General features: G+C 44.6%; 3 protein-coding genes across 3 annotated transcripts; 2 read left to right on the forward strand and 1 right to left on the reverse strand.

Annotated features, from left to right (window-relative positions):
* Positions 1 to 2101: 2101 nt before the first annotated feature.
* On the forward strand, positions 2102 to 46988 carry pwp1 (PWP1 homolog, endonuclein). Its single transcript, XM_060839261.1, has 15 exons — positions 2102 to 2290; positions 8035 to 8093; positions 8252 to 8418; positions 11029 to 11114; positions 11314 to 11410; positions 12154 to 12264; positions 12553 to 12680; positions 13240 to 13307; positions 14480 to 14576; positions 34635 to 34696; positions 35689 to 35800; positions 40490 to 40580; positions 43574 to 43695; positions 44520 to 44625; positions 46707 to 46988. The coding sequence occupies exons 1-15, from the start codon at positions 2225 to 2227 to the stop codon at positions 46814 to 46816; spliced, it is 1482 nt and encodes a 493-aa protein (XP_060695244.1). The 5' UTR covers positions 2102 to 2224; the 3' UTR covers positions 46817 to 46988.
* c1qtnf13 (C1q and TNF related 13) lies at positions 17157 to 18128 on the reverse strand. The gene has a single exon (XM_060839564.1). It carries the CDS (start codon positions 18099 to 18101, stop codon positions 17157 to 17159), a length of 945 nt encoding a protein of 314 aa, XP_060695547.1. The 5' UTR covers positions 18102 to 18128.
* Positions 46989 to 51153: 4165 nt separating the features above from the next.
* On the forward strand, positions 51154 to 59908 carry LOC132825042 (lysoplasmalogenase TMEM86A-like). Its single transcript, XM_060840048.1, has 3 exons — positions 51154 to 51204; positions 54433 to 54622; positions 59481 to 59908. The coding sequence occupies exons 1-3, from the start codon at positions 51154 to 51156 to the stop codon at positions 59906 to 59908; spliced, it is 669 nt and encodes a 222-aa protein (XP_060696031.1).
* Positions 59909 to 62353: the final 2445 nt, after the last annotated feature.

Raw genomic sequence — 62353 nt, forward strand, 5'->3', positions numbered from 1 at the left:
AGTCTGGCTCATTACATAGCACTAAGTGCAGAATAGCCTGCTCCCTTGGGGACTCCATCACAACCTGTTCCAAAAGGCCATCCTGTAAGCATTCTATGAACTCCTTTTCTTTGGATCAGGTACTGAAGAACTCAGTCTCTAAACACAGCTATACCTTGTTTGGATTGATAAATGACAAGTAGAATTCTCACTGTAAAAGTGCCAGGCAATGACCATCTCCAGTGAAAGAATCCAACCATTGCCCGTTAACATTCAACAGATACCATTCCTGGATACCCTGTAAATCTTGGGATAATACCATTAACCAATAACTGAAACTAACCAACCATACAAATACTGTGACAGCAACAGCAGGTCAGAGTCTCAGAATTCTGCAGCGTTTAGATTACTTACAGTGTGGAAACAGACCCTTCGGCCCAACAAGTCCACACCGACCCACTGAAGCGTAACCCCCCCCCATACCCCTACATTTACCCCTTACCTAACACTACAGGCAATTTAGCATGGCCAATTCACCTGACCCGCACATCTTTGGAGTGTGGAAGGAAACCGGAGCACCCAGAGGAAACCCACGCAGACACGGGGAGAACATGCAAACTCCACACAGTCAGTCGCCTGAGTCGGGAATTGAACCCGGGTCTCAGGCGCTGTGAGGCAGCAGTGCTAACCACTGTGCCACTGTGCCGCCCAATTAACTCATTTCCTGACTCCCCAAATCCTCTCCAAAAAGGCACAAATCAGTAGTGTGATAGAATACTCTCGACTTACATGAAGTTTGACATCATCCGGATAAATAATCCTGTTTGATTGATATTTCATGTAGACTAAACATTTCCTGTTTTCACCACCAGTGGCTGCAGTTTGAATCATGTACAAGAAAGTTAAAAATCATGCAACACCAGGTTATAGTCAACCAGGTTTATTTGGAAGCACTAGCTTTCTGAGCGCTGCTCCTTCATCAGGTAGCTGTAGAGCTCCACAACCACCTGATGAAGGAGCAGTGCTCTGAAACCTAGTGCTTCCAATTAAACTGTGGGACTATAACCTGGTATTGTTTGATTTCTAACTTTGTCCACCCCAGTCAAACACCGGAACCTCCACATCATCCTTTACAAGGTGCATAGCAACAACACACCAAGGCTCCTGAGATATAATGTTCCAAACCCATGAACTTTACCACAGAGAAGGTCAAGGGCATCAAATAAATCAGAATACCATTATCTGGAGGTTCCTCACACATTTTCTTGACTTAGTGGCTCACTATCACCTTCTCATGGGCAACTATAGATGGAAGTAAATGCTAGCCTAGCTGCAGTCTATGTGTTTTAAGTACAAACACAGTGCTGTTAGGGAGAAAGTTTCAGGACCCGGTGACAAAGTTGTAATAGGGATAAAGTTCCAAGTCAGGATGGTGTGTAAACTTGAAGGGGAGCTTACAAGGGGATGGAATTCCCATGTAGCCATGCTTATGGTAAATGCTTCGGGTTAGGAAGATTGTTGCTGGAATCCTGATGATTTTCTGCAGTGAATCTTTTGGATGGTACTCACTGCTGCTACTGAGCATCAGTGGTGGAGGGAGTGGATGTTTGTGGATGTGGTGCCAATAAAGCAGGCTGCGTTGTCCAGCTTCTTGAGTGTTGTTGGGTCTGCATTCATCCACTGAAAATGTGTTGCTGGAAAAGCGCAGCAGGTCAGGCAGCATCCAAGGAGCAGGAGATTCGACGATTTGGGCATAAACCCTTCTTCAGGGCTATGCCCGAAACGTCGAATGTCCTGCTCCTTGGATGCTGCCTGACCTGCTGCGCTTTTCCAGCAACACCATTTTCAGCTCTGATCTCCAGCATCTGCAGACCTCACTTTCTCCTCTGCATTCATCCAGGTAGGTGGTGAGTATTCCATCTTAGTCTGCACTGTCCCTTGCAAATGGTGAACATGCTCCTTCAACCAGGTACCAACACTGAGATCAGACATTACATCACAGAGCAGGAACGCCCACCAAGGGGTGGAGTCAGGCTGACGGGGCGGGAGAGATGCGGTGGGGCGGGGCCAAAGCTGAAGGGCGGGATCGATGGGGAAAGGCGGGGTTTCGGCCGGAAGTGAGTCCCCGGAAGTCCCGCGTGCTCCTGTTGTCGCTGAGGGCCACGCGGCCATTGGGGAGAGTTCGCACCGGCCTTTCCCGCCGCGGAGGACAGCAACTGCAGCCGTTACCGACCCTTCGAGCGGCATGAGCAGCCTGAGCCCGTGTGTTAGCTGGGTCCCCCGCGGGGTGACCAAGGAAATCCCGGACAAGGTCAGGAATCGGGTAAAGGCGTCAGTGCTGAGGGAGTGCCGCACTGTCGGAGGGTCAGCGCTGAGGGAGTGGTCGCTGTTGGAGGGTCAGTGCTGAGGGAGTGCCGCACTGTCGGAGGGTCAGCGCTGAGGGAGTGGTCGCTGTTGGAGGGTCAGTGCTGAGGGAGTGCCGCACTGTCGGAGGGTCAGTGCTGAGGGAGTGCCGCACTGTCGGAGGGTCAGTGCTGAAGGAGTGCCGCACTGTCGGAGGGTCAGTGCTGAAGGAGTGCCGCACTGTCGGAGGGTCAGTGCTGAGGGAGCGCCGCACTGTCGGAGGGTCAGTGCTGAGGGAGCGCCGCACTGTCGGAGGGTCAGTGCTGAGGGAGCGCCGCACTGTCGGAGGGTCAGTGCTGAGGGAGCGCCGCACTGTCGGAGGGTCAGTGCTGAGGGAGTGCCGCACTGTCGGAGGGTCAGTGCTGAGGGAGTGCCGCACTGTCGGAGGGTCAGCGCTGAGGGAGTGCTGCACTGTCGGAGGGCCGCACTGTCGGAGGGTCAGTGCTGAGGGAGGGCCACACTGTCAGAGGGTCAGTGCTGAGGGAGTGCTGCACTGTCGGAGGGTCAGTGCTGAGGGAGTGCCACACTGTCGAGGGTCAGCGCTGAGGGAGGGCCGCACTGTCGGAGGGTCAGTGCTGAGGGAGGGCCGCACTGTCGGAGGGTCAGTGCTGAGGGAGGGCCGCACTGTCGGAGGGTCAGTGCTGAGGGAGGGCCGCACTGTCGGGGGTGCCGGAGCTGAGGGAGCGCCGCACTGTCGGGGGTGCCGGAGCTGAGGGAGCGCCGCACTGTCGGAGGGTCAGTGCTGAGGGAGGGCCGCGCTGTCGGAGGGTCAGTGCTGAGGGAGGGCCGCGCTGTCGGAGGGTCAGTGCTGAGGGAGTGCTGCACTGTCGGAGGGTCAGTGCTGAGGGAGTGCCACACTGTCGAGGGTCAGCGCTGAGGGAGGGCCGCACTGTCGGAGGGTCAGTGCTGAGGGAGGGCCGCACTGTCGGAGGGTCAGTGCTGAGGGAGGGCCGCACTGTCGGAGGGTCAGTGCTGAGGGAGGGCCGCACTGTCGGAGGGTCAGTGCTGAGGGAGGGCCGCACTGTCGGGGGTGCCGGAGCTGAGGGAGCGCCGCACTGTCGGGGGTGCCGGAGCTGAGGGAGCGCCGCACTGTCGGAGGGTCAGTGCTGAGGGAGGGCCGCGCTGTCGGAGGGTCAGTGCTGAGGGAGGGCCGCGCTGTCGGAGGGTCAGTGCTGAGGGAGGGCCGCGCTGTCGGAGGGTCAGTGCTGAGGGAGGGCCGCGCTGTCGGAGGGTCAGTGCTGAGGGAGGGCCGCGCTGTCGGAGGGTCAGTGCTGAGGGAGGGCCGCGCTGTCGGAGGGTCAGTGCTGAGGGAGGGCCGCGCTGTCTGAGGGTCAGTGCTGAGGGAGGGCCGCGCTGTCGGAGGGTCAGTGCTGAGGGAGGGCCGCACTGTCGGAGGGTCAGTGCTGAGGGAGTGCCGCACTATCGGGGGTGTCAGTGCTGAGGGAGTGCTGCACTGTCGGAGGGTCAGTGCTGAGGGAGTGCTGCACTGTCGGAGGGCCGCACTGTCGGAGGGTCAGTACTGAGGGAGGGCCACACTGTCAGAGGGTCAGTGCTGAGGGAGGGCCACACTGTCAGAGGGTCAGTGCTGAGGGAGTGCCGCACTGTCGGAGGGTCAGTGCTGAGGGAGTGCCACACTGTCGAGGGTCAGCGCTGAGGGAGTGGTCGCTGTTGGAGGGTCAGTGCTGAGGGAGGGCCGCACTGTCGGAGGGTCAGTGCTGAGGGAGGGCCGCACTGTCGGAGGGTCAGTGCTGAGGGAGGGCCGCACTGTCGGAGGGTCAGTGCTGAGGGAGCGCCGCGCTGTCGGAGGGTCAGTGCTGAGGGAGCGCCGCGCTGTCGGAGGGTCAGTGCTGAGGGAGGGCCGCACTGTCAGAGGGTCAGTGCTGAGGGAGCGCCGCACTGTCGGGGGTGCCGGAGCTGAGGGAGCGCCGCACTGTCGGGGGTGCCGGAGCTGAGGGAGCGCCGCACTGTCGGGGGTGCCGGAGCTGAGGGAGCGCCGCACTGTCGGGGGTGCCGGAGCTGAGGGAGCGCCGCACTGTCGGGGGTGCCGGAGCTGAGGGAGCGCCGCACTGTCGGGGGTGCCGGAGCTGAGGGAGCGCCGCACTGTCGGGGGTGCCGGAGCTGAGGGAGCGCCGCACTGTCGGGGGGTCAGCACTGCGCTGTCAGGGAATAGAAATTGGAAAGATGTATTGCCACATTTTTGGAGTGCTCATATTATACAGTTGTAATGAGCTACTTGGGTTATCTGAAAAGTCTGCCACAAAAAATGTCACTCGTCAGTGAAGATGCAACTGAGAGAATTCGATAGGAATCTGATTTGCAGATGCCACTGTTGGACTGGTGTGGACAAAGTTAAAAATCTCACAACAGCAGGTATAGTCCAACTAGCTTTTTGCATGCTGCTCTTTCATCAGGTAGTTGTGGAGTACACAATTGTAAGGCACAGAATTTGTAGCAAAAGTTTACAGTGTGATGTAACTGAGATTATACATTGAAAAATAACCTGATTGTTTGTTAAATCTCTCATCTTTTAGAATGACCATGTTGGTTTCAGTTTGTTCTTATGTAGATCGCAGAACATTTAAACGTTATATTCTCAAGTGTCTGGCGGCTTGACGTGTATGCTCAAACTGTCAGGAAATATGTAAATGCCAGATTCATCAGCCGCACCCACAGGGTAGAGCAGAACATCATCCGATCACAATGCAGCACCAATCACCATCTCAAAACCAATCACAACATTGTCATCAAACCAACAGATAAAGGAGGAGCCATCGTCATTCAGAATACAACGGATTACTGCAAGGAAGTGTACCGACAAGTGAACAACCAGGAACACTACAAGCAACTACTGGCCGATCTGACCAAAAAGCATACCCGTGAACTAAACACATTAATCAGTACTTTGGATCCAGTCCTTCAGAGTTCCCTACGTGCCCTCATCCCACATACATCTCACGTAGGTGACTTCTACTGCCTTCCAAAGATACACAAAGCCAACATACCAGGACGTCCCATCGTATCAGACAATGGGACCCTGTGTAAGAACCTCTCTAGCTATGTCGAAGGCATCTTGAAGCCCGTTATACAGGGGACCCCCAGCTTCTGTGCAACACAACAGATTTCTTACTGAAAATCAACACCCACGGACCAGTCAAACAGGGAACATTCCTTGTCACAATGGATGTTTCGGCAGTCTACACCAGCATCCCCCACAATGACGGTATCGCAACAACAGCCTCAGTACTCAACACAACAACTGCCGATCTTGAGCACCGTTCTACAACTCATCAGCTTCATCCTCAAACACAAAGTTTTCACCTTTGACAACCAGTTCATCATCCAGACACGGACTAGTGATGGGGATCAAATTTGCACCCCAATGTGCCAACATTTTCATGCACAGGTTCAAACAAGACTTTTCTATGCCGGACCTCCAACCAACATTATACATCAGGTATATTGAAGACATTTTCTTTCTCTGGACCCATGGCGAGGAGTCACTGAAACAACTACACAGTGATATCAATGAGTTTCATCCCACCATCAAACTCACCATGGCCTACACTCTACTATCTGTCTCATTCTTGGACACCTGCATCTCCAACAAGGATGGGCATCTCAGCAGCTCACTGTACCACAAACCCACGGATAACCTCATGATGCTACGCTTCTCCAGTTCCACCTGAAACATATTAAAACAGCCACCCCCTATGGACAAACCCTATGCATATACAGGATCTGTTTTGATGAGGAGGAACATGATGGGCACCTGGAAGTACTTAAGGATGCCCTCATAAGAATGGGGTACGATGCTCAACTCATTGACCGCCAGTTCCGACGTGCCACAGCGAGAAACCATAATGACCTCCTCAGGAGGCAGACACGAGCTGCAACCAGCAGGGTACCCTTCGTTGTCCAGTACTTCCCAGGAGCTGAAAAACTGTGCCATGTTCTTTGCAGCCTGCAACACATTATCAATAAGGATGAGCACCTCGCCAAGACCTTCCCCACACCTCACTTCTCACCTTTAAACAATCACCAAACCTCAAACAGATCAGTGTTTGTATCAAACTGCCCAGCTTTCAGGACAACACCATACAACCTTGTCACGGTGGGTGCTGCAAGACGTGTCAGAGTACGTACACGAATAACACCATTATGTGTGGGGACACCTCCCACCATGTACATGGCAGGTATTCATGCGACTCAGTCAACATTGTCTATCTCATACGCTGCAGTCAAGGATGCCCTGAGGCATGGTATGTTGGCAAGACCAAGTAGAGGCTACAGCAACGGATGAATGGACACTGCAGAACAATCAACAGACAGCAGTGTTCCCTCCCAGTCAGAGAGCACTTCAGCACTCCAGGACATTCAACCTCGCACTTTCGGGTGACCGCCTTCCAAGACGGACTTCGGGACAAGCAACAATGCCAAGTGGCCGAGCAGAGGCTTATAGCCAAGTTTGGTACTCGTGGGGCTGGCCTCAACCGGGACCTTGGGTTCATGTCACACTACAGGTGCCCCCACGGCACTATACAAGGGAACCGCAATTATCAGAACGAGATGGGCGGGCACTATTTCATTCGGATACTCGATTATTCGGTTAATCAATTTAATGCCTTTCCTCTGGGGTTTGGAGTCTGCTCGGAGAAGCACTCAGCACATGAGACCCCACTACTAACTGTCCAGCACCGCCCACTGTCCCCCAGCACAAAGCACGTGAGCCTCCGCCGCCCCAGACCCCCATCCAACCCCCCAGTCACTTCCTGCTCTTCAACCCCGCCCCCAACCCTGTCCAACACCACTCCCGTGCCTGCCCCCACCCCCTCCTCCGGGGCAGCCAGGTGGACTGGACACCACCAATAAGACTGCTGCTGCTGCTTTTGTGGGGTAAGTCTCCAAATAGCACGTACGCGCGCGCACACAACTTTTTTCTGCAACTTTTTGACAGATTCCAGGACAGTGTTGGAGAGATTATCTGGGGAGGGATTGGAGGAGCTGAATGGAGAGGGAGGGGACGCTGTTAGGATACACTCCTTTGTAGAATTCGAGGGAGGGAGGGATCGAGGGATCTGTGTCTTACAATCGTATTCTCCGCAATCGTCTGATGAAGGAGCAGCGCTCCGAAAACTAGTGCCTCTACGTAAACATGTTGGACTATAACCTGGTGTTGTCTGATATGTAACTAAATAGGATTTATAAGTTCTCTGGACTGAAAACTTCTGTAATGGGTAGCATTGGGAAATAGTTTGGTACATTGTTTACTGTCTTCTATATTTAGACAGCTTATAAAATTTATTTTCATGTAATTCACTTGTAGACGAAAATTGAATTTGTGTGAACATGCCTGCAAGTAACTGTCATGTTAGATAAAGAATAAAGCACATCTCTCAAGCTAGCTTTAATTCTGGGATTTAACTTAACCAGTTGTACCATCAGCAGGATTATAACACACACCCGAGAGTTATTGGAGCTCTTGATCCTGGAGTCTGCTGTTGGGGATTTCTCAGGAAACAACTAGTTTCACTTTGCTGGTTTCAGAATGCAGGGAAATGCATTAAATGTTTGATTTCTTCCTGTCATGGAATCCTCATGTCAGGTCACGTTATCTTTCCAATGTTGTTAATTTCAGTAAATTTTCATTTCTAGGTGACTCTGAGTAAGGAGGAGTTGCAGCAATTAATCCTCGATGCAAGAGAAGAATTTGAGTAAGTTGCAGTCTTCCCCTTCTTTATTGAAGAAAGGATGAAGAATGTTGGTGTTTAGCTACCAGCCTTTTAGGTGTGGCAGCCAAACAATGGCAAGTGGCAGAATGAGTGAGGTTTTCAACTGTTAAACATGCTCAATGTTATGTGTTTGTTTCCAGTGATCAGGAGGAGGCTGAGGAAAAGGCAGAAGGAGGGAATGAGGAGGAGTTGATGGATGGAACAGACAACCTTGCCTCGAGTGATTCCAAAACACAAGAGGCGGGAGAAGAGGAAGACAATGACAGTCTGGCAGAATATGATCTTGATCAATATGAAGAAGAGGATGGTGAGTGTCAGAGAAGGAGGTAATGCCAGCGATCGCTCTGTCGGCTGGTAAAATCACAATAACATTGTTTATCATTTCAACTGTCGAATCAACCACAGCACTTCAGCCTCCATAAAATTCCCATTTCAAGCAGGTAAGCTTTTCTGCAGGGCTTTTGATACTTTCGTCTTGATCTATTTGAGAACAATTTATTTCTTGATTTATTTTGCACAAGAGAAATCTTAACAAATTGTTCTCATTTGCTGCTCCCATCCTAGATCTTGTTCTGGGAGTCGAGCAAGGAGGTTGCTCAGCCACTGGCAAAGATCTTTGCTTCCTCCCTCTCCATGGGAGTCGTACCAGAGGATTTAAGACAGGCGAATGTTGTTCCTCTTTTCAAGAAGGGTAATAGGGAAATCCCTAGCGATTGCAGACCAGTCAGTCTTATGTCTGGGGTCAGCAAGGGTTTGGAAGGAATTGAGGGATAGGATTTATGACTATTTGAAAAATCATGGTGTGATTAAAGGCAGTCAGTGTGGCTTTGTAAGGGTCAGGTCATGCCTCACAAATTTTATTGAGTTCTTTGAGGAGGTGATGAGATAGATTTACGAAGATTAAGCAGTGAATGTGGTGTACATGAACTTCAGCAAGGAGTTTGAAAAAGTCCCCCACAGTAGGCTCATTCGTAAAATTAGGGTGTATAGGATACAGGAAGATTTGGCTGTCTGGATTCAGAATTGGTTGGCTGGCAGAAGGCAGAGAGTGGTTGTAGATGGAAAGTATTCTGCCTGGAGATCAGTGGTGACCCGCATGGCTCTGTTCTTGGTCCTCTGCTCTTCGTAGTTTTTATAAATGGCTTGGATGAGGAGGTTGAGGGGTGGGTTAGTACGTTTGCATATGACACAAAGTTGAGAGGTACCATTGATAGTATAGAAGGCTATTGCACGCTGCTGCGTGACTTTGACAGTATGCAAAGCTGGGCTGAGAAATGGCAGATGGTGTTCAACCTGAATAGATGTGAAGTGATGCATTTTGGAAGGTCAAACTTGAATGCTAAACGTAGGATTAAAGACAGGATTCTTGGTAGTGTGGAGGAACAGAGGGATCTTCATGATCAAGTGCATAGATCCCTCAAAGTTGTCGCCTAAGTGGATAGGGTTGTTAAGAAAGCATATGGTGTTTTGGCTTTCATTAACAGGGGATTCAAGTTTAAGAGCCATGAGGTTTTGTTGCAGCTCTACAAAACCCTGGTGACACCACACTTGCAATATTGTGTCCAGTTCTGGTCGCCCTATTATAGGAAAAATACGGAGGCTTTGGAAACTGTACAAAGGAGGTTTACCATGATGCTGCCTAGACTGGAGGGTTCCTCTTACGAGGAGAAGTTGAATGAGCTCGGACTTTTTTCTCTGAAGAGATGGAGGAAGAGGGGTGACCTGATCGAGGTGTACAAGTAATGAGAGGCATGGATAGAGTCAAGAGCCAGAGACTTTTTACCCCCAACAGGATTGACTGCCACAAGGGGTCATAGTTTTAAAGTGTTAAGAGGAAGGTATCGAGGAGATGTCAGTGATAGGTTCTTTACGCAGAGAGTTGTGAATGCATGGAATGCGTTGCCAGAGGTGATGGTGGAAGCAGAGTCATTGGGGACATTTAAGCGACTGCTGGACAGGCACATGGACAGCAGTGAATTGAGGGGACTGTTAAGTTATTTTAGATTAGGACTAATCCTCGGCACAACATTGTAGGCTGAAGGACCTGTACTGTGCTGTATTTTTCTATGTTCTGTCATGGCTTTCCTTATCTCTGTACCTTATCTCTATAATTTTATCCAGCCCCAATAATCTTTTGAGATACTGTGCTGCTGGGGGTGAGGGAGGCATGCTCTTCAGAGAGTAGGCGCTGACTCAATGGGCCAAATGGCTTCTTTCAACACTAGGGAAACAGTGATCTTCCAAATGGCAGCTCATGGTCTGAGACTGGCTTTCAGTCCTAGAACTATAGATTGATTAAGTTCAAATTCCACCATCTGCCATGGACCCCTGGATTACTAGACCAGCAACCTAAACCAAATATTTAACCACACATTTGATGTGCATCTGTCAGCCGTGCAAGTTTATTCAGAAATAAACAAGGGAGTTGGTAATCTGACATTTGGCATTTTAGCTACTGTTCCCCCTCTTCAAACAACATTTCAAGATTGTGTCCCTATCCATGGATGGCCCTAGGAACAGTGTCACTGCTTAGGCCTCACTGCTGTAACCATTCTGCAAAGGCCTCTGTCTAACAACCCCACCTCTCCATTCCCTCCACCACCCCTCATCACCTTCAATAAATGCTGAGTATGATTCAGGCTTCTGAGCCCCAGAGTACCCAGAATACAACATCTTTGATACTGGCTGCTGTTTTCTGGCAACTCTGAATGACATTGGATGCACCTTGCACATGTGATCTCTTTGCAGCATCCTAAGCCAAGAGACAGCGTGACATGTTGTTTGTAACATATTACTTGTTCAGTCCTTAGTTATGTGCCACTTAATTAATAATGTTTAGCAGCAAACATCCCTGGAATAATTAACCTTGAGGCTTCTTATAGAGGTTTTAAATGATGACTCTTGATTTTCCATCTAGGTGGAGTGAATCTGGGTGACAGTTTGGGAGGACTCTCAGTCTATGCTAGCAATGACGATGATCCATATGTCACTCTTAAAGATACAGTAAGTTGGAGTGTGAAACTTCACAGAATTATTCTTATCCACCTGTCCCTTCCTGTGACTTTTTCTCCTTAATGATCTTGTTGCAGAAATTTTAATGATTACTAAATGTGTAAATTTAATTTAATTAAATTACAATTAATGTGCTCCTACTCTCAATATTACAGTAACTTGAAACTTAAAGCAGCATTGTCTGTTGTAGGACCACTATGAAGATGACGATTTCAAAATCAAGCCCACTGACAATCTAATCATTGTGGGAAAAGCTGAGAAGGATTGCTGCAGCCTCGAGATATATGGTGAGATTGCCAGTAAAGATCCTAGTGATATTAGACATCCCACTGTCTGAGGCTTTGCCTTTAGTATCTTGGAAGAAGCTTTTTGTGTGGGATGATATCAGTGAATGTGAAATCATCTTGGGATTGTGGCATTATGGTGCTTTAATTATTGCTGGTCTGAACCTTCTGCATGTGGTTTAAATTGCTGTTGTGTGAATTGTGTTGTACAGTATACTGTGTAAAGAACTGACCCATATTCTCAATCCGTAGGCATCATGTTAATGTTAGTGTTAGACGAATATTTAAATCTCACTCAAGAGACTTAAGCCTCAAAATATCCAGGCCAATTGAGGGAGTTGACAGCACTGTCAGAAGTGCTGTCTTTCATGGTGAGGGAATGTAAAGGCTTCCTGGGGCACTATTTTGAAGAAGAGTTGGGGACATTCTTCCCAGTCAACAATACTTAGGGGGAAAAAAGCACAGATCGTTTGGTCATTATCATAGTTTTGTTTCTGGGGCCATGTCTTCTACGTTATGTCACAAGTGACTTCACTTGAAAAGCACCTTTTTTGCTATGCCGCATGTGGAACTGTGCTGAGTTCATGAAAGGTGCTATACAAAGAAAGTATTTTGCTTTCCATTAGGCTAGATGTATGCAGAGTTCTGCTCATCCATGTTGAATGGTGTTTTGGTTATTGGTGCTGCATTGCATCATGTGTAAAAATTGTTTTTCAAATTTAACGTACTCACACTGTCTCTTGCAGTTCACAACCAGGAGGAGCAATCTCTCTATGTCCATCATGATGTGCTGCTTCCTGCCTATCCATTGTCTATTGAATGGCTCAACTTTGATCCAAACCCAGAAAAACTAACAGGTCAGTTTAGAAAAGAATAGTATTCAAGGAAATTTCCTCTAGTAGAAGTCATATATTGGTCACACTGGTTGCAGTGGTCAAAAGATCAGGCTTTTAGCTGCAAGACTCTTGCTAATAAGGTGAAGACTGATTGGGGCTTTGCCTCTTGAAGCTGTTGTCCACTTCCAGAGCCTGGCCAAGTATGTTGGACAATCCCTGGCTATTTAAAATCTCCAGAAGCAGATGTTCTGTTGGTGCTTTTTAACCTGCTTTCCTCTCCCATCCCTGACCAGAATATTCTCCTTGTAGGGAATTATGTTGCTGTGGGTAACATGACTCCTGTGATTGACGTGTGGAATCTGGATACAGTTGATTGTCTGGAACCCGTCTTCAGTCTGGGGAAAAAGAAGACAAAAAAGAAGAAACAGGGCAAAAAGGTATTGTGCCCGTGTAGTTACCACGCTATGGGTGGCTCACGTTAGTATTCACTCCATGTTGCTACTGGTTAGTACCGGTCAGACTGACTAATCAGTAGCTGAAGTCTGTCTCCACAGTCTGAGTACGCAGTCAACTGAAAGTCCAGCCTGTTTGTCATTCTTGAAATGTGTTTGATTCTCCACATCACATTATATGTAAACGATAGTGAAAGGGAGTGGACCACTTTGCTGTCCTTTTTCACTAGCCTTCATCTGCCAGCCTGGGCACGGGTCAACTATTGCTCATCTTGGCATCAACGATTGAAGAATTAGGCCTGGTGTCTCTACAATCTACAACTTGTGGTCATTCTGTTGTTCTCTGAACAATGGCTGTTTAGCCATGGTCAGATTATGTTTTTTCCTGGTGTGTGTGTGTGTGTGCGTGCGCGCGCAGACAGTTGTAACTGTGTATTGAAAGCCAGTCTACATTGTTTGAAACTTGTTTTTCTGTTCGCCTCTCTGGGGAATCGACTAGGAGAGGTAAGCCTAAAATTTCTCATTTGTTAACTTGTTATTTCAGGGTGCAGAGAATTGGGCGGAGGGACATACAGATGCAGTTCTTGATCTATCTTGGAACAAAAACATCAGGTAATATCAGCAGTGGCATGTTATTTCCTTTATAAGTATGTCCAACTTGTAATGTGGCAAAGAAGGATATTACAAGTTTGGGACCGATTCCATTATGAGCTGAGTCAAACAGTTTGTTTGATGAGGTGATGGGCAAAGCTTTCTCTGTTTTCCTGGAAGCAATTTTGTTTTTGTAAGTTGTAATAAAATATGCATTTATATTAAATCATAACCTAATTAGTGAATATTAGTTAGTTCCTGTGTTTGCACGAATTCTCCCGCTGATGTGGGTCTGTGTAATTAAAGAAAGTGAGGACTGCAGATGCTGGAGAGTCAGAGCCAAAAAGTGTGGTGCTGGAAAAGCACAGCAGGTCAGGCAGCATCCGAGGAGAAGGAGAGTCGATATTTCGAGTATAAGCCCTTCATTAGGAAATAGGGAGGCGGCATGCAAGTTCTTGGCCGCCTCCACCACCATAGATGCCCGTGTTGACTCAGTCACCAGAGGTGGAGACTGAGAGATCCAGGAAGAGGAGGGAGATGTCCAAGATGGTCCAGGTGAATTTAAGGTCAGGATGGAAGGTGTTAGTGAGGTTGACGAGGTGTTCACCCTCCTCGTGGGAGCACGAGGTGGTGCCAACACAACCGTCAGTGTGGCGGAGGAAAAGGTGGGGAATGGCGCCAGTGTAACTGTAGAAAATGGACTATTCCATGTATCCTAGAGATCACTGGGGCGCATGTGGGTCAGTCAGACTCCACCACCAGGGATATATTTCCCTTCCCACCCCTACTGTAAAAACAGTCATTTGACCAACCGCCAGAAGATGGTGCTGTTGGCTTATTTTATTCTTGTCTGTGTCACTTAATGCTAGTAACTAGCAGGGAATTAGAAAGTATTTGGTTTGCTGCTAGTAACCAGTGGGACAGGAGAAAGTAGATGGTTTAATGGTAGTAACTAGCACGCAGGTTTAAATGAGTGATGTGTGCCTTGTGATCACATTGGGGGGGCTGATTGTAATGGTTATAGTTCTAGAACAGATGGTTGCCCATCGTTTTTGTTCTTGCTCTCAGTACTTTAATGAAGTACTTTAATGAAGTAGACCAAAAATAATTCAGTGCAGCATGATGTTATCCTGATTTCCTGAAGGGTAGAGACCTTTGAGGCCGTCACTACAATTGCTTTTGTTGTACTGTAGGAGTGTTCTGGCCAGTGCATCTGCTGATCAGTCAGTGATTCTCTGGGATATGTCTCAGAAGAAACCCGTGACGAATCTCTCTTCACATACAGACAAGGTAAGCAGAAACAAACACTTTTTCCTTTCAGTACTATTGGCATCTAAACCTAAGAGTCAGGAAGTCGGTGATTCTCTAACTGACCTCTTGCAAACCTGGATTTCTCGGCTCTGATCTGTGTAGCCATCATCTGTTAAAATCATTCGCCTGGTTAGTGACTTTAAAGTGCACTCCCATATATGAGTCTGCCTTGATAAGTACAGCTCTCTTTCATCCTCCCCTTCCTTTGCTCCATTATTTAAGGTGGTGCTTGTAACCATTTGGACTCTGCACTCAGTGATTCACTCTCTGAACTTCTTCACCTTTCTGTCTCTTTCCTCCTCAAACTCTCTGTAAAACCTACCTCCCCAACCAAGCTTTTGGCTGTCTGTCCAAATATTATATGGCTGAATGTCAGATTTTGTTTAATAATGTTCCAGTGGAGTACCTCGGGCTGTTTTACTGTATTTAAACGCTGTACTGTTACAACTGAGAAAGGGCCAGAAAGAGACCTTTCGGCCCCTCAAGCCTGCTTCACCATTCAGAAGATCTCAGCTGCTCTGTTTATGTTTGAAATTTCTCATTCCCATGTACTCTGATCGCCCTTGATTTCCTTGTCTAACAAGAATCTGTCCACTCCTACCTTAAAAATAATCAATGACCTTCCCTTCAACACCTTCTGAAGCCAATAGTTTCAAATTATCTTGATCCTCTGACGGGAAAATAAACTCCTCATTCCTGTCCTAAAAGGGTAATCCCTAATTTAAAATAATTGTCCCTGATTCTGAACTCTTGCACAACAGGAAACACGTTTTCCTCATCCACCTGATTAAAACAGTTCAGGATCTTGTACACTTCAGTGAAGTCATCCCTCACCTTTCTAAATTCCAGTGAAAATAAGCCTAGTCTGTCCAACCTATCCTCATAAAGCAAACCATCATTCCAATTGTCAATCTTGTAAAACCCCTCAGAACCACCTCCAATACATTTTTAAACTTAAGTAATGAGAGCAAAACTGCACATAGTATTTGAGATGTCGTTTCACCAATGGTCTGTATAACTGAAACTTAATAACCTTATATTTATGTTCAATTCCAGGACAGCACCCTAATAGTCTTCCAGTTTGAGTATTGTACCTGCATTCTAACTTGTAAGCCTCTGCACTTTGGAATTCTGCAGTCCTTTTCTGCTAGAGTAATACTCTGCTTTTTCATTCTTCCTGCCAAAGTAAACAACTTACATTTTCCCACGTTATACTTAATCTTCCATATTTTGCTGTCACATTCAACCTGTTTATATCCATCTGCGTCCTCTTGTCTCCTTCACAGCATACTTCGCTACTTGTTGCTGTGTTGGATGTTAATTTAGTGACCCTGCTTTCACACCCCTTATCCATGTTGTGAGTGGATGCGACCCTTGAGTCTCTAGATCAAACCCCAGCAATTTTTACATGGATTGTGTGGGTGTAGCATCTGACTTGTGTTTGATCCCAGTGATACTGCACCTTTCCAATAATGAAAATCCAAAGAAAAATAAAATATTTGATTGTATTACAATGAATACAAGCACCAGAAATTTATGCTGAATTGGTACTCCAACTGGAGTATTATGTACACTTCAGGATACTACACATTAGAAAGGATGAGAAGGCTTTGGAGAAAGTGCAGAGGAAATTTACTAAACTGGCTGTAGGGATCAAAGCTGTTTGTTCGAGGGAGAGACTGAAGAAAGTAGGGTGATTCTCTCAGCTGAGAAAGTTGAGATTTGATTTATTATTGTCACATGTATCTAGCTACAGTGAAAAGTTTTGTGTGCAGTACAGGCAGATCATACCATACGTGCATTAGGATAATAAAGCAGAACAAGGAATACAATTCAGAGACGTGCACAAAGAACGAGGTCAAGTTAAATTTCAGAGGTCCATTCAGAAGTCTGATAACAGCAGGGGGCGGGGGAGGATTTCATGAGGGGTTTGGATGGAGTAAATAAGGAGAAGTTATTTCCACTTCTGGGTTCTGCAGAAGAGTAATTGGATTCCAAGCATTAACTCGGTTTCTTTCTCCACAAATGCATTCAGACCTGACTTTCACTAGCGTTTTGTTTTTATTTCACATCTCCTGCATCGTAGTTTTTTGCTTTGCATTTTGTAGAAATTGCTTCTGATAGGCTGATGCCAAGGAACAAAGATTTAATGTGACTGGCAAAAGAGCTGGAAGTGACAAGAAGGAAAACTTTGTTTAAACACTTAATTCACAATTAAGATTTGGCCTTCACTCCTTGACAGGGTGGATAGAGATTCATGTTGACCTTTTTAAAGGGAACTGATGCATGCTGAAAGGAGCAAACATTGCAGATTGATACAGAGCGGGAGTAACTGGATTGCACCTTAAAGGAGTTGAAGCACATCTGATGACCTAAATGACCTTCTATGCTGTAGTGTTGTATAGTTCAAATCTTCTTTAAGATACTAAACTATCACCCTGTAGTTAGGTACAAAGCTGCAACAAAAGATACTTTTACAGTAAAATTCAGACATGCTGACTGTTGTATGCATTTGGAATTAAAGCAGAATGTCTGCAATTGCTGAGCAGTTTAACACAGTCATGTAGACCCACGACTCTGCAGGATGTTTGGGTCTGGATAAATGAGGAATCCAGTGAAGGTGATGTACTTGCCATGGTTGCTGTACAAACCAAAGCGTGGGTGCTGCTGGCTGTATAGCCACACTTTGTCACCTGCAGCCAGCTGGAGCATTACACTCTGGCTTTGCATCTCCCTGCGCTGACTGTCATCTTCGTCAAAAATCATGGCCTGCACCCCACTGAGATTCTTCATCAGCTTAACGGAGATGGCCTTCCGGGGATGTTTCCCAACATTGAAGGAGAAATAGTAGGCACCTGGGATCTGGCATGTGAAGAAACCACTCAGCTTGTCGAAATGTTTGCCAATGTTGATGTACTCTGTGTCAAATGTAACTGCCTTGTGTCGCAGATTCTCCGTGTTCTCCCCAAGCAGTGACGTTGTTCTGGCTGCAGAAAATGCAGAAGGAAGGCTGCCCTTTGGCTGAGCCGTGAGGCAGCTGAGAGTGGATTGGTTTATTTTCGATTTAGTAATGGAATGGGAGCTGTTGGAAGTGATGCGGAGTAAAGGCAGACTGTTGCCGAGCCAACAGGGTGGCAATTCTGGATAGACCAGGTAGCCAGTGAAAGTTGTGTATGGCCCTATGTTACTATACAGGGCATACTTTGAGTTACCGTGCAGCAACAGCCAGACAGTGTCACCTACGTCCAACCTCAGCATCAAGCTCTGGCTCTGCACCTTGCGATTCTTTTGCCGATGCTCATCAAAGGCCATTGCCTGAACCTCGTACCTGTTCTTCATCAGCATGACTGAGAGCATCTTTTTTGGATACTTTCCAACGGTGAATGAGAAGTAATAAGCCCCAGGGATTCTACATATGAGCCTGCCCGTGTCTGGCTGGAAGTCATTCCCAATGTTAACCAAAAGTTTGTCAAATGTAACTGCTTTTTGGAAACCTCCCATCATGCTACTGGTCCTGGCTGCAGAGAAAGCAGATTGATCATGGAGACTGGAGTGGTAACCATTTGCTTCTGAAAATGGCCGACGGCAGAGAGAATCCACAATTCCCATAAACAGCATGACTCTTGGAATAACCATTTCTTCCTGAAACAAGGAATGGATTTGAATTGACAAGGATTAGAAATAAATATTGGGTAATCTAACAGTTATTGTTTGTGGAGAAAGTGAGAACTGCAGATGCTGGAGATCAGAGCTGAAAAATGTGTTGCTGGAAAAGCGCAGCAGGTCAGGTAGCATCCAAGGAGCAGGAGAATCGACGTTCCGGAAGAAGGGCTTTTGCCCGAAACGTCGATTTTCCTGCTCCTTGGATGCTGCCTGACCTGCTGCGCTTTTCCAGCAACACATTTTCCAGTATATTGTTTGTGTTTGTTCTAATCACCTTCATTTGACAATCTTGGGCTCCATCTGGAATCTACTAAATGAAAGACAACAAAGATACCCACAGTGAAGGCATGTTGGTAACTGGACCAGTTTCTGATTGTTAGTTAAGAGATGTGTAATTTTGTAATGTTGGATTTACATTGCAGGATATATGAACCAGAGAGCCCAACTGCCCAGTGTTTATGCTGCAGTTGAGCCCCTCTCAACCTCTCATTGAAATCCAATCAGTATATTCTTCTGTTTCATCCTCCTTAATCCTTATCTGACTTCCTCCTGAATACAATGATGCAATTCACAGCACATGGTAGCAACTTGCACATTCTCACCACAGGAGAAAGTGAGGACTGCAGATGCTGGAGATCAGAGCTGAAAATGTGTTGCTGGAAAAGCGCAGCAGGTCAGGCAGCATCCAAGGAGCAGGAGAATCGACATTTCGGGCATGAGCCCTTCTTCAGGTATCTCCTGGAAGGGCTTATGCCCGAAACGTCGATTCTCCTGCTTCTTGGATGCTGCCTGACCTGCTGCGCTTTTCCAGCAACACATTTTCACCCACACCCCAGATGAAGTGATTTTTGAAATGCTAGTTATTTTCTTGTTGACTGTCATATTCATGGTGTATAGTTATTTGGTTTTACTCATCAATGGAAGCAGTCTCCCTGTGCATGTTCAAACTGTCATTTTAAATGAGTTAACCTACTCTTAGCCTTCTCATCGAGAGAACAGATCAAGCCTGTTCTCTTTTTACCTGATGGATATAATTGGAAACATTAATGTGATAATGGTGTTACTGGACTGGTAATCCTGAGGACTGGACTAACGTTGAGAGAACTTGAGTTTAAATCTCACCATGGCATCTGGAGGAATATAAACTCAATTAAAATGCTACTCACCATTACAGTCTTAGTGCAGGATTGTTGTAACAGTACATCTGGTTTATTAATATCGTTCGTGGAGGAATTCTGAAGGGAACCCCAGAAATGTGACTCCTGACTGCCCTCTGAATTAGTGTTACCCAGCAGAAATTTGTTAGGATTTTGGAATTTTATTTAATCTTTCCACTTGTCAGGCAACAAGAGCATTGACTGGTGCTGGTGACAGAGCAATTTAAAATAATGTTTAATCAAACGGAAACACTCAACAGCTTGATCGATTAAAAGTACTTAAAATCTCAGAAATAATTTTCTGACCAGCTGTTGCACTCTTCACAAGGACATGTAAGTTTATGTAGCAGTTTTAGAACGTTTCACAGTGCTCTGTGGGAATTATGATTTGGTGTCTCTAAGGACTTTAAGCATCTTTATAATTTCTTGTAATGAAGAAGCGAGAGGATGTGGTTCCTGCTTGTGAAAGTCTTTCCCTGGAGGAAATCAGATCCACTGTGTTCCAGATGAGTGCATCTTGAAAGTGAAATAAATGTTTATAGACATTACACTGGCCTGAATGATGGTCATAGAGTCATACAGCACGGAAACAGATCCTTCGGTCCAACCAGTATCCCAAATCAAACTAGTCCCACCTGTCTGCTCTTGCTCCATATCCCTCGAGACAGTTCTTATTCATGTGTGTTTACAGTGTGCAGTGTCTCTCCCTCTGAGTTTATGCATTGTGTTCTTGATAATTGATGTCATTATTTACACAGAGCGTTCATTCTGAGAGAGACTGGAAAATCTATATCTGCTATCTTTCTAAGGTGGAGTTTATGACCAAAGCTTTCTTTAATCTAATACTTTATTAATGTAACAATTCAAAAGGAGCTTCAGGAGCAGAGGTAACCTACCCTCGGCCTTCTCATTAGGAGAGAGAAGAGAATAAGCCTGTTCCTTTTTTTCTGATGGGTATAATTGGAAACATCAGCATAATGATGATGATACTGGACTGGTAATCCTGAGGATTGGACTAATGTCGCGAGAACTTGAGTTTAAATCCCACCACAGCGTCTGGAGGAATATAAACTCAATTAAAATCTGGATTATACATTCAGGAAAAAGGAGAGCAGTTTGTAAGCCAGCAGCATCTTAGACTTTATTAATGGAGGCTTTCAGTCCAAGGAGGTTTAGTTGAATTTGTATCTCACATTTATTGGGCTTCAGCTAGAATATTGTGTTTAATTTTGGGCACTTGAGGAAAGATGTGAAAATATTGGAGGGAGTGGAAGAAAAGATTCATGAAAACGGAATGCGAAATTTGAGTTAGGAAGGTAAGTTGAGCAAAGATTGTTTTCCTTGGATGAAATAAGGCTGAGAGAAGATCCATTAGAGATATTCAAAATTTGAGGGATTAGGCAGCGTAGAAAGGGAGAACTTGTTCCCTCCTGACAGGATCAAGAGTATGAGATTGTAGATTTAAAGTAATTGATAAAAGAAGCAAAAATGCTGAGGGCAGTTTTCTTTGCACACAGTGGTTAAGGTCCGGGATGTACTGTCTGTGAATGTGGTGGAAACTGCTTCAGTTGAAGCATTCAAAATGACTTTGTTCACCGAAAAGGAAGAATGTGCAGTTTATGTGGAGAAGGTCAGAGAATGGTATTGTAAACTGCTGACTTGGAGAGCTAGTGTGAACATTTTTAATCACTTGAACATGGGTGTAGCTGGCTGGCCAGCATTTATTGGCACCAATAGGACAAAAGGCCTTCCCTTGTGCTTGTAATAATGGTGTGATTCTTTCACCATCAGCTCTGGGTTTCCGTTTATGTATTATTCCTAGAATGAGCATTGACGTCAACTCCAGGTGGTGTTCGGATTATGCTGTTGAATCAATTTGCAAAGGAGAGGTCACAACTTGTGGGGGCTCCACAGTCTCCACTGACTGATTTCAAACAAAATCCCTTCATTCCCTCCAATATCTTAATTCTCCCTCCCTGGACAGTCCATTCCACAGCTTGTTTGAAGAGGGTATATCTTCCTTCATTTTAAACTCCAGTTCATGTGCAGCAGAGCATTTGGCACTGGTAAAATCTGGATTAAAATGCTCCTCACCATAACAGTCTTATAACAGTAACAGTACATCTAGTTTATTAATATTGTTCATGGAGGAATTCTGAAGGGAACCCCCAAAAATGTGACTCCTGACTGCCCTCTGAATTAGTGTTACCCAGCAGAAATTTGTTAGGATTTTGGAATTTGAATCTTTCCACTTGGCAGGCAACAAGAGCACTGACTGGTGCTGGTGACTGAGCAATTTAAAATAATGTTTAATCAAACAGCAGAAACACTAAACAGCTTGTTAGGTTGGTCTACTGGTATTCATTTATCGGTTCTCTGAGGAATGTTGAATAATGTTTGCTGATCCCCCTCTGGAAACAGAAACAGTTCCAGCCATTTTGCTCCATGGGATTTGTAGGGTTTAAATGATGGATGGAGTGTGCCAGTTGATGTAAACGAAAAACATTCTAAACATGCTTTGTGGAATTGGAGTCATAGAGATGTACTGCATGGAAACAGACCCTTCGGTCCAACCCGTCCATGCCGACCAGGTATCCTAACCCAAACTAGTCCCACCTGCCAGCACCCGGCCCTATCCCTCCAAACCCTTCCTATTCATATACCCATCCAAATGTCTCTTAAATGCTGCAATTGTACCAGCCTCCACCACATCCTCTGGCAGCTCATTCCATACACGTACCACCCTCTGCGTAAAAAGGTTGCCCCTTAGGTCTCTTTTATATCTTTCCCCTCTCACCTAAACCTATGCCCTCTAGTTCTGGACTCCCCCACCCCAGGGAAAAGACTTTGCCTATTGATCCTATCTAAGCCCCTCATAATTTTGTAAACCTCTATAAGGTCTCCCCTCAGCCTCCAACGCTCCAGGGAAAACAGCCCCAGCCTGTTCAGCCTTTCCCTGCAGCTCAGATCCTCCAACATTGGCAACATCCTTGGAAATCTTTCCTGAACCCTTTCAAGTTTCACAACATCTTTCCAATAGGAAGGAGACCAGAATTGCACGCAATATTCCAACAGTGGCCTAACCAATGTCCTGTACAGCCGCAACATGACCTCCCAACTCCTGTACTCAATACTCTGACCAATAAAGGAAAGCATACCAAATGCCTCCTTCACTATCCTATCTACCTGAGCCTCCACTTTCAAGGAGCTGTGAACCTGCACTCCAAGGTCTCTTTGTTCAGCAACACTCCCTAGGACCTTACCATTAAGTGTATAAGTCCTGCTAAGATTTGCTTTCCCAAAATGCAGCACCTTGCATTTAGCTGAATTAAATTCCATCTGCCACTTCTTTGCCCATTGGCCCATCTGGTCCAGATCCTTTTGTAATCTGAGGTAACCCTCTTCACTGTCCATTACACCTCCAATTTTGGTGTCATTTGCAAACTTACTAAATGCACCTCTTATGCTCGCATCCAAATCATTTATGTAAATGACAAAAAGTAGAGGACCCAGCACCGATCCTTGTGGCGCTCCACTGGTCACAGGCCTCCAGTCTGAAAAACAACTCTCCACCACCACCCTCTGTCTTCTACCTTTGAGCCAGTTCTGTGTCCAAATGGCTAGTTCTCCCTGTATTCCATGAGATCTAACCTTGCTAATCAATCTCCCATGGGGAACCTTGTTGAACGCCTTACTGAAGTCCATATAGATCACATCTACTGCTCTGCCCTCATCAATCCTCTTTGTTAGTTCATCAAAAAACTCAATCAAGTTTGTGAAACATGATTTCCCACACACAAAGCCATGTTGACTATCCCGAATCAGTCCTTGCCTTTCCAAATACATGTACATCCTGTCCCTCAGGATTCCCTCCAACAACTTGTCCACCACCAAGGTCAGGCTCACTGGTCTATAGTTCCTTGGCTTGTCCTTACCACCTTCTTAAACAGTGGCACCACATTTGCCAACCTCCATTCTTCTGGCACTTCACTTGTGACTATCGATGATACAAATATCTCAGCAAGAGGCCCAGCAATCAATTCTCTAGCTTCCCACAGAGTTCTCGGGTACACCTGATCAGGTCCTGGGGATTTATCCACCTTTAACCGTTTCAAGACATCCAGCACTTCCTCCTCAGTAATCTGGACATTTTGCAAGATGTCACCATCGATTTCCCTACAGTCTATATATTCCATATCCTTTTCCACAGTAAATACTGATGCAAAATATTAATTTAGTATCTCCCCCATTTTCTATGGCTCTACACAAAGGCAGCCTTGCTGATCTTTGAGGGGCCCTATTCTCTCCCTAGTTACCCTTCTGTCCTTAATATATTTGTAAAAACCCTTTGGATTCTCCTTAATTCTATTTGCCAAAGCTATCTCATGTCCCCTTTTTGCCCTCCTGATTTCCCTCTTAAGTATACTCCTACTTCCTTTATACTCTTCTCAGGAATCACTCGATCTATCCTGTCTATACCTGACATATGCTTCCTTCTTTTTCTTAACCAAACCCTCAATGTCTTTAGTCATCCAGCATTCCCTATCCCTACCAGCCTTCCCTTTCACCCTGACAGGAATATACTTTCTCTGGATTCTTGCTATCTCATTTCTGAAGGCTTCCCATTTTCCAGCCGTCCCTTTACCTGCGAACATCTGCCTCCAGTCAGCTTTTGAAAGTTCTTGCCTAATACCGTCAAAATTGGCCTTTCTCCAATTTAAAACTTCAACTTTTACATCTGTTCTATCCTTTTCCATCGCCTTTTTAAAACGAATAGAATTATGGTCGCTGGCCCCAAAGTACTCTCCCAATGACCCCTCAGTCACCTGCCCTGCCTTATTTCCCAAGAGTAGGTACATCCACATACTGAATCAGAAAATTCTTGTACACATTTAAGAAATTCCTCTCCATCTAAACCTTTAGCACTATGGCAGTCCCAGTCGATGTTTTGAAAGTTAAAATCCCCTACCATAACCACCATATTATTCTTACAGATAGCTGAGATCTCCTTATAAGTTTGTTTCTCAATTTCCCTCTGACCATTGAGGGGTCTATAATACAATTCCAATAAGGTGATCATCCCTTTCTTATTTCTTAGTTCCATCCAAATAACTTCCCTCGATGTATTTCCAGGAATATCCTCCCTTAGCACAGCTGTAATGCTATCCCTTATCAAAAATTCCACTCCCCCTCCTCTTTTGCCTCCCTTTCTATCCTTCCTGTAGCATTTGTATCCTGGAACATTAAACTGCCAGTCCTGCCCATCCCTGAGCTATGTTTCCGTAATTGCTATGATATCCCAGTCCCATGTTCCTAACCATGCCCTGAGTTCATCTGCCTTCCCTGTTAGGCCCCTTGCATTGAAAAAAATGCAGTTTAATTTAATAGTCCTAACTTGTCCCTGCCTGCCTTGACTGTTTGACTCACGTCTGTTCTCAGCTGTACCCGTCTCAGATCGATCTCTTTCCTCACTATCTCCCTGGGTTCCCCCCCGCCCTGGCCACCTTATTAGTTTAAATCCTCCCAAGCAGTTCTAGCAAATTTCTCTGCCAGTATATTAGTCCCCTTCCAATTTAGGTGCAATCCGCCCTTCTCGTACAGGTCGCTTCTACCCCAAAAGAGATTCCAATGATCCAAAAATGTGAATCCTTCTCCCATACCAGCTCCTCAGCCCTGTATTCATCTGCTCTATCCTCCTATTCCTGCCCTCACTAGCTCGTAGCACTGGGAGTAACCCAGATATTACTACCCTTGACGACCTCCTTTTTAAATTTCTACCTAACTCTTTGTAACCTCCTTTCAGAGTCTCAACCTTTTCGGTTCCAATGTGGACAATGACCTCCTGCTGGCCCCTCTCCCCCATGAGAACATTCTGCACCCCTTCTGAGACATCCTTGATCCTGGCACCAGGGAAACAACACACCATTCTGTTTTTTCTCTGCTGGCCATAGAAGCATCTGTCTGTACCTCTGACTACAGAATCCCCTAACACAAGTGATCTCTTGGAAGCTGACGTACCCCTCATTGCACTAGAGCCAGTCTCAATACCAGAAACTTGGTTGTTTGTACTATGTTCCCCTGAGAATCCATCACCCCCTACATTTTCCAAAACAGCATACCTGTTTGAAATGGATATATCCACAAAAGACTCCTGCACCATCTGCCTACCTCTCTTACCCTTCCTGGAGTTAATCCATCTATGTGACTGTATCTGAGACTTTCCCCCTCCCTATAACTGCCAACCATTACATACTGTTGCTGTTGCAAATTCCTCATCGCTTCTATCTGTCTCTCCAACCAATCCACTTGATCTGATGAGATTCGCATCCAACAGCATTTATGGCAGATATAATCCGCAGTAACCCTTAAACTCTCTTTGAACTCTCACATCTGACAAGAAGTACATATCACTGTAAAGGCCATTTTTGCTTCTTCACAATCTACGTACCCAGAAAATAACACTGTCTTATTCCTCTACAAACACTGCCCCAGGTTAAATTAATAGCTATGGCATATATTTTAAGTTTAATCAAGAGACTTATCTCCAAAAACACACAATCAAGAAAGAATCCACTGTACCCACTACTGCAGCCTTTCTCTTGGACAGACATAAAATAACAATTAATTTATCTGATTCTGTGCTGTGAACTTCGCCCAACAGTTTCTCCAAGATTAGTTGTGAATTTCAGTGTTTGTTCATTTTCCCAGATGCACACCGATGTCCAGCGGTACACAAACAGCAAAGGCAGTAACTGTGCAGGTTTTCTCTCTCTCTCTCTCTCTCCCCCTCTCTCTCTCTCTCTCTCTCTCTCTCACTCTCACTCTCACTCTCTCTCTCTCTCTCTCTCTCTCTCTCTCTCACTCTCTCACACACACACACTGTCCTCACCATGTGCATTCTCTGACCTCCTTCAGCAAATGGGGCTTAGTATACTGATAATTTCAATCATGCAGTGACATTTGACTGAGAGCAATTGTGCACATGGCTATTTACACAGGTTCAATGACGAGAATTTAATCTGTACCTGGTCCTTGCAGGGTCCATTCTGTATATTGACCATTGAATCACCTGAAGTAGTGTTTCAGAAGTTAGTTTTGAATTCTGTTCTCTGCCACCCCAGCCCCACTTCAATCACTGGCCACATCCTCTGCTCCTTTTGATCAGCAGGATAATCTGGTTGAAGCTTAGAATACTGAGAGGCTTGGAAAGAGTGATGTGAAGATGATGTTTCCCCTTGTGGGAGAGACGAGGACCCAGGGGCACAACTCAGAGTGAAGGAAATAACCCTTGAGAACTGAAATGAGGAGCAGTTTCTTCAGCCGGAGAGTGATGGATCTGTGGAATTCATTGCTATAAAAGGCTCTGGAGGTCAAGTCATTGAATGTATTTAAGACAGAAATGGAAAGGTTCTTGATTGGTAAGGGGGTTCAAGGGTAACAGGCAGAAGACAGGGGAATGGGGTCAAAAAACATTTCAGTTGTGATTGAAATGGGCTGAATAGCCAATTCTGCTTCTATATCTTGTCATTTTTAGACCCGGTGCAGCAAACACATGACATTACCAGCCCCTCTTAGTCCTCAAAACATCAATCATTTCACTTTTTGTCTGTTTGAATCAATTCCCTCTTTTAGCTGTTGCTGCACCAAAATCATTTCAATTCTCAGTCCTGTAGATTTATTTGTTACGGTGCACATGGCTGTCCTACTAAACTGTTATAATGTGTACTCTGGCTTCACACAACTGGTTTAAACAAAAAAAAAGTTATAAATAGCGAATAAACATTCATTCAGAAAATTAAAAATAATCCTGTAGTATTTAGAAAAAATAAATATACTTACAAGAAGGGCAATAGGATTTTGATCTGTGAAGCGGTAGAATATAAATGCTGAATAATTAAAATGCAGACTACTCTTATTGAAGCTCTCTGTTTCTGCAGGCTTGTGAATACAAGATCAGTGTTATATCTTTGTGGATTTCTCATCGCCTTGTATGAGGTGCACTTTTGTACATTCTGGTTTACATGTTAGTGTTTAGTGCCAACTGAATAAAAGGTGCCATCTACCATTAAGAATGGGGATCAACAAACTAAATTCCCAAAAGTATTCATTTTGTTCATCAGCATTCCAACAGCTTACCAACATTCCACTGTAGTGTAAGCTCATTCCACTAAAACACTAATTTTAATATTGTTGCTGATCCCCTTATTAGTCTGAGGAGGAGCTTTAACTGAATGTTAGACATGGCAAATCTACAAGTGATGTTTGAGAATTTAAAGGTGCTTTTACTTGGTCCCATGCTGTTGACAGGCCCTAGTTATGCACTTCTTTATGAGCATTTGAGATATGTGTGGGTGATGTATGTATTTGAGCCATAGTCATCAGCATCAGGGTCTAGGTGCAGGGGCAGACATTTAAGATCAAGACAAAGGCCCTTCTTATAAGAAATATTTTCTATTTTAATTGTTACATTCACAGTGAGATTGCCCTGATGTTGATCTTCAGCTCAGTGGGAATATAGTCTCTACTCAGTCTAGGGCTTAACCTAGTTCAATTCCTATATAAACAATTCAGTCTGAACTGTCCTGTTCAATGGACTGGCAAAGTACTCAATTGTATCAGAGCCACCTCAGATATCCAAGTCAGCCCACTGTTACCTCTTCAAAGGAACTAGGGAAGGGCAGTAATGCCAAAGGTGCCTATGCTCCAAAAATTCTATACTGGTTAAATTATTTACAGCCTTTGTATTTAAGTTGTGTGCTTTGATCTTGCGTAATTCCCCTGCTGTCAGCATTGGCTGGAAACAAGGACTTGGATTGGCAACAGAGATTTCATATGACTCAAGAAGTCTGTGAGCAATACAGTCAGATTGCATCCGGTAAACAAATTCTCCACTCAGAGTGAGCAATTCAGGTAACAGTCTTGGACAGCAATGTAAACAACTGTAAACCATTTTTCCAAGCTGGGTGCCTGTAAGGAATCTGTTGCATGTTTCATTGAGCAAATAGAATTGTTAATGCATGATGCGAGGGAATTGCAATGTGATGTTGGAACTAATGAAAATCATTGAAGTTTGTTGCGCACAATTAACCATCTTCTGTCTAACTTGATTGTCTTGTTTTTGTTTCCTGGGTTCCAGAAAACCACAGGAAGAGTAGCTTATTCCTCATTTCCGGTGAAATTTTAAATTGGCTTCAAAACAATCCCCTTCCATTGATAATTTTTAAGTCTGATCCCCAGAGAAGGTAATTACAGGCCGTTGCCTGCCAGTGTGCAATTTGCCCACTAACCCCATTTATGTCAGCCTCCAATTAGATCGCTCATTAATTCCAAACGTTACTTGGATTTTGGTACATCCGAATGTTGAATGCTGCTCGATGAGATTCTATAGGGTGTAACTGCTGTTTGTTTCCCATAGTTTCCAGTTAGTCCACTCTGTTATACCAGCAATATCCCAGCTCCAGAACAGCAAATGAGCAGCTGTAAACCATTTTATGAACAGATTACAGCCTGCGCCATGATGTGCACAGCTTGTTGTGTAATAGGATGTATATGAAGTGAGATGAAAGTGTTTTGGACTGCATTTCTGATTGTCTGGAGGCAGGGAATGATTGCTATGTTTCGATGGCAGAGACATACACTAGATTTGCTCAGTATCAGACCTTCAGACCTCACTGTGCACCTTGACCTGTGGAGATCTGGTGTGTCCAGGCAACTCGTCTGCAAATTCCAAGCCAATATTATTCTGCCAATACTTTTCTATCATTCAGAACAGGTGAGAAAGGAGGTGAGGTGAGAGGAGCATTGTATGACAGAGGTAAAAACAATGACTGCAGATGCTGGAAACCAGATTCTGGATCAGTGGTGCTGGAAGAGCACAGCAGTTCAAGCAGCATCCAACGAGCAGCGGTGCTCGTTGGATGCTGCATGAACTGTCTAACAGAGTCCCACTGCTTCACTGAATGGCACAGTATCTACCAATTTTCTGTGTTAGTTCTCTTGGATGTACTGAGTTCAGTGATAAAAGCAAATTCCAGCATCTGCAGTAATTTGAAACCAAAAGAGAAAATGCGAGAAAATCTCAGCAGGTCTGGCAGCATCTGTAAGGAGAGAAAAAAGCTGACATTTCGAGTCTAACTGACCCTTTGTCAAAGCTAAAAAAAAAGAGAGAAATAGGGAGATATTTATACTAGGCTGAGAGAAGGTGAGTCATGGCTCCAGAAGCAAAGGTAGCAATAAAGAGGTAATAATGACAGTGCATAGAGAAATTATAGGGAGATAGGAGCTGTTGAATGACCAAGGCTGAAGCCAGTGCTATGTGACAAAATATGCAGGGGTGGGTGAAGCAGAGGCAAAATAGAAAACAGGGGAGAAGGGTAGCAAACGGGGAAGAGGAGAGGAAAAAGGTGATGAGAGAGTGGGGAGCGAGAGAAAGAGAGACAATCAAGAAATAAGAGGTACAGAACAGTGAAAAAAATATAAAAAAAGGTAAATGAAATAAATGAAATAAAATTACAGAGCAGAATGAAAACAGAGGGGTCAAGGTGGGATAATCATCTGAGGTCAGTGATGTTGTTACCGTGCTATGACAGTGTTACACCTATCTGCTATGCACAATGGGAGGCTGACCTCTAACTGTACCTTAGCTCCTTTTAGGAGGTCCAATTAATACTCCCTTTGGTTTGATAGGACACGGGTGTTTGAAGCTAGTCTGTAGGAGGCACACTAAAATCCAGGAACCTTCCCAACCAAATGTTGCTTTTAAAAAAATTTCAGCCTTGGGCAATTCTTTGTTTTATAGAAGAACTGCTTTTGTATTGGGGCGTGGAGTTTGTAGCCTATGATGGATCGGGATTGTGTTCTACTGTGGATCTGAAGATGAATATTAATTTGTTCGGTCTGGATTCAAATTGGTATTCCACCACAGCATTAACAATTGCTATATTTAAATGTTCAATTAGTGAAAGGTCCTGATGAAGAAAATTTATTTTGGCTTGCTTGGAATTTATAGGGTATTCAAGAAAACCCTGAAAACGAATGGCACAAAATTTGTCAATTTAGCCTATTTAATGGGAAAAAATCCCTCAGCACTATTTAAAGAACTCAGGAGTTCTGTTCGATATTTATCTGGTACAGTACAAACAACGCAGGTGCCATGTAATGACCACGTTCAACAAGAGAGAATTTAGGCATCGCCCCTTGACGTTCAGTGACATCACCATCATTGAATCCTACCCTACCACACTCTTCAAGCTTGCCATTGACCAGAAACTAAACTGGACTAGCCGGATAAATAGTGGTTACAAGAGCAAGCCATAACATAGAGGAGCAGAATGAGGCCCTTCCGTCCATTGAGTCTGCTCTGCCATTCGATTTAAGCATTGGATAAACCTTCAATAAAGCCGGATCCTTCCTGCGTTTCCCTGCTGCAGCTGGTGGTAATATTGTATCTTCCATCCCTGTGCAGTTGTAATGTTGTATTTTCCATCCCCGTGCAGTTGTAATGTTGGAGTTCAGATGCTGCAACGTGTCACCAGAACATACCATATTAATAATTCTGCATTGCCAGGAATTTAAAAGCCCTGAGAGATCTTTCTCATCATCATTTCATGGGCAATTTTCCTTCTTTAAAATGAAGATCTTTCTTGGTTGCTGTGTTTATAAAATTGTTGGTCGGGCTTGAGTATTCAGCTCTGAGGAAATCTGGATAGCTAGAGCATAGGATGCTGAGGGCGTGGCAAAATGAGAGGCTTTGATAGGGTGGACGTGGAATGCCTGTTTCTCCCGAAGTTGAGAGGTCACTTATGAGGGAACACAGATTGAATTTAATTGTAGAAGGATTAGAGGAGCCATGGAAATCTCCTTCACCAGTGGGTCGTGGGTATCTAGAATTCGCTGCGCAGTTTGGGATTAAAGATGAAACACTCTAACCATTTAAAGGGGTGGGTGGGGGGGGGTGGGGGGGGGCAGCAGCAGATTGAAGCTGGATAACACCTCGCTCAGAGTTCAGATTTGTTTCTCTGTTCCTTTTTAAGCTTCTGCCCTTTATTTGCAATGGTTAGAGTATGTTTTTAGTTTTATTCATTCACAGGACAAGGGCATCACTGGTTAGGCCAGCACTTATTGCCCACCCCTAATTGCCCAGATGGCAGTTAAGAATCAACAACATCACTGCGGGTCTGGAGTCACATCCAGGCCAGAACAGTTGAAGATGGCAGCCTCCTTCCCTAAAGGGTATTAGTGAACCAGGTGGCTTTTTTTTTTACAATTGTCATAGCCATCATTAGACTCTTAATTCTAACTTTTTAAATTGAACTTACATTCCACCCATCCAGATGCCTTTTAGTTGTACCACCTCTGGAAGCTCGTTCCATACACACACCATGCTCTGTATGGAAAAAGTTGCTCATTAGGTCCTTTTTTTAAATCTTTTACCTCTCTCCTTAAACCTATGCCCTCTAGTTTTGGGCTCCCATAACCTTGGAAAAAGACAATGGCTGTTCACCTGATCCATGCCCTCATGATTTTATAAACCTCTACAAGGTCACCCCTCAGTCTCCAATGCTCTGGGAAAACAGCCCCACCTTGTTCAGCCTCCCCCTATAGTTCAAACCCTCCAGTCCTGTCAACATCCTTGTAAATATTTTCTGCAACCTCTCAAGTTAACAACATCTTTCCTACAGAAGAGCAACCAGAATTGTATGCAGTATTCCAAAAGTGGCCTCGCCAATGCCCTGTACAGCCACAACATGACATCCCAACTCCTGTACTTAATGTTCTGACCGATGAAAGCAAGCATGCGAAACACCTTCACTACCCGTCTACCTTCGACTCCACTTTCAATGAACTATGCACCTGCACTCCTCTGTCTTTTAGTTCAAATAGGAGAAAGTGAGGACTGCAAATGCTGGAGATCAGAGCTGAAAAATGTGTTGCTGGAAAAGCGCAGCAGGTCAGGCAGCAGCCAAGGAGCAGGAGAATCAACGTTTTGGGCATAAGCCCGTCTTTTTGGTCAGCAAAACTCCCCAGAGTCTTAACATTATGTTTAAGTCCTGCCCTGATTTGCCTTAACAAAATGTAACATTTCACATTTATCTAAATTAAACTCCATCTGCCGCTACTTAGCCCATTGGCCCATCTGATGAAGGTCAATTTTTACTCTGAGGTAACCTTTGCTTTCCACTACTCCTCCAATTTTGGTATCATCTGCAAATTTACTAACCGTACCTCCTATATTCGCATCCAAATCACTTGTATGTAAATGACAAAAGGCAGTAGACCCAGCACTGATCCTTGTGGCACTCCCATGGTCACCAGGCCTCCAGTCTGAAAAATCACCTTCCACCAGCACCTTCTGTCTCCTATTTCAAGCCAATTTTGTATCCAGTCGGATAACTCACCCTGGATCCCATGTGATCTAACCTTACTAACCAGTCTACCGTGCAGAACCTTGTTGAACGCTTTGCTGAAGTCCATATAGACATCTATCGCTCTACCTTCATCAACCTTTGTTATCTTTTTAAAGACCTCCAAGTTAGTGACTCACGATTTTCTGCACACAAAGCCACGTTGATTATCCATAATCAATCCATGCCTTTCCCAATGTATGTAAATCCTGTCTCCAACAACTTACCCACCACTGACATAAGGCTCATTGGTCTATAGTCCCTTGGCTTTTCCTGACAGCCTTTCTTAAATAATAGCACCACATTAACCAGCTATGGTCCAACTAGTGCCTTGTGTGGTTTTAGTAATGCTTCTGTATTTTTATACTCAGTTTCCTTTGCTGTAAAGACCAACAGTCATTTGCCTGCCCTAATACCTGCTGATTTAGGATGTTAGCTTTTTGTGATTCATTCATGAGAGCGCCCAGATAAATAATATTTTGCTCTTTTGTTTTTCCCTCCAAAGTGTATAAACGTGCACTTTTCCACATTTATATTCTATGGGCCAAGTTACTGCTCACTCACTCGACCTTTCTGTACTAAATTTCTCTGTAGACTCATTGTGTCATCCTCACTATTTGCCTTCCCACTTGTGGTCATTCAAAATCTGTCTTTGCACATAATAAACTGCCTTTTGAGTAAATGGCCAAATGTGGATCCTGTCTTCACACTGAACTTTCAAAATACTTGATCTTCAGCTTGTACGCATCACTGAAACATGCGCAAATCAACGTCTGTGAATTCCCAGACTGGCCAGCAAGGCAGTCTGACTTTGCACCATTGTATCATATAACCGCATTACTGTGCATTCCTAGCTGATATAACTTGGAAAATAAAATATATCTTTAAATATAAAATGAAAACAATACTTATCATGCCTGTACGGTGGAATACATTTATCTTTTTTAAAAAACTCAGCTGTATTTTTAAATTGGTCAGGCAGAAGTTAGATGGTGGAAGGAACTGCAGAGTCCCTGCACCTACCAGCATCTGCCACTAGGTGGAGGGCATCAGTAAAGTTCAGAACCAATTGGAAAGGAACCAGTTTCATGGTGAACGGAGGAGCCAAAGGCGAGAATGGGGAGGAAGCCAGACCAGGCAGGGATTGGGAGGGTCAGCACACTGGAAGGTGAAACTGTGCTGGTAGGAGGAAATGACTATAAACCAGGATTGTAAATGTAATGTTTAAAAAAAAGTGCTGTTGAAGCAAAATTAAGTGGAACAACCTAAAGTGAGGACTTACTGTTTTCAGTCAGTCCTGAATCCAGTGATGGCCTCAACTGATGGGCTGCCTTTATCATTTGATTTCAATTCTAGTTTGAATGACATCCCTCCACATTCCAAATGTCATTCTTCAACAGAGGAAAGAAAGGAATTGTAATTGACAATCTCATTTTTTTTAAAAATCACTGAAGCCAGCTTGTTGAATCTATTTTAAGGTTTCTGCCTGTGTGAGTAGGTGGCATTGGTCATCTTCCTCCTTGAATGGCTGCAGTGGTTGTGGGATACTGGAACAGCCTCTCAAACAGCACTGTGGAAGCATGAATTGCAGCGGTTTGAGAAGAGACAGCTTCTTCCCATCTTCACATTGAGATTTTTGCAGGTCTATGCACACGGTAATCTGATGCAGGTTAATAGAGTGTAGGTAAATGGTAATTAGGGTTCTGTGCATAGCAATCTGATGCAGGTTTACAGGGTCATTTGCACAGGTTATCTATGTTTTTAAACGCAGCTTGATTGTGTAATTGTGATTCTTATGCATTTTTTTCTTACAGGTACAGACTGTCTGCTGGCATCCATTTGAAGCACAGACACTTCTCTCTGGATCATTTGACAAGTGAGATCTTGGCATCTGCTTCAGTTTCCTAAATTGTCCCCATTCCCCTAGAGCGAATATGTTTAACCTACTCATGTTTGTAGTCTTGTTCCCATGTTCATCTTGTTTCATGGTGTAGGTACCCTCTATGTATCTTCCTCCAGACCAATACTGGTTGTATAGCCTATTATAGATCACGTGTTGTCTGTATCGTGTATTAAAGAACCAGCCTGTACCCTGGCAGATGGTGAAATTTGAATAAAGGCTGGAATTGAAATTTGGCCTAATGACCAATGTGTAAACACTCTTGGTTGTCAAGAAATGCAATCTGATTCAGAATTGGGCGGCACGGTGGTACAGTGGTTAGCACTGCTGTCTCACAGCGCCTGAGACTCGGGTTCAATTCCCGACTCAGGCGACTGACTGTGTGGAGTTTGCACGTTCTCCCCGTGTCTGCGTGGGTTTCCTCCGGGTGCTCCGGTTTCCTCCCACAGTCCAAAGATGTGCGGGTCAGGTGAATTGGCCATGCTAAATTGCCCGTAGTGTTAGGTAAGGAGTAAATGTAGGGGTATGGGTGGGTTGCGCTTCGGCGGGTCGGTGTGGACTTGTTGGGCCGAAGGGCCTGTTTCCACACTGTAAGTAATCTAAATCTATCATCCTTGTATGGTCTAGCCCATGTGTGACTACAGACCCACAGCGATGTGGTTGACTGTACTGCAAAATAGCAGAACAAACCAGTTAGGGATGGGCAATAAATGCTAGCCTAAATCCTATGAATTAATTTTCAGAATAATGCAGCTTCTTCTGAGGCTCATAATAATTGTTTACTCATTCCTCACTCCCCCCACCTGGCCCATAGGTGTATGGTGCTGGGTGTGTTGTGAATCACTGGCAGTCTGAATGGTCTTGGGTATCTCTGTGAAAGTCTATGGCTGATTGATATCATGTGAAGTTGAGACTGAAACTTTCCTTTAATCTGATGGTATTAACTGTAACATCCTGGATACCTACAGATCAGCCAGACTGTATGACTGCCGGAATCCAAAGGAGAACTGTCGCACCTGGAGGTTCAGTGGGGAGGTTGAGCGAGTGAAGTGGAATCATTTTTCACCATGTAACTTCCTGGTAAGTTTTATTCTGGGTGGAGGCTGGGTTATTTGTCACAGAGAACAGAAACTGTAATTCCCTCCTAACAGATTGATCGAACCATAGAGATATACAGCATGGAAATAGACCCTTTGTCCAACCACATATCCTAAATTAAGCAAGTTCCTGCCATATTCTCTAAATCCTCCTTATTCATTTACCCATCCAGATGCCTTTTAAATGTTGTAATTGTACCAGCCTCCACCACTTCCTCTGGCAGCTCATTCCATGCGGGCACCACCTTCTGTATGAAAAAGTTACCCTTCACGTCCCTTTTAAACCTTTCATATCTTTCTCCTCTCACCCTAAACCTATGCCCTCTAGTTTTGGACTCCTCTACCATGAGAAAAAGGCCTTGGCTATTCATCCTATCCATGCAACTCGTGATTTTATAAATCTCTATAGAGTCACCCCTCAGTCTTCAATGCTCCAAGCAAAATAACCCCAGCCTCTTTGGCCTGTCCCAATAGCTCAATCCTGGCAGCATCCGTGTAAATCTTTTCTGAGCCCTTAAAGTTTCACAACATCTTCCCTGTAGCAGGGAGACCAGAATTGAATGCAGTGTTCGAAAAACGGTCTCATCAAGGTCGCAACATGACAGCGCAACTCCTTTACTCAATGTACTGGTCAATAACGGCAAGCATTAAGGCAATGAGCTCAGTCAAGTGTTTGATATAGTGGTCGGTGAGCACTTTGGAGAGAGTGACTATAATTCAAGTTACGTTTAGTTCAGTGATGGAAAGGGATAGGTACATGCCACAGGGCAACAGTTATAGATGGGGGAAGGGCAATTATAATGCGATTAGGTGAGACTTAGGAGGCATTGAATGGGGTAGCAAAATGCAGGGGATGGGGCAATCAAAATGTAGAGCTGGTTTAAGGAACGGATATTGCATGTCCTTGATAGGTATGTCCCTGTCACGCAGAGAGGAAGTGATAAGATAAGGCAACCATGGTTTACTAAAGAAATTGCATCTCTTGTTAAGTGGAGAAAGGAGGCTTATGTGGCGTGAGACAAGATGGTTCAGATGAGGTGATGGAGAGTTACAGATCAGCTAGGAAGGATTTAAAGAGTGAGTTAATAAGAGCAAGGAGGGGGCATGAGCAGTCTTTAGCAAATAGAATAAAGGAGAGCGCTAAAACTTTCTATAGGCATGTGAGGAATAAGAGGATGACTAGAGTAGGAATAGGGCCAGCCAAAGACAAAAGTGAGAAGTTGTGTGTGGACCCTGTGAATGTCGGAGAGGTGCTAAATGAATATATCTCATCTGTTTTCACTCAGGAAAAGGAGAATATTGTAAAGGAGAAGAATGAGATCCGAGATATTAGACTAGAAAGGATGGAGGTTAGTTAGGAGGTGTTATCAATTCTAGAAGGTGTGAAAGTAGATAAGTTCTCTGGGTCGGATGAGATTTATCTGAGGATTCTCTGGGAAGGTAGGGAGGAGATAGCAGAGCCTTTAGCTTTGATCTTTGAGTCATCATTGTGTACAGGTTTAGTACCAGAGGACTGGAGTTTTGCAGATGTTGTGCCTTTTTTCAAGAAGGGCAGTGGAGATGACCCAGGTAATTATAGACCAATGAGCCTTACGTCTGTTTTAGGAAAGGTTTTTTGGAAAGGATTTATCATCTAGCAAGCAATAATTTGATTGGAGATGGTCAACATGATTTCGTCAAGGTCAGGTCATATCTCACTAATCTTTAGTTATTTGAGAAGGTGACCAAGCATGTGAATAAGGGTAAGGCAGTTGACGTGGTGTACATGGACTTCAGTAAAACCTTTGATAAGGTTCCACATGATCGGCTTTTGGTGAAAATGTGGAGACATGAGATTGAGGGTTATTTAGCAGTTTGGATTAGAAATTGGCTTTCTGTAAGAAGACAACGAGTGGTGGTTGATGGAAAATATTCAGCCTGGAGTCCGGGTACTAGTGTTGTGTTACAAGGATCTGCTTTGGGACTACTGTTTGTCATTTTTTAATAAATGACTTGGAAGCAGGCATAGGTGTATAAGTTAGTAAGTTTTCAGATGACACTAAAGTCGGCGGAGTGGTGGACAGTGTGGAAGAACGTTGCAGGTTGCACGGGAACTTGGATAAACTGCAGAATTGGGCTAAGAGGTGGCAAATGGAGTTCAATGCAAATAATTGTGAGGTGATTCACTTTGGGAAGACTAACAAGAAGGCAGAATACTGGGTCCATGGAAAGATACTTGGTAGTGTGGATGTGCAGAGGGATCTTGATGACCATATACATAGATCCCTAAAAGTTACCACCCAGGTTGATAGTGCTGTTAAGAAGCCATATGGTGCGTTAGGTTTTATTGGTAGAGGGATTGAGTTCCGGAGCTGTAACGTCATGCTGTAACTGTACAAAATGCTAGTGTGGCCTCAATTGGAATATTGTGTACAGTTCTGGTCGCCCCATTACAGGAAGGATGTGGAAGGATTGGAAAAGGTGCAGAGGAGATTTACCAGGATGTTGCCTGGTCTGGAGGGAAGGTCTAAAAGGAAAGGCTGAGGGACTTGGGTCTATTCTAATTGTAGCGAAGGTGGCTAAGAGGGGATTTGATAGAGATGTACAAGATGATCAGAGGATTAGATAGGGTGGACAGTGAGAGTCTTTCTCCTAGGATGATGACGTTGGCTTGTACGAGGGGGCAATGCTGCAAATTGAGGGATGATAGATTTAAGACAGATGTCAGAGGCAGGTTCTTTACTCAGAGAGTGGTAAGGGCGTGGAATGCCCTGCCTGCTAATGTGGTCAACTCTGCCACATTAAACAGTCTTGTTTAGGGGCCTTTAAACAGTCATTGGATAATGATATGGATGATGATGGGATAGTGTAGGGGGGATGGGCTTAGATTAGTTCACAGGTCGGTGCAGCATCGAGGGCTGAAGGGCCTGTTCTGTGCTGTATTGTTCTATGTTCTATACCAGTCACCACCTTCACTATCCTGTCGAGCTGCGACTCCACTTTCAAGAAATTATGATTTGATGTACTGGATGGTGGGATACAGATGAGGAAAGGTGTAGCTAGATTGCAGACCATGACTCCTTGGAGCAGGAGGCTGTCGATAGCAGAAAGAGGAGAAACAATGTATCACTTGGTATTTTCTGGGATGTAGTGATGAGCAGGATGTCAGCATCCTGTGTCAGCAAGATCGAGAGGCCCTTGTGGTTTATTGCTTTCCTGGAGCCAGGGTGAATGATAGTGGAGGAGATTGTGATCCATGTGGGAATTGGCTGTCAACAATAGAAGAGGGTGAAAGCAATCCAGTTATGGAGAGGATTGGGAATCAGCTGCTGGATTGCAAGACAGGGCGAAACCTCAACAAATCGACTGCAACCTTTTTAACCAACTAGCCAAAGTAGTGGACGGGGGGATTGTCTTGTTCATTTGGATTTCGAGGAGGCGTTTGATAAATACCCTGAAAAGAAGCTATTATCGAAAGCTGAAGATCATGGAATTAAAGACAAAATTTTGTCTGGGTTTGGCAATTGAGTGACAGGAAAAGGAGAGTTGGGATAACAGGCAGCAGCATTCTTCCGTAGCTGCGGCTCGGAATTTCCATGCATGCCGATCAGTGTGCCAAGCATTGACATCTGGTTCTGCGGCTGCTGCTGTGTATGGACCTTGGAAGTCCAGTTACAGGGAACAAGGATGGGCAGACTCTCAAATTCATGGGATATGGCAAGTGGTTTCTACAAGGAGCCTCAACTATTCACTGTATTGATGATTGTGATGGGGGGGTGAAGAACTATATATCTAGTTTTACCACTCCCATCAGGATAGAGACAGCAGCGTGAGCAGTGTGACTGGAAAACATAAAATTGAGATATTGATAGGGATGCCAAAATTATGGCAAATGTGGGCCATCCAGTTTGGATTTCAAAATGATAAGAAAATAGAAACAGCGGAGGTCCAAAGAGATTTGTGGATCGTGTACCCGTTCCTGCTAGAGCACAGCTGAAGTTTGATAAGCAGGTCTGGTCATCACACCTTAGGAAGGCTATGGATCAGTGAAATGGATGTGATACTGGAATGATGCCTCCACTCCAAAGGATAACTTACCAGGAGAGATTGCACATGTTCTGGTTGTAGTCCCTGGAATTCAGAAACATCTAAGGGAATTCTTCAGAGTTTACAAAACATTAAGAGGTACTGACAGGATAGATGTAAAGAAACTGTTTTCTGCTGGTTGGGGAAATTTAAGACTGGAAGGCACTGTGTAAAAATTAAACCGGACCATTTGGAAGTACAACTCGGAAATGTTTCTACACAGAGATAGAAATTTGCAACTCCTCTGCATATAGTAATTGCTGCTGGATCAGTTGTTAATTTTAAACCTGAGATTGGTCAATCTCTGTTATGCAAAAATATAGGTGGATAAGAAGCAAAGCTGGATACATGGAGTTAGGTCCCAGATCAGTCCTGATTTAACTGGATGGCAGACCAGGTTTGAGGTGCTCAGTGACCTCCTGTGTCCCTAGCACGATGACTTAGTTTCTGAAGGAGCACTGCTTTTGAAAGCAAAAGTGCTATTGGGACTTTACAGATCAGAGTTGATGGTTTGGTTATTGAGTTTACTGCTGAATTCCAGAAAGGAATATTTAAGGAGCTTTAATCTCTTCCAATTAAAGGTTAACACTAACTGTGGATCTTTCAGGCCAGCACAGAGGACGGTTTTGTGTACTGTTTAGATGCACGTTCAGAGAAACCACTTTTCACACTGAGAGCTCATGATGGCGAAGTAACAGGTAAGAAATGCCTTATTAACTGATTATAGTTTAGAAACCAAATGATCTGTTTCTTCTCTGTATTGGCTCCAGCTTCTGAGCAGTGTGACAGAGTTTGTTCTTGGCTGATTTCATCTTTTCATTGATATTTTGAATTTGAGTAAACCCCTTTTTTTTAAAATTGATGATGGTGTGTATCATTGGCCCCTGGAGCCCTACTCTCAAACTCAATGTGAACAGTTTGGCGCAAGCTATCCAAATTTGATAGCAGTACTTACCACTTGGCACTGATTAGCTGTAGTCCAATCATTAATCAGACATGTCCCAATCTGGATTGATTAATCTATATATAACACAGGTGAGGCCACTTTGGGAGATTTGCATCCAGTTTTGGTCATCTTGTTACAGGAAGGACATAACTGGTCTAGAGAGATTTACAAGAATATTGCCAAGACTTGATTGCAGATCTGAGGAAAGATTGAACAAGCTAGGGTTGTTTTTCTTAGAATAGAGGAGTCTGATGGGTGACTTAATGGAGATGTATAATATAATGAGGGGTTTGGACAGAATGGACAGGGAAAATCTGTTTTTCTTTCAGTAGAGAGATCTGTTACCAGAGACAACAGAGTTAAAGTGGTTGATAGAAGGATTAGAGGGGATGTGAAAACCAATTTCATGCAGAAGGTGATGGCTGTCTGGAATTCATAGCCCAGTTTGATTCAAGCAAAAATCTCACCTCATTTAAGAGGAGTCTGAATCTGCACCTGAAATATAGCATATCATAAGAAATAGGAACAGGAATAGACCATTTGGCCTCTCTGTCATTTGATAGGATCCTGGCTGATCTGACAATCCTAACATCCACTTTCCCACCCTTTCCTAATAACACTTGATTTCCCCATCTATAACCTGTCCGCCATCTACAAAACACAAACCAGTTCCAACAGTATACAAGAAGCTGGATGCCATCTAGGACAAAGCAGCCTGCTTCATGGGCTGTACATCCTCAAATATTCACTCCCTTGATTGCCAATGCTCAGTAGCAACAGTGTGTACTATCTGCACAATGCTGTGTAGAAATTCATCAAAACTCCTTAGCCAGCATCTTCTAAACCTTGGGCTGTTTGGAAGGATGGAGGCAGCAGGTACAGGGAACACCACCACTTGCAAGGTCCTCTCCAAGTCACACACTATTCTGACTCGGTAATATAATAAAGTTCCCTCAGTGATGCGCAGTCAAAATCCTATAACAGCATACGGAGTACCAACAGCAAATGCACTGCAGCAGTTCAACAGCGCCGCACTTTCCAAAGTTCTTCTCAATTTTATCAATAAATACTGGCCTGGATGGCAGCACCTACACCCCTGAATGAAATAAAAGGACATCTCCATGAAATTTTCTTCCTTTTCTTTAGTCTTCTTCATTCTATTGTGAGCAACTTTTAAGTCAGAGTCACTGTTGCATAGCTGAATCTAGTCTTGAATTTGAGCCCAGTAATTCAAAAAGCAAGTAATGACTGGTGTTGATCAAGACCAATTGGTTAAGACACTGACGAATCTTGCTCTTCTGGCTTCTGTGCAATTTTACACCACTAACCTACGTCACAGGCAGATTCACACAATGGGAGAGAGAAGGGGACGGATTGTTAATGCTTCAGCGTCACTCCTCCTAACAGAGCAATGTTATTGATAAAGTGTCAGCCCAAGCCCAGTCCTCTCAGTGTGATGTAAATGGTTGAGATTTGATGCCCATGTCCAACAGTTTGTTAAAATGTAGGTCCTCGTCAGCATGGATTCACTAAAGGGAAATCATGCTTGATAAATCTTCTGGAAATTTTTGAGGATGTGACCAGTAGAGGAGAAAATGGTGAATCAGTAGATGTTGGACTTTTAAGGGGGAGCTGGATATGGTCCATGTTGTGCGAATCGAGTGTATGTACGTGCATGCTCTATTTGTAAGAGTAACTGATACTAACCGGAGAAAGGTTTGGGCAGGGATTCTTTTGGCACAGTGGTAATGTTCCTACTTCTGGACTAGAAGGTCTGGGTTCAAGCCTCACCTCAGGAAGTGATGGGTAGTGCATCATAAAATGTCCAAACAGGGATCAAGGGGTATGGGGAGAGGGCAGGAATGGAATGCTGAGATTGCATAATTAATCATGACCATGTTGAATGGTGGTTCAGACTCGAAGGGCTGAATGGCCTATCCTGCACCTATTTTCCATGTTTCTGTGCTTTATGACATGGATTCTCACCAGGCACAGATTTACACATGTACAGAGTACAGAACAAGTGTGACAGAAGTCAGTAAAATTTGGGAAATGGTAACCATTCATATATTGTAATGGTTGTAGTAGGTTTTGATCAGGCACCCTGCCCCTCCCACTGACTCTCCTTCACAATAGGGAATTGTCGGTGCCAGCCACAGTGCTGTGCCCATCGGCAAAACCGATTTGGAATGAAGGTGCCCACAGTAAAAAGCAATAAAGAACAGTTGCAATAAAATAGCTTGAATAAATTTCCTGCTCAAGGTCTTAAAGCAGTAGCCTGTCAGAAACCCTATTATTGATGGATGTTTAGTTGAGATGAACAGGTCTGGTGCCCAGTCCTGGCTGTGGCCCTACATCCAACTCTATGTCTCTAGGCTTTGCCGTGTTATTGCTACTGTGCATCAGTTCCTCGGGATCTGTTGAGGTAGGCAAGGTTTTATTGATGTTAAAGCCTCTATTTAATTCTATTTGGTAAAGTATGTGTTTGAATTATCTTTTAAGTTGAAATCCTCCTTCACTCTCTATATTTTTTGTGAATTATCCATTTCCACTCTGAAGCTCAGGCAGGTAAATAAAACTAAGGTGCAGAGCAGCTATGCTCACACTGAATAACAAAATGGGCTCTAGACCTGTTCCTGTGTATTTAATTTCCCTCTGTGGATTCCTAATCATTACTCCAAGAGCTGATTGCTAGCAACAGCATTGATTCATCACTTTAATTTCAAATTCAATTTGTTTCTTCAGGTTTGGAGCTCAGTAGCCAAATCCAAGGTTGCCTGGTAACATCATCTGCTGATAAACACGTGAAGGTTTGGGACATTTTGGGGAACAAACCCAGCTTGGTCCATTCCAGGGATATGAAAATGGTAAGTGACTGAAAAGCTGAGAGAATAGGCTTGAAGGGAAGAACCAGCAACGTGTTAATCAGGTCAACATCTGAATGGTAAGGGAAATATCTGCAGCCCTCAGTGCTATGTAAATTCAGGCTGGTATTTCCTTCTGCAGAATGGTCCTCTCTCAGGGCAAAATTGGTTGTTCTTGTTTTAATCAACCAGTTTGGACATCTTATGATGCACCACCCATCACTTCCTGAGGTGGGACTTGAACCCAGACCTTCTAGTCCAGAAGGAGGAACACTACCACTGTGCCAAAAGAACCCCTGCCCAAATCTTTCTCTGTTTAGTATCAGCTATTAATACAAATAGAGCATGCACATATATACACTCGATTTGCACAACATTTGAACTGCTGTGAAGGATGCCACTGATGGCAGTGCCTGTTGCTTGGGCACATTAACTGATTCTGTGTGTCTCTGTGTCGCTGCAACTCCAGGTTAAAGCTGTTAATCAGCTGCTGAACTGTGTATGTATTTTGCAGTTTGTTTTCATGACAGAGGGAGTTATTTCAAACTTTACAGTTTGATATTAATGTGTCTGTCAGCTCCAGTACAATAAAATCCCAATCTCTGCTCTTGGTGGAACTTGCAGTGATGGTGGGGCAGCAAACGCTGTTCTTGCACAGGTTCAGAGATAGTGCTGGACCAGGTTTTGGTGGGACAGGGTGTGGGAGGTGACGCAGAGTGATCGACTTGATGGGGTGGGTGCAGGGTGATTACACGGATAAGTTTAAGTTATTGAATGAACTTGCACTGGAGGTTCAGACCTGTAACAGTGCCCTTGTCTGTTTGCAGGGTGTGGTGTTTTGTGCAGCTTGTTGTCCAGACTCTCCATTTCTCTACTGTTTCGGAGGTCAGAAGGGAGGTCTACGCATGTGGGACATCAGCAGCGTCTCTGCAGGTAATAGCTGGCACTGATCAACTCTGCTTTCTAGCACCTCACCTGCATAAACTGAGAAGGGTTGTGCAGAATGTTCTTACTCGATCAATCAGACAAAGATTTGAAGGTTATTTCTGCAATTGGGGGTTCAGTGACAATGTGACATTATTTTAAATAGTCAGTGTGTGTAGAGGGAGGTTAAGAATCTTTTACCACAGATATAGTGATTGAGGCAGAGGTTGTTGTTTGTTTGAAGGGGACTTTGTAGAATTAGTTGAATCGGGGGAAGACATGTGTAGGTGAATGGCGAGGTCACATTTCAATTGTCCCAGCAGAGAGGCAGCATAAACACAATAGGCTGAATGGACATCTATTACATCATAAACTTTGGCTGAATAGATCATTTTATTGAGAAGTAGCAAACATTTGAAAATATTGGTGGGTATTGCTGGTCTTATTGCCCATCTCTACCAGCTGTTGGTGAGCTGCTGCAGTCCTTGGGGTATAGTGACACCCACAATGCTGTTTAAAAAGTTCCATGTTTTTGACCCAAAGACTGAGAAGGCGCAGTGATATATTTCCAAGTCAGGATGATGTGTGGGGCTTAGGAGGGAACTTGCAGGGGTTGATGTCTCACAGAGTATACTCAGAATGTTTATTTGATATTTTTGGTAACAGATGAGGTAACCTCCTTCAGCTGGGGACTGGTGTTGGTATTAAATATGATAAAGCAGTTTATAAGGCAGAGGAGTCAGTAACCAGAGGATTTAAGGTAACCGGCACAAAAAGAGCACTGAATAATAACTATTTTATTGGTGCCAGTTGTGACCTGGAATGTGGTGTTCGAAAAGAGCATTGAAGCAGGTTGAGTCGTAACTTTCAAAAAAGAATTGAATAAATACTCATGGAGAAATGTTACAGGACTGTGAAGAAAGAGCGATGGTGTGGAATTAAATAGATAATGCTGCCAAATAATCGACACAGGCTCCATGGGCTGAAGGTCCTTCTGTGCTGAATCATTTAATTATTATGTGATATTGAATGCAGTGCTTGTTCAGTTGACAGTGATTGGAAGGATGTTGCATTGTCACTGTCACTATTGTGTGTGAAGCAGTTCCTTCACCGTGTAATGTCTTTGAAAACGTGAGCGTTTTGATTGCTATGTGTGAGAGTTTGGATATTATTCAAGGAGAATTCCAGACTCCCCCAGAATTTTAGATTTTAGACATTGAACATTGAAACGCAGAGAGCAGCTGATGCTATGTACTAGTGCTGTGCTGATGTGTTCACTGTAATTTGGAAGGTAGTTGTATTTAAGTTCGTACAAAGGCTATCTTATCCTATCCAATAGTTTATTCAGCCTCATGTTAGTCTTGGCTTTAGTTGGCAGCACTCTGGCTTCTGTGTTTGGTCCTTCTCAAGAATGGGCACCCTCAGGTGGCAGAATGTTCCTCTTCACTTCAATAAAAGCAGAATACTGTGGATGCTGGCAATTGTTTCTAAAATCAGCAAATTCTGGAGAGAATCAGCAGCTCTGGCAACATCTGTGTGGAGAGAAACTGAGTTCACGTTTTGAGTTCGATATGACCCATCTTCAGACTTTTGTTTGTTGAGCTGAGTGGCTCTTAATTGTCCTCTAAAACAGCTTAAAGAGTCTGGAGTAACATCTAGACTAGATCAGGTAAGGATGGCAAATTTCCTTCCCTAAAGGACATTAATGTATCAGCTGAATTTTCTTCTTACAGTCTAAAGAATTAGAACAAGTTCTTTTTTACATGCAGAATGTAATGAATTCAGATTCCACCATCTGCCATCGTGGGATTTCAATCCTTGTCCCTGGATCATAAGCCTGCAGCTCTGCAATACTAGTCCAGTGATAGTACCACTACACACTGTCTCTCCCTTACTTATAGCATGGGCTACCTTGAAGAAATTCAGAACAGAATTTTGTGACCTTATCACACTGCTGCCATATCATATCTGCTTTCTTTGTTTGTAAGCCTTAGTAAGTTTGTGGAGAGTGTTTGTTTGTTCCCATATCTATAGATGCTCTGACGTTCAGTTCCTAATTTCTTTGTTTGTGTTACAATGTTGACTTCTAGTGAACACCGCCTTTGGATCTCGTGAAAGATTGCAGGTAGCTACACCCTGGAGGTCAACAGTCACTGGCTCCGTGACTAGCAGCACGACAGAAAGTGTCATGGAATCATAGGCTGAAGAAGACAGTCAGCTCCCTACAATCTCCCAGTGTCTCTGATCAAACAGCTTGGTCATTTCAAGGAAAGACTATGCCAACTGATTCTTTTTAATATTTTATTACATTATATAAAATTACTGAGCAGGTATCCTGCTTCATTTGTGTAATAAATTGAATGTTGCTTCTAGTTGTGCAGTTGAATTTTGTGGCTTCCCATTATTGGATCTAATTGTAAGATGGTTGCACAAAGATTTGTAAAGAATCCCTGATCCATGGAGAGTTACCATCAGTGCAAATAGAACTCCATTCACTGACAGTGGACACAAACTGGTTAAAAGCAAATTGCTGCAGATGCTGGAATCTGAAACCAAAAGAGAAAATACTACAAAATCTCAGCAGGTCTGGCTGCATCTGTAAGGAGAGAAAAGAGCTGATGTTTAGAGTCTAACTGACCCTTTGTCAAAGCTGGTCAGAGCTTTGACAAAGGGTCAGTTAGACTCAGCGTCAGCTCTTTTCTCTCCTTACAGATGCAGCCAGACCTGCTGAGATTTTCCAGCATTTTCTCTTTTTTGGACACAAACTGGTTTCCCAGTTTGATGTATTGAGAGGGAATACAATCCATACAAAGATGTGGATATGATGGTTAGTACATTACCATCATATCCACACCTTTATAATCACATTTTACATTTTTATTCCTGAAAAAATCAACAGGGACAGTGGAGATTATTGTTTCGAAGAAAATGGACAGTTGAGAAGCTCGGGGGAGGGGGGGGGGGAAGGGCATTGGTAAAGTGAAGGCACCTGATGTTACAGTACCCGCTTATTGAATGAACAATATATGCAATGCCATTGTGTCCTGCCTCTCTGTTTAATCCGATACATTATTTCTTTCCAGATGACTCTGTTTTGGATGATTTGATTAAACCAGCCTCCTCCACACGTTTAGGCATTGCATTCCAGACCCTCACCACTTGCTGCATGAAGTTTGTTCTTCCTGTCACTTTCAATCCTTTATTAATTTGTTGTTGAGACATTTGCGCGACTGAGGTTGGGGGGGGGGGGGGGGGGGTGGGAGGGAGACAGCCTCACTAAAATGGACTGTTCATTCAAATAGCCAGCACGGGCATAATGGACTGTATGGCCTCCTGTATTTGTATCGTTTAAGGAGATTGGGTCTGCATGAGCTTTAAGGTTGGAGAGAGACCCCATTGAAACTTACTAAATTCTTACAGGTGTGAATATAGAGAAACTGTTTTGCCCTGGGCAGTGTGTCTAACACCAGCGTATACAATCTGAACAAAAGGGTAGGCTACTTAAAACTGAAGAAAGGACAAATTACTTCACTCAGGGTGATTGGAAATATCTACTATAGAGAGAGCTGTGAAGGTTCAATCATTGAGCATGTTCAAGATAGCTGGGTAGATTTCTAGATATTTAAAACGTCAAGGGTTATGGAGATAGTGTGGAAAATGATGTTTAGATTGACGATCAACCGTGATTTAATTAAAAGTCTGAACAAGCTCAATGGGATGTAAGGCTATTCCTGATTCTGTTTCATCCAGAAATACCTCAGGCATGTAACAAAACCCTAGGAGGAGAACTCTAGAGAACCTCTAGAGTTGAACCGCAGTAATAGAAAAAGGTCATTCAGCCTATTAAGTCTGCCCTGCTATTCAGTACTGTCACAGAATTTCTGTGGACACAGTTTATCAATTGGTCCTGCTTCACAACCACCTAATGAAGGAGCAGTGCACAGAAAGCTAGTGCTTCCACATAAACCTGGTGGACTATAACCTGGTGTTGGGTGATGTTTAACTTTACCCACCCCAGTCCAATACTATCTCTGCCAAATCATGGCTCCTATTGTCCATAACCTATGACATCCTATCTACATCTAATTCTCGCTCCTAAACATAAAACATACTTTCTGTATGTGAACATCTGCAACCTAAAGACAACTGTAAGCTTATTGTCTGCAAGCCATTCCTTAAATGTTTCGACTTGGCTTATCCACTTCACCATGTACAAGGTACAAAGAATACACCGACCTCCTTGTCACTGTGGATGAGATGGCTGGGATTTCACGCACCTGTTCCCATTCTCAACTCTCCAGGGATGGCCTGAGAATCATTTGTGATGCTTCACTTCCCACTCCTGCACCATTACTGCTGGTGTCCACAAGGATCTATCCTTAGCTCCCTCTTGTTTGTCATCTTGATGACATTAGTTTGTAGGATCGCCCCCCCCCCCCCCCCACCACCACCTCAATCACCATTTCTGTAATGAATTCCAGTCAGCCATTCTGCCAAAATATCAGTTAATTATGTCATTTTCAGTTTCAAGACCATTAGACACAGAATTTATCAATATGTCCTGCTTCACAACCACTTCATGAAGGAGCAGTGCTCTGAAAGCTAGTGCTTCCACATAAACCTGTTGGACTATAACTCGGTATTGTGATGTTTAACTTTGTGGACAATGGGTAACGATATTTCACTGCAATGAGGACTGTAAATCACCAGGAAACAATCTGGGGCAGAGAGAGCAAAAAACGGCATAAAGTAATAAGTTGCAAATACCAGAAAGTACTGGAAAAGCTCAGCAGGTCTGCCACCATCTTTGGAGAGAAAGCAGTGTTAACATTTCCCAGAAACATTAACTCTGATTTCTCTGCAAAGATAAAGCTCAGCGGGTCTGCCACCATCTAAAGAGAGAGCAGTGTTAGCATTTCCCAGAAACATTATCTTTGCAGAGAAATCAGAGTTAAAGCTCAGCAGGTCTGGCAGTATCACCAATTTCTGTTTCTGATTTACAGCTCCAATAATAACAGCATTGGTCTATCCTGCCATCAGCTGTACTGATCTTGTTTGCAGCAACTGCATTGGCTTTTAACGTAATAATTACATTGGACCTTCCCTTGACAACTGCATTGATCCTTCCGAGAACATGCTGCACTAGTCCTGCCCATAATAAACTGCACTGCTCGTTCCTGTAACAACAGCTGTGCTGCTTCCTACAACTACTTTGGTCCTTTCTCTGGAATGATGCATTGATCCCATGCTGTACTGGTGTGCTTACACCAGCTGCATGTTTCCTAAACCAATTGAGTTAATTTCTTTTGTAGAATGCTGCATTGGTCCTTCCTCGTCACGCTGGACCTCCTAACAAGTGAGAGTCCATCCACTGACGCAACGATGAGATAAATACGCACATTGTTGATAAAATAATGAGCGGGTTACGTTTTAATTCATTCAAAATCTAACATCAAAGGTCATAAATAAGCAATGGTTGACCAACATTTCCCATTTGCTACGGTTACTATGGCAAGTATTTTCGAGCAATGAACTCGGATAAGTCTGCAGTTCGAAGTGAGAGTTGGGACCTGAAATCTCATGGAAATTGTCAAGGTAACTGTGAACTCCGGGTGTTGGGAGCTTGTTCCAATCGCTGACTTCCATTTACACCCGGAAACATTGTCGCGACGTGAATACAGGGCAATATCAGCAGGCAACAAGAATGTGAAACATTCCCAGCCACAATAAGGGTTAAATCTCAGCCAGGATGCAAGATACAATCGCAGCAGCAGCAGTATTTTTTTTTCTGATCATTTAATACTGAAATGTAAATGTGTAATTATATTCCCGTTGGGTGACAGACTTGGGTACTGGGGAGTGCGAGGTGTTGCTTAAAAAAATGGGGATAAAACAGTTTTAAAAATTCCTGCATTGCTTGATCTCCGTTAGCTCTTAAACATAAACCGGGTTGTGTAAGAATGGCATCACAGTGGATTTCAATCGTGTCATTCGTGTTTGAGGAATGATCATTTGGGTACAAGGAGATCCCATAACCAACGGTGATAAATGATCTGAATCACAGGGAGATACTGTCGTGCTTGAATGAAAGATGATCCGGGAGGTGCCGCCAAATGAGATTGAACAGTGGAACAGGATCGAGGGACCGAGTGGCCTTAATTCATAACTTTGTATGTTTATAGCAACCATAGAGGTGGTCGTTTTGTCACATGGAGTCTGTGACAGCTGGGTGCAGAGAAAGCCCACCAGTGTCACTCTCAGCTCACAATTTGTTTACTTCAAAGTCCCATCCAGTTTCCTTTTGAAATCATTCACGCTCACCAGCAGTGAGTTCCATCAAGCAGTAACTACACAAGGAAATTCTTTCTCACATCTGACCCCCCCCCCCCCCACAATCAACACCCACCCCCTTTTTCCTTGTCTACCTTTACCAAACCTTTCCCTGTCTTGTCCACCTCAATCAGACCTCTTCAGTAGCTCCACAAAGGAGGAATAGTGACCTGGAAAACATTGGAGCTTCCACACTCACCCGAGAAGATGGTGAACTGGCAGTTCAGGCCAGCAGTAGAACTGGGAGCTATGACATTGGCAAGGATGCTCCCAGGGACTAGTCACATTTCCTGATCACAGCCAGAGAGAAGACCATCTACTTAAATTACTGATAGCCTCTCAACACACACTATCACATTCATACCTCCTCCCAACTCCATGCTAATAAGCATCCCTGATTTTCAACCTTTCACCCTTGGCAGCCCCCGCCTTCAGTTGTTTGGTTCCTAAGCTCTTCCAAATTCCCAATGCCTTACTCTCCTCCTTTAAAATAGTCCTTAATTCCACCTCTTCGCTCGCTGTTCACCAATCCTAATATCTCCTTCTGTGACTTGGCATCAGAATTGGATAACTCACAAGAAGCAAGTCATGAGGGTTTCACTAAAGGCTATAAAAGTTGTTTTACAATTTGTAGAAATACAATCAGCCCATGGAGCACAAAGGGTGGCACGGTGGCACAGTGGTTAGCACTACTGCCTCAGAGTGCCAGAGACCCAAGTTCAATTCCAGCCTCGGGTGACTGACTGTGTGGAGTTTGCACATTCTCCCTGTGTCTGTGTGGGTTTCCTCCAGGTGCTCCAGTTTACTCCCACTCCAAAAAAAGTGTGCAGGTTAGGTGAATTGGCCATGCTAAGTTGCCCATAGTGTTAGATCAAGGGGTAAATGTAGGGGAATGGGTCTGGATGGGTTGCGCTTCAGTGTGGACTTGTTGGGCCTAAGGGCCTGTTTCCACACTGTAAGTAATCTAATCTAAAAGTCCTGGTTGGTAATAATAACTCAAAATCAATTCCTCAGCCACAGGAATCATCTTTTTGTTGCGTAATTGCACAGATGTCAATAAAACACTTTACAGTCAGCTAGGTGGCATCATTACATGAGACACTCTACTATGGAGACTCTATCTTACTTTCAGTCATTCAGTGACATAATAATCCAAGTCCATATAGCAGATTAAAGAGGCTCTTGTGATGCAGTGGTAGTGTGACCTTGGAAACGGGATCAAGTCCTACCCATTCTAGCAGTGCATCATAACACCTCTGAATATATTGATTAAAAATGCCTATAAGCTAGGCTGTATATGTGAGTGTGATATTAGCATTTAAAGTCAGTTGTTAATAAACTTCTACCTGACTCAACATGAACCCAAATTGTGGTGTTGGTTGCATAGGCTAACGTATAGATAATCATAATGCCATAAGACATGGAAGCAGAATTAGCCCATTGAGTCTGCTCTGCCATTTTCTCAACTCCATTCTCCTGCCTTCTCTCAATAATCCACGGTGGCTCAGTGGTTAGCACTGCTGCCTCACAGGAGCAGGGTCCCAGGTTCAGTTCCAGCCTCTGGTGACTGTGTGGAGTTTGCACGTTCTCCCCGTGTCTGCATGGGTTTCCTCCAGGTGCTCCGGTTTCCTCCCGCACTCCAAAGATGTGCAGGTCAGGTGAATTGGCCATGCTAAATTGCCCATAATGTTAGGTGCATTAGTCAGGGGTAAATGTAGAGGAATGGGTCTGGGTGGGTTGCTCTTCAGAGAGTTGGTGTGGACTTGTTGGGCTGAAGGGCCTGTTTCCACACTGAAGGGAATCTAATCTAACCCTTGATCCCCTTACCAATCAACAGTTATCTACCTCTGTCTTAACAACACTCAATAACTTAGCCATGACAGTCCCCTGCAGCAATAAGTTCCGTAGACTAACCACCATCTGCTGAAGACATTCCTCTTCATCTCAGTTTTAAAGGGTTGTCCCTTCAACCTGAGGCTGTGCCCATGGATCCTAGTCTCTCCTACTAATGGAAACATCTCCTGCATGTCCAATGCTCTTTGTATGCTGTAAGTTTCAATCAGATCTCCCCTCATCCTTCTACACTCTAGTGAATAAAAAATGAGGTCTGCAGATGCTGGAGATCACAGCTGCAAATGTGTTGCTGGTCAAAGCACAGCAGGTTAGGCAGCATCTCAGGAATAGAGAATTCGACGTTTCGAGCATAAGCCCTTCCTGATGAAGGGCTTATGCTCGAAACGTCGAACACTCTAGTGAATACAGAACCAAAGTCCTCAACTGCTCCCCATCTGACAAACCCTTGGGATCACCCCTGTAAACCTCCTTTGGAACTCCTCTATTGGCAGCACACCCTTCCTCAGATACAGGGCCCAAAACTGCTCACAATATTCCAGAGACTTACAGAGCCTCAGCAGTATATCTCCACTCTTCTATTCTAGCCCCTTTGAAATGAATGCTGACACTGCATTTGCCAACTGAACCTGCATGTTAACCTTAAGAGAATCCTGAACTAGGACTCCTAAGTGCCTTTGCACTTCACATTTCCAAAGCCTTTTCTCTGAAGAAAATAGTCTATGCCTCTATTCTCCCTAACAAAGTGCATAACCTCACATGTCCCCCCACTGTATTCCATCTCCCATTTCTTTGCCCTCTCACCTACCTTGCCCAAATCCTTCTGCAGCTTCCCCACTTCCTCAGCACTCCTTGTCCCTCCACCTATCTTTGTGTCACCTGCAAACTTATGAACAATGGTCCTTTGTCCAGATTGTTAATGTATAATGTGAGTAGTTGTGGACATCCACTGCCATTCTGAAAAGATGCTTTTATCCCCACTCTGTATGTTACGCCAGTCAGCATAACATAGTTAATATAGAAACCCTTATTAAACCTCCCCTCAGTCTGGTACAAGCAGTCCCTGTTTTTATGTCAGGCTGTCCTAATGACTTTCATTCACCCGTTTCCTGGAAACGTCTGAGCAGTTGGCACTGAGAATTGAACTTGTGTGCAGAATCATGATTTGGAGAAGCCAGTGTTGGACTGGGGTGTACAAAGTTAAAAATCACACAACCCTAGGTTATAGTCCAACAGGTTTATTTGGAAGCACACTAGCTTTCGGAGCACTGCTCTTTCAGGTGTTTGTGAAGCAGGACCATAAGAGACAGAATTTATAGCAAAAGACTATAATGTCACGTAACCGAAATGATAAACCTAGATTAAGTCTTTCATCTTTTAGAATGGGTTTGCTCATTTCAAATCCCAGAACTTCTTTTCAGTCACTTTCTAAAGATAACTTCAGGTTTTCCATCAACAGGTGCCATCTCAGCTCAGGCAATGCATTAAAGGTGTGAGGTTAAAGTCTGTCTCTGTTCAAAACTTGAATGCAAACTCTAGATACATACACCCAAAGCACCAAGTCAAATGCTGATATGAGCCGGTGGTGTTCGATATGTTGAGTTGTGGACTGAATGGTCTCCTCTTTGACTTCAGTTTGTGGTTCCCTATGTTCTGGCTCTGCTGCTGCGGTTCGAGTTTGGGTTACCCGAAACACGTCCGAATCCAACGAAGGCATTGCTCCGAGTTTTGCCGATTATCGTTCTCATCGCTGCAGTGCAGCAGAGACACCGTGGAAACGAATTCTCCCTCCGCCTGTCAGCAGGGCTCAGCTTCTCGGCTGCAGGTGAGACACGCGACCTGGTGGCAGCTGGCAATGAACGCTCTAGTTACAACAGCTCAAGAGGCAAGTGCAGATCACGGGCCTGGAGAATCCATTACCAAGCCGCAAGGTCTGAGGGGAGAAAGTGAGGTCTGCAGATGCTTGAAATCAGAGCTGAAAAGCTCAAGGTCTGAGGGTACAGGTTGATTGGGGGTTGGTTTGGGCTGGGCACCTGGCTGGTAATGCACATGAACAGCGTGAGTTCGATTCCTGCAGGATTCTCCTTACTCTCTATCCTGAGGCATGCTGACCATCACTAGTTTTCTCTCTCTTATAAGTGAGCAGCCCTGTGATCTGGTACGACCCTGGAGACATTACCCGTCTACAGGTTCATTACCCTCTCCTATGAACAAGTCTCCATCTCTCCTGTCTACATCCCAAAATCTCATGTGTTTCCCTCACTGAGCCATACGCTGAACATTTGGCTTTATTAGAGACTCACCAATATTTTCACAAGGGGAACAAGGTAGCTACAAAGAGGGCCGTTGTGCCTATTGTACCTATGACAGTATTTTGGCAGAAGGGAGCTGATCTGATTTGATTGCAGTATCTTTGACATTTAAAAGTGTCATCGATAGTGTCTGTGTTTCCAAGATTTAAATTTTCTGTCAAAGTCGCAGATCTTAGGAAATTTAATGCCCATTACATTTTCACTGTTTATTCTGCGGTATCATTAGATTTCCTCAAGCCCACTCAATTACCCAGAGGTTTTGTTATCTGGTTTACCTGTAATAGGAACAAATCCCATTATTGTTCCAATTTTAACTGAAAAGACTTTGAGTAATGACTCAAACATGAACTGATCATTTTTTGATTTGCCAGAATAATTAGAGCTCAGATCAGAGGATTCAACCTCCAGTATGGTTGTGCACAGAATCCAGGCTGATATTCCTAATGTTGATATTAAGATACTGTTGTGCTGCTGAAGGGTCAGTACTGAGGAAGTGCTGCATTGTCGGAGGATCAGTACAGAAGGAGCGCTGAACTGTCAGAGGATCAGTACTCAGGGAGAGCTTCACTGTGGGCGGGTCAATAATGAAGCAGTACAGCACTGTCAGAAGGTCAGTGCTGAGGGAGCGCTGCACTGATAGTCAGTTCTGAGGGAGTGCTGCACTCTGGAGGGTCAGTACTGAGGGAGTGCTGCATTGACAGAGTCAGTACTGAGGGAGTGCTGCACTGTTGGGGGATCAGTACTGAGGGAGTGCTGCACTGATAGAGAGTCAGTACTGAGGGAGTGCTGCATTAATAGAGGGTCAGTGCTGTGGGAGCATCAGACGGTCAGAAGCTAGGAGGGGGAATGCTGCAGTGTTGAAGGGTCAGTACTGAGGAGTCTGTAAATCGGAGTATCACAACTGAGGAAACCCTTTATTGTCAGAGTGAGGAATGAACAGTGCTAAACAATTTGAAGTTAGATACTGAGAAAGCACTATACTCTCAGTGGGGAAGTAATAAAGGATGAACAAATACTGGCCTAGCCAGTAATGCCCACATCTGTGAATTAATAACAAAGAATAAAGGGCAGCACGGTGGCACAGTGATTAGCACTGCTGCCTCACAGCGCTAGAGACCTGGGTTCAATTCCAGCCTCAGATGACTCTCTGTGTGGAGTTTGCACATTCTCCCCGTGTCTGTGTGGGCTTCCTCCGGGAGCTCTAGTTTCCTCCCACAGTCCAAAAGAAATGTGCAGGTTAGGTGAATTGGCCATGCTAAATTGCCCTAGTGTTAGGTGAAGGGGTAAATGTAGGAGAATGGGTCTGGGTGGGTTACGCTTCAGCGGGTCAGTATGGACTTGTTGGGCCGAAGGGCCTGTTTCCACACTGTAAGGAGGACAAAGAGACCATTACAATCTCAGAGGATTACAATCAACATTTAATTTCTATCCCCACGCAACTGAGCATCTTGGCTGGACTGGTGATTAAAAGTCAATTACATTGTGATGGGTCTGGTGTCACCTTAAGAAAGAATGACAGATTTCCCTCCCTAAAGGGTGAAGATGAGTTCTATACTTACCATTAGTTTATTGCTCCAGACGTATTTAATTCATTACTAGCTCCCTAGCTGGTGTTGAGACTTCAAACTCTGAATTCTGGACCTATACTATAAGCTTCTGGGTGACTGATTGCATATTGTAATCATAGTTCAAGGTACCCAACTCTGGGAGCTTGCTGCTCACTGCTACTCCTTCCACATTCACAACAGTGACTCCACAGCAACGGCCTTCCTTGGTTGGAAAGCACTTTGGAATGTCTTGGTGACAGGGGCTACATAATTGCAAGTCTTTCTATAACAGGGTCAAATCAAATGAGACATTTTGAGTGACTGAATGGTGTTTGCAATGCTTGATGGTAATTCTGTTGTGGCTCAGCTGGTCACAGTGTTATGCTTGACTCATGAACATAGGACCTTAAGTCCCACTCCAGAGCTAGGAGCATAAACCTCATGCTGCATTGTCTGTGGAATCCTTTTCTAATGAGATAATAAATGGAGATCCTGCCCATGCATTTAGATAAATGTGAGGTGCTGCATTTTGGAAATGCAAATCAGAGCAGGACTTATACACTTGATGGTAAGGTCCTGGGGAGTGTTGGTGAACAGAGACCTTGGAGTGCAGGTTCATTGTTCCTTGAAAGTAGAATTGCAGGTAGATAGGATAGTGAAGGCGGTGTTTGGTATGCTTTCCTTTATTAGTCAGAGTATTGAATGTAGGATTTGGGAGGTCATGTTAGGCCACTTTGGAGTACAAAGGAACCTTGATTATCCGAATACCAAATATCCGAAAATTGGATTATTTGAAGGAGATTTCGAGGTTCCGATGGGAACATTACATCAGAGATGTGTTTCCAACAGTGACTGCGTTGTTAACAGTGATTAAACAAGCACCTTCTCCAAATGACTGACCTCCCACCCTCTCTCTCTCCCCACACTTTCCCTAGAGCTCCCCGGATAATCTCTCCAACATTGTCCTGTTAAGGGCAAAGGTGGAACCTGAGAAAAAGTTGCAGTAAAAAGTTGTGTGTGTGGTTTTGTATGTGTGTGTGGCTGTGTGTGTGTGTCTGTATGACTGTGGCTGTGTGTGTGTGTGTGTGTGTGTGTCTGTGCGTGTATGTGTCTGTGTGTGTGTGGCTGTGTGTGCCTATGTGTATGTGGCTGTCTGTGTGTCTGTGTGTGTGGCTGTGTGTGTGTGTGTGTGGCTGTCTGTGTGTGTGTGGCTGTGTGTGTGTGTGTGGCTGTCTGTGTGTGTGTGGCTGTGTGTGTGTGTGGCTGTGTGTGTGTGTGGCTGTCTGTGTGTGTGTGTGGCTGTGTGTGTGTGTCTGTGTGTGTGGCTGTCTGTGTGTGTCTGTGTGTGTTGTGTGTGTGGCTGTCTGTGTGTGTGTGTGTGTGGCTGTCTGTGTGTGTTGTGTGTGTGGCTGTGTGTGTGTCTGTGTATGTGGCTGTGTGTGTGTGTCTGTGTATGTGGCTGTGTGTATGTGTCTGTGTGTGTGTGTGCGCATGTGCTATTTGGAGACTAACCCCATGAAGGCAGCTGCAGCAGCGGTCTTGTTGGTGTCCAGTCCAACTGTCCCGGTTAGGGGGTGGTATTGGACAGGGTTGGGGGCGGGAGGTGGTGTTGCATGGGTGTTGGGGGCGGTGTTGGATGGGGTTGGAGGTGAGGGTGCAGTGGTGGGAGCGGTGTTGTAAGGGGTTGGGGGGATGGTGTTGGTGGTAGTGTTGGATGGGGTTGGGGCGGGGGAGTGTTGGGGCGATGTTGGATGGGGTTGGGGGCGGTGGTGCAGTGTTGGAGGTGGGGGGTTGTTGAGGCAGGGGAGTGTTGGGGGCGGTGTTGGATGGGGTTGGGGGCGGAGGCGCGGTGTTGGAGGTGGGGGTTGTTGGGGGCGGGGGTGGTGTTGTATGGGGTTGGGGGCAGTAGGTGGTGTAGCCTCACGTGCTGTGTTCCGCTGCAGTATCCTGAACAAGGAGCAGACTTTTAAAAACTCCGAGCCCCAGAGGAAAGGCATTTAATCGATTTTCCAAATAATCGATTATCCAAACAAAATAGTGCCAGCCCTTCACATTCAGATAATTGAGGTTCCCCTGTATTCATGCAATTCTGGTCTCCATCCTTTCGGAAAGATGTTGTGAAACTTAAAAGGGTTCAGAAAAGATTTACAAGGACGTTTCCAGGATTGGAGGATTTGAGCTACCGGGAGGGGCTGAACAGGCTGGGGCTGTTTTCCTTGGAGCATCGGAGGCTGAGGGGTGACCTTATTGAGGTTTATAATAATCATGAGGGGCATGGATGGGGTAAATAGACAAGGTCTTTTCCCTGGGTGGGGGAATTCAGAACCAGAGGGCATAGGTTTAGGGTGAGAGGGGAAAGATTTAAAAGGGACCTAAGGGACAACTTATTCAGACAGCGAGTGGTGAGTGAATGGAATGAGCTCCCAGAGGAAGTGGTGGAAGCTGGTACAATTGCAGTATTTAAAAGGCATCTAGATGTTTATGAATAGGAAGCGTTTAGCAGGCCGGTGGGACTAGATTGGGTTGGGAATCTGGTCAGCATGGACCACTTAGACCGAAGTGTCTGTTTCCATGCTGTACATCTCTATGACTCTGTTCAGATGGATGTGAAATTTTCCACAAAGGAAGTATTCCCCAATGCCCAGCTCAACAGCCCATCCCTCAATCAGTTGCCCCAATGATGATGAAATGTTATCACATTGGTGTTTGTGGGAGCTGGCGGTGTGGGAATTTCCTGGTGGGTGTGAAGGACCTCTGAGATATTTCAGAGTCCTGAAAGTAGCAGCATGTATTTGCAAATCCTTGTTTTTTTTCAACCTTGCAGGTGACCTGTGCCTTCTTTTCAAACATCAGTATGTCATCATTGGGATCATCTGTTTCAGCATCGCCTACTGCATGTACGCTCTGGCCTTCAAACTGAAGAATGACAATTTCCTGCTGGCGTGTTTGTCTTGCTTCATAGTGATTGTGATTTATCATTTCACAACTCCCAAACTGCGTGGGCTACAGGGTCCTGCTGCGATTATCTACATCACTACAGCACTCCTCATGACTTGGAGGGCAATGGCTTGGTATAGCAAGACCCGGAAATACAACTGCTTGGCTGCTGTTGTCGGGTCTGTCGTACTTGTGGTGTCCGAAACAGTACTTTCCAAACACATATTCCAGTTCCCTTTCAATCAAATTGAAGTGATTGACAGATACCCTTATTACTTGGGACAGCTACTCATTGCTTTATCTGCCCTCCCATAAACAGAATCCAACAAGAAACATTTCCTCATGTTATTCTTTCATATTTTCAGGATGTAATTTTCTTTTACCAACACCTTCTCTTCCCACCTCCCACCCACCCCACTTCCCTGGCCGCCTTGTCTTCTCATGTTCACTGCTCACTTGAGGGACCAGAATGCATCAGGCCGTTCACTGACTTGTCACAGGACCAGTTGCCAAAACCTGCCCTTGGTCAGTCACAGAGTCAGACTAAACCGGGAGAGGCTGGAGCTGCTGTGGACGTGGAATTGGCATCTTGCAGAGTTGCAGTGCTCAGCATACACCAACCTCCACCGTCCCCCACATCTTCCCAGGGATGTTGCCAGTTCATCGCAGGGTTTTGATAGTTTGGAGGAAGGGGGAATGTGCAATCCTCAGTCACTATAGTCAGCTCTACTTCCCACCTCTGTTAATGGTCTGAACCTAGAACTGCAAGTAAAAAGGCGAGAGGGTTGGGGTGGGGGGGGAGAATCTGTACAGGTACGTGTCCCCTCCCCCCACATAAAACAAAATCCAATGACTCAAGGCCGTTGCTTTTCTAACCTGTCTGACCAAAACTAGCTAGATGCTAAGTGTGGTATTGGTGAATTAAATTGGAGAGGGAATAAAGTTTGGAATAAGCTTGTTCATTTGTGTACGCCACTGTTTAATTCACACAACGGTTGTGGTGCAGAAGACCATTCAGCCTATCAGGGTTCCTCCAGCTCTTCAGATGAGCTTTACCAGGAGAAAACCTCTCACTCTCTTCCCCCATACCTTTGCACATTTTTGGAACAATTGGATTATTTGGATAGCAACAAAGTATGTCCCAACTGAACCGAGCTCCAACACACTTTCAGACAGTGCGTACCTAACTCAGAATGCAAAGGGTTTTCACCCTCCCCCTCACCTCACGTGTTGCAAATTGTTTTCTATCAGTGCCCTCGAGCTCTTGGCCATTTTACAAGCAGGAACCGATTCTGCTGATCTACTTTAGCCACGTCGCTCGTGATTTGGAAAATAAGTTCTCCTCCCAGCCTTTTTCTCTCCAAGGAGAATAGCCCCAACTGAACCAGGACTTCATTAGAATAAGATTAGGGTTTTTTTTAATGATACACCTGCCCGTCAAATTACTGCCTGCAGCTATTTCCAAACATGAACAATCTTCAATCCCTTTCAGTCCTTCATTATCAAAGCCCCTTCTCCCCTTTGCAACATGCAGTGACTCTTCCTCTGCCCACCAACCCTTACACAGAATAGTCATAATTAAGCAATCTTAGCATTAACCAGAAACACAACAATTAATAGCATTGTTCATTAGTCCAGAGCTTGAATCTTGCTCAACAGAGAAACCAATTGTTAAAGGTTCTCAGCCACATCCCTCAAATTTAAATCCATTACAGCAGAAGAAAGGATGCTGTTAGGTTGACAAGTCAACATTGATTGCCAAGGCCAAAAACCTCAGGAACATGCCACCCTGTGTAACAATGTTCACAATGTTGCAAAAGGTGACAACTTGCTATAAACAACCAGTCAAGGCAATGCAGATATCCCCAGGAGGTCTGAGGAAGGATCATGCTTCATAATGCCCTTCACATGGAACTATTTCACTGCTAAAGGGAGCACAACTGTTGGATATTCATTTGTAATAAGAGGGGAGGATGGAGAAAAAAAATTTCAGCAGGCATTCTGATCCATCAGCACGTTGAGGATATCCATCAATCAGATTCCTTCAATTCACCAGCGACGCAAACTCTTGCATAATGTAGGTGACATACGATTCAAAGACAGTAACCAGACCACAACAAAGAGGAGCAGGATTCATCCAGCCCAGCTGCTCAGACAGATCAAGGCCGCACTGTCGGAGGGTCAGTGCTGAGGGAGTGCCGCACTGTCAGCGGGTCAGTACTGAGGGAGTGCCGCACTGTCAGAGGATCAGTACTGAGGGAGTACCGCACTGTCAGAGGGTCAGTACTGAGAGAGTACCGCACAGTCAGAGGGTCAGTACTGAGGGAGTGCCGCACTGTCGGAGGGTCAGTACTGAAGGAGTACTGCACTGTTGGAGGGTTCAGTACTGAGGGGGTGCTATACTGTCAGCTGGTCAGTATTGAGGGAGTACCACACTGTCAGAGGGTCAGTACTGAGGGAATACCGCACTGTCAGAGGGTCAGTACTGAGGGAGTGCTATACTGTCAGCGGGTCAGTATTGAGGGAGTACCACACTGTCAGAGGGTCAGTACTGAGGGAGTACCGCACTGTCAGAGGGTCAGTACTGAGGGAGTGCTATACTGTCAGAGGGTCAGTACTGAGGGAGTACCACACTGTCAGAGGGTCAGCGCTGAGGGAATGCCACACTGTCAAAGGGTCAGTACTAAGAGTTCTGCACTGTCAGAGGGTCAGTACTGAGGGAGTACCGCACTGTCAGAGGGTCAGTACTGAGAGTTCTGC

This window comes from Hemiscyllium ocellatum, chromosome 19 (genome assembly GCF_020745735.1).
Source record: "Hemiscyllium ocellatum isolate sHemOce1 chromosome 19, sHemOce1.pat.X.cur, whole genome shotgun sequence".
NCBI classification, from domain to species: Eukaryota; Metazoa; Chordata; class Chondrichthyes; order Orectolobiformes; family Hemiscylliidae; genus Hemiscyllium; species Hemiscyllium ocellatum.

Coding starts and splice junctions, on each gene's coding strand:
- pwp1 (XM_060839261.1), top strand. CDS start 2,225: ATGAGCAGCCTGAGCCCGTGTGTTAGCTGGGTCCCCCGCGGGGTGACC. Junction 8,094..8,251: donor GATGCAAGAGAAGAATTTGA/GTAAGTTGCAGT, acceptor GTTTGTTTCCAG/TGATCAGGAGGAGGCTGAGG. Junction 13,308..14,479: donor TCTTGGAACAAAAACATCAG/GTAATATCAGCA, acceptor GTTGTACTGTAG/GAGTGTTCTGGCCAGTGCAT.
- LOC132825042 (XM_060840048.1), top strand. CDS start 51,154: ATGGTGAACTGGCAGTTCAGGCCAGCAGTAGAACTGGGAGCTATGACA. Junction 51,205..54,432: donor AACTGGGAGCTATGACATTG/GCAAGGATGCTC, acceptor CTTTGACTTCAG/TTTGTGGTTCCCTATGTTCT. Junction 54,623..59,480: donor GCTCAGCTTCTCGGCTGCAG/GTGAGACACGCG, acceptor TCAACCTTGCAG/GTGACCTGTGCCTTCTTTTC.
- c1qtnf13 (XM_060839564.1), bottom strand. CDS start 18,101: ATGATGGGAGGTTTCCAAAAAGCAGTTACATTTGACAAACTTTTGGTT.